Below are 71,117 nucleotides of genomic sequence, written 5' to 3' on the forward strand. Positions count from 1 at the left end.
GTGCCGAGGGCCGGCCGGGCTGTGGTGGGAGCCCAGAGGAGGCCTCTGCGGCCACAGCATGGTGAGCAGGTGCGGTGACCCAGGAACGGGGTCTTCCCTGCTTGTTCTCTGGAAGCCCAGAGGCACTCACAGTGCAGGGCACAGTCTCAGGTGAGTGAACGGGGCCTCTTTTCTGTAATGTTGCCCAAGTGTCTAGAAAATGATTTTTTTTTTTCTTTTCCCAAATAGGAATCTGGTCACCCCAATAGACCACTCTTGCCTTAGTAGAATTTTCGGAGCTCTTTTCTTTATGGGGGTCTTTCTGAGGCAGAGCCCTGACAAACCTTGGCTCTCCCCACTGCCACCAAGTAGGCCTGGAGGAAACAGCCTCCAACCCTGGCTGAGCGGAAACAGCCTTAATCAGCCTTCTGTAGACCCCTAGTCACAAAAAAGCCATCTCAACCCCAGGGACCCTCTCAGCACCTATAAACCGACTTCTCTTGGGCTTTGCCACTGTTTGAAAGAACATTCGCACTGCAGGCCTGGGAGGCTGGAGAAGGTGATATAAAACGGCAGACAGATGGGGAGGGCCCAGGGAGAGAAGCCAGCTGGCCCCTTGCCTCGCTTCACTCCAAGCTTCCCACACTCACCTTCTCTGGGAAGCTTTCCAGATACCCCTACATTCTCCAGCTTTCTTTGATACATTCCATGGAGACGCCCGTCTGCCACTCACAGCTAAACTGCCACTTCTGCTCAGCCTGGGGCCATAGAAGCCTACTTCTCCTGCTGGCTCCAAGGCTCTGATCACACACTCAGCTAGATAATGGCAAATAAATGCAGCCACGCATCCATCCCACCATCCCTCTCATGCAGATCAGCCAGCATTCGTGACTGTGCCAGGGGGCCCCTTGGGGTCACAGGGATGGGTAACACTGGTCTACTTTTGAGTTACAGCCTTGCACACCAGTAACAATGGAAATAGGACTTCCTTTTTTCCTTTTAAATAATGCAAGTTTTTTTTTTAAATTAATTTTTATTATATTTTGGCTGCACTGTGCAGTATGCAGGATCTTCATTCCCCAACCAGGGAATGAACCCACATCTCCTGCAGTGCAAGTGGAGAGTCTTAACCACTGGACAGCCAGGGAAGTCCCCAGGACTATTTTTTAAATCAAGTTTTTATTACATACCAGGATCTGTGCTGAAGCATCTTATGTACATGTCTCATTTAACCCTTATACAATCTTATAAAAGCACCACTATTATTCATTTAATTTTTTTCTAAATTATAGATGTTATAGATGAAGAAACACTAAGACACACGGATGTTAACTTGCCTGAGGTCACACAGGCAGCAAATGAAAGAGCCAGGCTTTGAACCTGAGCAATGCCACCTGTCAGAGCCATCGCCCGTGTGTGACCCAGGAGAGGAGGCCACTCTCATCTGGGGGATCAGGAATGGCTTCCTGGGAAGCTGAATTTTCAGTGGAGGCTTGAAGGAGAGACTGGATGAGAGGCACTGGGCTTTGGGGTGTGAGAATTCTAGGAACAAAAGTGTGGGAGGTAGAAAAGTGCCACGTGTGTAGAGTGACCAAGGAGGAGCATGTGGGCCAGGAGAAGAGGGTGTGGGTGTGGACTGACCAGAAGGAAATGCAAGTTCATAGGTTTGCAGCCCTGACTGGCAGGCTAAGGGTTTGGGGCTTGTGGCTGGCAGTATCATGGCTGTTGAAGATGTCCATGTCCTAATACCCCAAACCTGAAAATATGTTACATGTTAAAGGCACTTTGCAGATGTGAGTAAGTGAAGGGTTTTGTGACAGGAAGTTTATCCTGGATTATGCAGGAAAGCCCATTCTAATCACAAGGGTCCTTATAAGAGGGAGACAGGAAGGCCAGAATGAGAGGAGGGGATGTGATGATGGAAGAAGACGGAGAGAGATTTGAAGACGCTGTGCTGCTGCCTTTGAAGATGGAGGAGTGGGTCATGAGCCAATGCAGGCGGTTTCTAGAAACTGGAAAAGACGAAGAAATGGATCCTTCCCCTAGAGCCTCTAGGAGGATGCAGTCCTGCCAATATCTCGATTTAGTTCAGCAAAACTGGAGGTTTCTGACCTCCATAAATGGAAGAGAATAAATACCTGTTGTTTGAAGTCACTCAATCTGTGGAAATTTGTTACAGCAGCTGTACCAAGCAGACACAGAGCTGAGGCTGAGCACAGCACAGGTCACCAGGACTTTCAGCAGCATCACCCCACTGTCATTTTAGAAAGCTGGATCCAATCCCACAAAAGTTTATGAGCACCTCCCACGTACCATGATGAGCCGTAGGGAGATAATGACAAGAGGAACTCTGCAGTCCCTGCCCTTGGAGGAGCTACAGTTGCTCCGGCCCCCATATCAGGGTAAGGCTGCTGTAAGATGAGCTGCACTTATCACTAACTGGCAGGCTGAACAGGACTGGTTCCCGACTGGCAATTGCAGGGCCTTTGTTTAAAAGGAGTTATCTGAAGAGCTCTGAGAAGAGCACTTCTCAGCAGAGCCAGCCAGGGGGTTGGGGGTGTGAAAATTCTAGGAACAAAGGTGTGAGAGATAGAAAAAGTACGGCTGCATTGCAGCAAATTTGTGCCCAAGTCTCCACAGTGCAGCCTGAGGGTCTCATGGGCAACGGGGGATGTGTGTGGGCAGGGCCCACAGGGGATTTCTCAAAGCAACAAGTAGGAGTCTCTATTGTGTGTGGGGGGGGGCGGGGCAGGGCGGGGTTGGGGGGTGCGATGTGCAGGGGGAAGGCAAGAGGAGCAAGCCACCCCCAGCCCGCTAGCAATTTCACTCCTAGGGGTGTACCTAACACAAGCATGAACATACATGCACCAAAACATATACACCAGAATGCTCATGGCAGTATGGCAATGACCTCTGGTGCCCCCAAATGTCCACGTGGCTACTATGGTAGAATGGACCACACACTGGATGGCAGTGAGAATGAATAAACTACTGTTAAACCCAGCAACACTGATAATTCTCACCAACTTAATATTGAGCAAAAGAAGCAAGGCACAGAAGAATACCTATTACCTGACTCTGTTGATACAGGGCTTACAAAGAGGCAAAATGGATCTGTTTTAGAAGTCTAAATAGTGGTTCGTTCCCCTGGGGGTTGGGGGAGTGGGAGTGCATTGTGATTGAGAGGCACCACAGGGTGCTTCTGGAGAGCTGGCAATGTTCCAATTCTAGACAGGGGTAAAAAAACAAGTGTTCACTTTGTGATAATTCACTGGACTGCACACTTGTGACTTTAGTATTTTCTATCGGTATATTATGGGGTTTCCCAGGTGCTCACAGTGGTAAAGAATCTGCTTGCCAAGCAGGAGATGGGAGTTCAATCCCTGGGTTGGGAAGATCCTCTGGAGAAGGAAATGGCAACCCACTCCAGTATTCTTGCCTGGGAAATCCCACGGACAGAGGAGCCTGGTGGGCTACAGTCCATGGGTTTGCAAAGAGTCGGACACGACTGAGCAATAAATAGCAGCAGCAGGGATGTATTATATTGCAATGAGAAGTTTGTTTTTTAAATTATTCATGAGCATACTATAGTAATTAGGGTATTTTGGTGGCTGGGAATTACAAGGCTCAGGTTCTAGACTTTGCCTTCCTGAACGAAGATGGTGTGTGACCCTGCAGGCTATGGCCTCCTTTCAGGTCTCAGCTCCTTATTCCAAAATTAGGAATGTATGTGAATTATACAATTTTTCCAGAAACTCAGCAAAATGCTTGAACTGTGATTAACCTGACTCCTTATTAAAAAGAAAGAAAGAAAAGAATCTAAGATTTGGTCAGAGCTGGAGCTGTTTTTCTGTTCCCTTGTTAGAGTGGTCATGTGAAGATTTGGCTCTGTTACTTACGGCCCAGCTATCTGACCTTGGCCACAGAAGCAGGTGTGAGGTGGCCTGGAAAGAACATGGTGGGCTTTGGGATCATTTAGTCTGGGTTAGAGTTCTGGCAATGTTCCTGTCTTAGTTGTGTGTGAGCTTGGACAAGCTACTGAACCTCTCTGAGTCTCAGTTTCCTCACTGGTGAAATGAAGTGAGTGTCCCCTCTCTTCTGGGCAGGTACAAAGGTTAAGTAAAAAGTGCCCGGAGACTTCCCTGGTGGTCTGGTGGTTAGGCCCACACTTCCACTGCATGGGACACGAGTTCAATCCCTGGTTGGGGAACTAAAATTCCATATGCCCTATGGTACAGCCAAAAAAAATAAAAATAAAAAAGTACCCAGCCCTTAGTAGGCGTATCTGCTTTTCCTGTACCCCATGAAGTCCCTGGGTTAGCTAGGTGTCCTGCTGGGACCAGGCCAAAGAAGATGTCTATCTGACCATTCAGACACTTTGCTGATCCATACTAAACACAGCATATGTAAAGTGGACAGGGAGCCGTTGGAGAGCAGAGCCCTCCTTTACGGGTGGTGCAGAGACTGTGTCCTGGGGTCCTTCTACCCAGGGGCCTGCCCATGAGGCCTTGGGAGGCTAGGGCTTGGACAGGGATCAGAGCAGAGGGAGGGGCACAGGCCAGTGTCCTGGGGCCTGCGTTTGTGGACTTCCCAGTGCCTCGTAGATGTGCTAACCACAGGTGCCAGGAGGGCCAGCCTTTCACAATGTGTTCAGCTCTGGGCCCTGCTCTGAGTGGCTGTTGATAAACAGAACTCTGAGGAAGGGTCCTGCAGGGCAGGGAAGGATCTTGACACATGAGGGACAGCCAAAGGAACTGCTGGGGTGGGGGCAGCGTAGCTCAGGGGAGACTCTAGAGCCTAGTGTCATGACTTCTGCTAATCCAATGGGCTCTCTGAAGTTCCTGGCCAGATATGTTTTATCAGTCAGAGTTTTTGATGGCAGGCAACAAAAATTGGCTCTGGTGGTCTCTATCAGTTAGGATATAGTTAGCTGCTGTATTAGGAAAATCCCCAAATTTCAATCGTCTTACATAGCATAGATTTACTTATTGTACATATAAAGCCCCAAATGGCTGTTCCTGAGAGGTATGGGTATGTGTGTCGGGGTGGAGGTGGGGAACACTGCTTCATACAGCCGTATATATGTCCAGGCCTAAGGTAGCTCCACCATTCCACACGTGGCTTCCGAGGAGGTCAGCAGTCAATAAGCAGCCTTCAGACAGAGAAAGAGAGTGGGGGATTACGCAAGAGGATTTTGTGGGCCTGAAGTTGTGTCTGTACCTTCCCTTCACTTTCCATTAGCCAGGAATCAGTAATGTTGCCCCAACCAACAGGAAGGCTATAGAAGGACTTACAGAACTGACAGGATGGGAGGCCCCAGCCTTGAGAAGGAGGTTTTTCAAGGTGCTCCAGGGAGCAAAGAAGCAGGGAGCAATAGATATGCTGACTACTTCACAGCCAGGCAGGCTGCCCACTGTCACCCCTACCATGGCTGCCCAGAATTGCCTCCAGTTCTCCCTTGGTTCCTGGGATCACTGCATAGAAGCAAAAGGGATAGAAAAGAAAATCCACTCTTCAATTTGGAGGTGTTTTGCCCTCAGGGGATCTCACTCCATTATTTTCTGGGTCCTTGTTCCACCCCAGTAAATTTTGAAACAATAAGTACATAAAAAGTTGCTCAGCATTTTTGGTTCACAGGGAAATGAAGATTAAAACCGTGATGTATGACTACACATTCACCAAAAAGGATTAAAGTTAAAAACATTGACAAAACCTAGTGTTGCCAAAGACACAGGCAATTGGAACTCATACACTTTGCTGGTGGGCATATATAACAGGGGTTGCTGTTGTTTACTCACTCAGTCGTGTACAACTCTTTGCAACCCCATGGACTGTATAGCCCACCAGGCTCCTTTGTCCAAAGGACTTCCCAGGCAAGAATACTGGAGTGGATTGCCATTTCCTTCTCCAAGGGAATCTTCCCAACCCAGGAACTGAACCCTTGTCTCCTGTATTGGCAGAATTCTTTATTGCTGAGACAACAGAGAAGCCCCACAAAGGAGTAACTAGGAAAAACTGTTTAGCAATTAAACATACACCTATGCTATGACTGAGTAAGCCCACTCCTGGGTATTTGCTGATCAGAAATGAAGCCATGTGCATGTGTGTGTGCACGCTAAGTCACTTCAGTCATGTCTGACTCTTTGTGATGCTATGGACGGTAGCCTGCCACGCTCCTCTGTCCACAGGGATTCTCCAGGCAAGAATACTGGAGCACTTAGTGAAAGTGAAAAAGGCATGAAATTTGTACAGTAAGAGATTTTAAGAGAGATGACATTCACATAAATTTTACTACAGTGTGTTGTGGCCATTCCCTCCTCCAGGGAATCTTCGCGACCCAGGGATTGAACCTGTGTCTATGTCTCCTGCATTGGCAGTTGGGTTCTTTACTACTAGCGCTACCTGGGAGGCCCTGAAATGAAGACATATGTTTAAACAAAGATTTGTACAGCAGCTGTATTCATGACAGACTACAATAGGAAACAGTGCAAAAGTCCACCATCAGGATAATGGATAAACAAATTGTGTTCTATCCAAACAACAGAATACTTCTCATCAGTGCAGATGAACTACTGAAATATATATATAGCCATGGATAAATCTCAAAGAAATATACAATGAGCAAAAGTAATCAGACCAAAAAAAAAAAAAAAAAAGTAATCAGACCAAAAAATATACATACTATATGGCCCCATGGACATGGAGTTCAACAGTAAGCTGACTCAATCTGCGGTGACAGCTCAGGATCCAGTGGTTGCCTCTTACCTGCAGGTATGTTCGTTCTAAGATCCCCAGTGGATGCCGGAGACCATAGACAATACTGAGCCACACATATACTGTTTTTTCCCATGCATATATAACTGTGATACTTTAATGTATAAACTAGGCACATGAAGAAATTGATAAAAATAATAATAAAATAATGGTGGAAAGTGAAACCATGGGTAAGGCGTGACTACTGTAATGAGGAAACCTTCTAGGGTGATGAAAATTTTCTCTCTCCATCTCGGTGGTGGTCACATGGTATACACGTGTAAAGTCACTGATCAGTCGACTGTCAATTTTACTATGTATAATGTATATTTTAATAAAGTACACAAAACTCTTAATATGATAGAAGTTTGGCCTTTAGGAGGGTTACGATGGTCCCTCTCAGGTTAACGGGGGGATTTTCTGAGCTCTGCCCCCGGCTCTGGGTGTGCAGCGGGATGTGCTTCTTGTGAATGCTGCGAGTGGGACGTGGACCCAAGTTCGGGACTTCTGTCACCTGGCCTCATGGCACTTTCTCTCTCCACTGCACAGCGACCAGAGGTTTCTGCAGAGATTCAGCCTCTCCTGGCCCTTGTTGGCAAACAATATGCCTTGCTGCTGGTTAAACTTCCATTTCTTTGATGAGCGGTGAGGCTGAACTTCTGAAGGATGGTTACTGGCCATTTTCGTTTCTTTGTTCAGAGCCTCATGTTTTCTAGGGCCCTCTTCCACAAACCACTTATCAGCTAACCAGAAAAGAAAAATATATTTCTGACAAGCAAAGCATTTCTCTTTTTGCAGCAAAATTCTGTTTTTTCTTCTGTGTTTCTCCCAGGAGGTTTTTAGAGGGTATTTTTTTGGTAATGACAAAAATAACAATTATAAATGAAACTAAATGATCATTAAAGCAGGTAAAATAGGTTCAAATCCCCCAAACTGGACAGCCTGTAGCATTCTAGAGCTCTCCCGAAAATTTTTATGCTTCCCAGAGGCTAAGTAAGGGTCCCTGTATAATATGCTCAACCCCTTCTTCCAGATCTACCCTACACACACACACACACACACACACACACACACACACCCTTGCACACATGCATGCATGTATACTCACTCACAACCCCTCCCCCTCCAAAGTTTGAGAGTTTAGCAGACTAAAGATGAGTGAGTGAGGAGGAGGTGAGGAGACAGAGGTGCTGACAGCCCCCATCATTCAAGCCACTCTTGATCTTATCAGCTCTCTGCCCTCTTCTCTTCTCCACACTCCTTCCTCAGGATGTAAAAAGTCTTCCTGGGTGTCATGCCAGGTGATTTCCCATCGTCTTTTAAGGCCCTGCCCAGAAAATCTCAAACTCCTCTCTAATGTGTTTCCTAACATATTTTTTTCAGATGGTTTCCATTCTGAGAACAGCTCAAAGCCAGGTACTGAGATGTTCATGTTTCTTTAAATGTTATGTCCCCGTCATCATAATAGAACTGCAGCATCTCTCTGCTTCTGAACAAATTCCAGGCTTGTTCTCCCAAGTCCTGAGCTGGGGAACAGCACTGCGCTGTTCTGACAGTACAAATAAGGGCTCTGAGTGGGACATGGAGCCAAGAAGGGTGAGCCGGGTTAAGACCATGGAGAAACTTCAATGCCAAGGGAAAGGATTTGGATTTGATTATCCTGTTAGGGATCCATCAGACGCTTTAGAGCTGGGCTGTGACTGGAACAGAACTGAGCTTCTGGAATTTCATCATTTTTAAGTAGCTGGCAAGGAAGGAGAATGCTTAGAGGGGGCAAGGCAAGGAGGACAGGGCTTGCCTTAAGCCAGAGGACAGACCTGGGAGACTTCTCTGAGCAGCAGCCACAGCCTCTGGTAATGGGGAAGGAGAGAGAGAGAGAGGAATTGATGACAGCCTGAGTGTCTAAGGGAGACGCCAGCGCCTTCCTCCTGGTCTGGGAGAGTCTGTAATTTGCTAGGAACCATACTTAACATGAGATGGGACCAGCCCAGGACATGCACAGATCTGAAGAAACTATTAAGAGTGGCATGAACTAGACACACAGGGTGTCCGACAACAGCATCATCATTTGGTGAGTGTCTCAGTTCAATTCCCATTGAGAAGGGAGAGAGATTTCAGCTTTCCATCCTACTAGGCTTTCTGTATTCCCCAACGTGATACTTCTAGGCAAATGCATTTACACAGCTCTCTGCATCAAACAGCAAGGGCCAATATTTATTGCATTCTGTGCCAAGTACTGTCTTAAGGGCTTTTCATTTGGATAATTTATATATGTGCATGTATCATCATATATATAATCTTATATATGCCTCACAGACCATCTTTCACAGATGAGAAACTGAGGCAGTCAAGTAATTTGCCCAAGGTCACACAGCTAGAGAATGGCAGAGCGAGCATCACACCCAAGGGTGCTAATGGGTTTATTTTCTGAAAAGAACAAAATTAGGACACAGCAGAATAGGCTTCTGGGCCCAGCTCAGCAGCTGACTAGTGCAAGGTGGGGCACGTCGTCTTTTAAGTGTATGCCCTTGGGACGGTGGACACTGATGAATGTTCAAGACCTTGAGGTTGATAGTTTCATAGATATATACATATATCAAACCTTACAAATGGTACACTTTACTATGCGCCAGTCATTGTATGTCAATTACACCTCAATAAAGCTGCTTTAAAAAACTGATAACTGTATGATGAAATTAAAATATTTGTAATTTCTACAGGAACTCTTGTGACCCCACTGCAATGTTTGAGTATGATGCATAAAATTTGTGATTCACTTCTGAATCTAAGTGCTGCTTTGCTCAGAAGAGCAAAGTGTCTCCAAATTAAAACTTGGAGCCACAATGACTCGAGATGTTTTGTCATCTGGCATACCTGAAAATAGAACACAAAGTATGCAGTGAGGCTGTTTATAACAATATAGCAATTTTGTTGAAGTAAAGGAAAACAATAAATATGATGGAATAAATATACAACAGTTTCTTAAAGTGCACCACTTAAAGCCCTGTGGGGGCTTTAACTCTGAAAATCCAACTCTGCCCACTGGTCCACACCCCACTCCATCTCTGTTCCAGAAATACCGATTATTTAAAATGGTCAAATTCTTACACACTTTGAAGCCTTCACCTGGGCCGTTGTCTATGCCTGGAACTCTTTACCACTGGCACTGCAGGGCAGTCTCCTTCTCAACCTCTAGGTCTCAACATGAACATCACCACACACACACACACACACACAAAACCTCCATGATCACTCAGTAAGAGAATACTCCTCCTTCATGGCTCTCATCACAACTCGGACGTGGAGGTTTACCTCCGCGCTGGCCCTTGTGGGCTCTGAGTCTCTTCTTGGATTTTCTCGCACTCCTCCCCAGTGCTGGGAGGCAGAATGTACTGTCCTGACACATGATAGCATGGATACATCTCATCTCTGGGCTCTGCGACCACACGAGATGGGGCGCCCTGGTGGGAACACTGGAAAGTATAAATACAGGGCAGGCTGACCACTCCCTCACTTTCTTAGTTCTTTCTCCCCCACGATGGGAGGCACCCCTGACCTCTGAGGGCAGTCGCTCTGTGTGCAGGCTGAGTTCCAGGAGGAAGTGGGCTCTCGGAGACCATGCCCTCAAACACCAACATCACAGGCGCTTGGATTTTGTTTGTTAAAGCACGATGGCAGCAGATACCTATCTCAATATGAGTTCTTAGAAAAACTCTCTAGGAGTGCTGGCGAAACAGGCCCATGCTGGGGGTTACCCAGAGTGCTTGGGTTCAGGTGCTCAGGCCTGGCCAGTCTGTGAGCTCCTCCAAGACAGACCCGGCCTGCGTCCAGCGCTGTACTACTGGTGCCCAGCACACAGCTAGGCACACAGCGCGTGCACATCAACCATCTGTTTTGGTGCAACCAAGAAATTCCATCTTGAGAGCACTGGCTCTCTGCCAGGAACACATTAAGTACTTCATATATACTTGTCCCTATGACTCTTTACAATAAACCCATGAAGTCGGTGTTCTTACCCTCATTTTACAGAGGAGGGAATTGAGGTTCAGAGAGAGGTAATTTGCCCAAAGGCACACACCCAGTGAGAGGCAGAGCCTCTCCAAGCTAAGTCCCTAGGGATAGTCAAACAATGGCCTGGAGTGACAACTGCTAGTTTCAGTTCAGTTCAGTCGCTCAGTCGTGTCCGACTCTTCGCGACCCCATGAACCACAGCACACCAGGCCTCCCTGTCCATCACCAACTCCTGGAGTTCACTCAAACTCATGTCCATCGAGTCGGTGAGGCCATCCAGCCATCTCATCCTCTGTTGTCACCTTCTCCTCCTGCCCCCAATCCCTCCCAGCATCAGGGTCTTTCCCAATGAGTCAACTCTTCGCATGAGGTGGCCAAAGTATTGGAGTTTCAGCTTCAGCATCAGTCCTTCCAATGAACACCCAGAACTGATCTCCTTTAGGATGGACTGGTTGGATCTCCTTGCAGTCCAAGGGACTCTCAAGGGTCTTCTCCAACACCACAGTTCAAAAGCATCAATTCTATGGCGCTCAGCTTTCTTCACAGTCCAACTCTCCCATCCATACATGGCCACTGGAAAAACCATAGCCTTGACTAGATGAACCTTTGTTGGCAAAGTAATGTCTCTGCTTTTCAATATACTATCTAGGTTGGTCATAACTTTCCTTCCAAGGAGTAAGCGTCTTTTAATTTCATGGCTGCAATCACCATCTGCAGTTATTTTGGAGCCCCCCAAAATAAAATCTGACACTGTTTAGGGGCCAACAAATTAACATCCTCCCATTGGAGAAACCCTGTGACCCCCTGCCCCTCTCCCCACGCCAAGCACCAGCTTCATGGTTCCTGGCCTGGGTGCCACCTGGGCAGTGGCCCTCTGCTCCTTTCATCACTCTGGCTCTCATGGCTTCAGCTCTGTTCCACACTCAGGTTTCTCCTTTTGCTCTCTGATGGCTATTCTTCCTCCTCCCACTTCCTAAAGGCAGGTATTCCTCACGGCTTCCCCTTGACACTATCTTTCTCCCTCTACACATTCTCTCTCTAGGCCAGCCTTTGTCAACTCCGTAAAGGGGACTCTCGATCTGCATGTCCAACTCAGACCTCTCCAGCCCCTGGTGGCAGCTACTGCTTATTCCTCCCAGAAGGCTGCTCCTGCTCCGAAACCTTCAGTGGCTCCCAGGAGTTATCAGAAGAGGAACAAACTCACAAACTGCTCCCCAAGGCACTCAGGGCTCGACGGCACCCGTCTCCACTTCTCTCCCAAATCAGAAGCCTTCATCTGGGCCAGCACTGTGCTTTCTGCCTTGATTCTACTGTCCCTTCAGCACGAACCCCTCCCTCCCACCTCTGTGCCGGGCAGCTCTCAGTCCCTGGTCTAAGGCTCAGACCCTCCCCCAGAAGTCCTTCCAGACCCCTTCCCCATTCATGGGTGACTTTCCCACTTCAGCTGACTCTATGGAGAACCTGTTCCAGGCAGCTTTGGTGAGAGCTACTTCTCTGCCTTCTTTGACTCTCCTTCCACCCTGGGTCACAAGGGGACTCTGACACTGGAAGTATGGGAAAATGCCCAATCTATGCCTTTTAGTTTTGCCTCTTCATCAAGAAGTCTCCTCAGCTGCAAAGTGACGGGGGTGGAATTGGATCGGCATTTCCCTAGTTTCCAAGTACCACAATTCTTGCTTTCTTCTTGTGCCACCTGCACTATCATATACCTCAGTTCAGTTCAGTCGCTCAGTCGTGTCTGACTCTTTGTGACCCCATGAATAACTCCCGGAGTTCACCCAGACTCACATCCATCGAGTCAGTGATGCCATCAATATTACTTACCTTACATATTTATCTACATTTTTAACCTAAATAAAAAAAACAAATTAAAAGGAAACTTTACATTGCTTTCTGTGACTCAAAAACCAATGTCATTTTCAATAAAGGTTGCAATGAAGAAAAAGTGAACTCTGAAAACAAACAGAACCAAGAGAGTAAGAAATGTCTATGCACAGCCTCAAATCCTCCCATGCATAATTCAAGGAAACAAATGTCCTAGAACTTCAAAGGCATGGTCAAAGGTAAACAAACCTGGATGCTAGCTGAAGTGGTAAAGAGAGATTTTAATCAGTAGTAACTATTGCAATAAGGAAAAGAGATCAGCATGAACTGAACTCGGCTTTAATCTGCACAGAAATAGCTGGGTATTTTAAAGTGAAAATGAAGGAGAAGGGAGGGAGGCAAGGGTGGGGGTGCTCAGGAGAGTCAGAGAAGTGAAAAATTACCAAAGGTCAAGTGTAAATTCAACTAGGCCAATAGCGTCTGCTAGCTGATATTACTGAAGTTAGAATTCAATTGTCCGACGGAGATCGGAAGACAGAGGCCCTGTCCTCACGAACAGACAATAAAAATCTTTGGCAGCCTTGAGCTTTCTCAGGCAAGCAGTCTGGGGCAGTGTTGGTGTCATCTTAGGGAGGCAGTTTTGAGCAGTTAGAAACTATGTTAGTACTTGTTCAAGTCTTTACAGGTAAAGGTTGAGGCCAAAGTTGAGAAAGGGCTCTGAGGAGCCTGGCTAGAGTTTCATAAAGGAAAGAATCTTTGTCAGCTTCTTCAGCTTAGATAGGTCTTCCCTGGTGGCTCAGTCGGTAAAGCGTCTGCCTTCAATGTGGGAGATTCAGGTTCAACCCCTGGATCAGGAAGATCCCCTGGAGAAGGAAATGGCAACCCACTCCAGTATTCCTGCTTGGAGAATTCCATAGACAGTGAAGCCTGGTGGGTTACAGTCCATGGGGTCACAAAGAGTCGGACATGACTGAATGACTAACACTTTTCAGCTTAGATAAAAGCAAAAAGAACAAAATGCATCATGGTGTGATGAGACTATGTGCCAGGTGCTTCAGGAGGTCGTGAGGCAGATACTGTTAATATTATCCCTATTAAAAGGCTGAGGAATCTAAGGCTCAGTTAAATCACCTGCCCAAGGGCAGGCAGCCTGATGTAGCAACTGGAACCTAGGTCTCACTGGTCCCAGAGTTCACAGTCCCATTCTATGCATCTAGGCTCTGACCACTCACAGAGGCTCTTCCTGCCACGGCCACTGGTTCAGACTACTGAATCTGGGTGAATGTGTGGTGCAGGGCAGTGGTTCTCGGCTCTGGCTGCACACTGGAATCATCTGGAGAACTTGAAAAGGACTGACACTTGGGTTCCACCAAGAGAAGTTTGGATGCGATTAGTCTGGGGTGCAGCCTGGACACAGGGATTTTTAGATGCGCCCAAGTGATCCCCATGAACAGCCAGGTTTGAGATCCACTGTCTTAGAAGCCTTGACAGTCATCATCCCATTTGATCCCTGCAAGAGCCCCGTGGGGGTGGCAGGCAAGTGGCAATGACCATGTCCTGCTGACGAAGAAACAAGTTCAGAGAGGCTAAGGCTTATCTAGTTAATAACATCTGGATATACAGTCAAGCTTGTTGACTTCCAGCTCTGAGTTCTCTGCTCTCCAGTGGTCTAATTGAGAGGGGAAAGGCAATGTTTCCAAGAACAGAAACAAGCAGCTTAACTTCTCTTGTAAGTTAAAAGTCGTTTCTCACCCCCACAGACTACCTGGAGGAGGGTATGGTGCTCGCCTCAGCCACAGGACCCAAAAGGAGGCCAAGGGATCCCAGGCAGGTGAGCAGCGGCCTCCCCTCCCTGACAGCGTTCCATCCGCAGAAGCCAAGGCCTGCAATTCTCTGATAGTGCTGCCTGCCACGCCCACGTCACTGCAGTGAGTAGCCATCCTGGCTCCCAGGCACCCTCTGGGAGCTGGGCACAGAGGAAAGAAGTCAGGGTCTTGTTACCGCACCAGGCAGGGAGGGTCCTGCTGCAGTCTCCAGAACCACTCTCCTACCCGACTCCCCATGCCCATTGCGCCCACCAGCCCGGATCAACCTCGATGGTTCGGAGGGGAGGGGTCTCTGCCCACCTTTGGGAGACATGGGGGACGTCACTGCTCCTACCTAACGGGCGTCATCTGGGGGACGTCACTGCTTATTCTTGGGCGACTTCAGGGGTTCCCAATTGTAGGTAGTTGAGAGACCACCATCCACAGCTGGGGCCAGCAAAGCACCACTGTACGCATCTGGAAGGGCCTCGGCTCACCTCAGCCTTGAAGATGCCCCGCGGGGTGCCAGCAGCTGCAGGGCCTCGGGAAATGCGGCCCCAGCACCGTAGAGAGCCCCCACCCACTCAAAACCCCTCAAAAATGCAACAATACGAGGCAGGCCTCAGGGCGCATCCCAGCCATGACCAAACAGAGGACGGCCACACCCCCAGGGAGAGGCCGGGTGGGGAACGCGGGGTGCAGCCCTCCCAGTCCAACCCCTTGGGGCAGGGTTCCCGCCGACGCTGCCCTCCAGGCCACCCGATCCTCGGGCCGGCCAGATCCACGGACCCGCGGAAGGGAAAGGGGACGGCCTCGGTCGGCGGGACGGCCGTCGGAAGGCGCCCTCCACGCCGAAGCCGTCTTCCAAACACCCCAACATGGCCCGGGGCGGCAGTCAGCACTGGAGTTCCGGAGAGTCAGACGGGCGGCCGGAGGAGCAGACGACCGAGGATAGCGGGTAAGCCGGAGGGGGCGGGGGGGGGGGGTGTCGTACCGGGCCGGGGCGTCGGGAGTCCCGGCCGAGAACCTGCAGCCGCGCACCAGCCCACTAGGTCCAGGCGCCGCCGGAACCTCCGCGAAGGTTCTGGGCCTTTGTGGCGTCACTGTCTCCTTGCGGAACCTTCCGCCGGCGCCGAATAAAACCCGCCGCGGAGGAGCCGGCTGCTCGAGTGCGGCGGTGCCGGGCGCGGAGGTCGGCCCGGCGCGGGCGGACGGGAGGGCGGGGACGGCGGCGGCGGCTGCGGCCGTGACCGTGACGCGCGGGCGGGCGGCGGGGGCGCGGGCCAGGGGCCCGGCGGGGGCGTCCGCGGCGCGCTGACCGTCCTGCCCGCCCCACCCCGCAGAGACAAGATGGTGAAGGAGACCCAGTACTATGACATCCTGGGGGTGAAGCCCAGCGCCTCCCCGGAGGAGATCAAGAAGGCCTATCGGAAGCTGGCGCTCAAGTACCACCCAGACAAGAACCCGGATGAGGGCGAGAAGGTGCTGGCCGGGCTCGGGGCGGCGCGGGCCGGGCTCGCGTGGGGCCCGCCGTCAGTTATTCAGCCCGCAGCTCGTGGGCTGTGAATTATTGAAGGCGGCGGGGAACCCGAGCCACGCTTGTTGATGAGGCGGTCACCAGGTGCCGCGCGCACCCCGCCGCGGGGCCGGGCTGGGGCCTGAGGTGGCCCGAGGCCGAGGGGGCGCGGCGCGGTCAGATGGAGGGCACTTCGCCTAGCCCCAGGCTCGCCGGGCGGAGTATCGGGACTGGTGACCCCTGGCGACTCCCCGCTCGGCCCATTCATTCCTCTGTTCGCTCCACAAGTGTTTAGGGGGCGCCTCCGAATGCCGGGGAGGGCTGGGACGGAAACGTGGGGGGCCCGTTTTCCTAGGGTTTCGGATATTCCTCTAGGAAAGGCTGCCAGCACGCAGGGAAACTGAGGCACACGCGATTAGAAGTTGTGTTCCTGCTGGGAACGACTGGATTTGAATTAGTCTTGTTCTGGTTTTCCCTGTTGATGCACAAGCCTTGGAGATGAATTTCTTTAATCTGAACTAGTACCTTGGACATCCCGGTGTCCCTCTGGAGAATGGCTGACTGAGTTTGTCCTGTGTGCCTATCTCTTGCCTGACCAAGGTTGTCAGACACTGAATAATCACCTTTTCTTTATTAAACAGGGACACGGAGATCTTTAACCTGACACATAATTTTATATGAACATTCCAGGTTTTCTGTGACTGATGACCCGCAGTTGACCCTAAGGACCAATAATAGGCTGAAAAATGCTCTGCACACATAAATGAAAGGCCTAAATGAAACTTTTTCATCCTGTTCATAGAAGAATCAACCTGCTTTTTATGCCCAAGGAGGCTCATTACCCACCAGAGTAGGTGATTAGAAGGACGAGGCATTTATCCTTGGGAAAGCTTATTGGCCTTCTCACTCCTCCTCTGACTTCTTGCTGTTGTCTTATAAAACTTGGGATGTCCTGGATGGTTGTTGGGAGGTGGGGTTTTGTAGTAGGTGATAGCGATGACACTTGGGCCACTTCTGAGGCCGTAGTTCACTCGTCTAGCACTTAGACTTGCCCGAAACAGCGCTAGTATCAAAATACCTGTCTGTGGGAGTGTTTGCAAGCTGGAGAAAGCTGCCTAAGAAGGTTGGCTGGGTGGCAACAGTGATAGAATGTTTATATTTAGCCACATGTGCCGAGTGTGGCTGTCACAAGTTTAAAATGCTTTCCTGTAAGACCATTTGTCTGTTACTTGTGTTCTTTCTCATCTATATTTAGGTGGCTTACTGTAGCTTTGAAAGTCACTGGCTTTTTATGTAGTGTTGGTGATTCATGGATTTGCTCCCTATGTTCATTGTAGGCTGTTAGTGAGAACATCCTTTAAGGAGAGCACAGCCAGGCTTCTAATTTCACGTTTCAGGGGCAGCGTGTGGGACAGTCTCTGACCCCGGTTCAGGTCAGATCTCAGAGCGCTGTCCAAGCGTAAGTCATGGCTGTGTGCCTGCAGTTGGAGTGAGTTGGCTGCTGGTGTTCTGAAGCTTTTTTAAAAATTAGACTTGACCGGTAATACATTTCTGTAGGTGTTGCCTTGCATATATGTATACCTGTCTGAGCAGAGGTGGTTGATTTGTTTTAAACTAATATTTATAACCAGATATTGAATTAGTGTCATGTAAATGAGGCTCTTGAAGGGTCTGGCAGGTCCCTTTCAGCTTAGGGGGGATGGGGGAGGGGTTCTGTGATGTTTCAGGAATACAGTACTTCTCTGTCCCCACCATCCATGAAGGGGATAAAGCCCTTTAATTTAGTTCTCAGCTAAAACTTCTTCCAGGGGACTGCCTCTGACCATAGTGTGAACCACTTGTGCTCAACCTTCTTTAATTATGCTGCCCATATTCCCCAGCAACGAAAGGGGTTGAGGAGACTGGGGACACAGTTTATAGAAACTCTACTATAGGTTGCCTAGAGAGGACTCATGCGTTTGTTCACCAGACACCTCCTTTCTGAGCCTTCTATGTACCGGGCACAGCGTGTAGGCCTTTGCTTTTGTGTGCAAGTCTATTCAGTTCTTGTCTACTTTATCTGCCATAGGCGGAACCTTTTTTGTTTTTTTCCTGCTAAGTTAGTCACTGTATTAACATCTCTTCCAAAATAGACTAAGCCAGTCCCTTCTCCTTGCCCCGGGCCACTGAGGAGGCTGCTGGGTGTTGGTCTTTGTTTTGTGCCCTGTTGTCCTGTGTTGCTAAGCACTGGGTGCCTGTGTTTGATGTCAGGTGCCCTGTGTGGAGTCTCTACTTTTCTGCAGCTGGTTTTCTGAAAGACACACAGGCAGTGTGTCGGTCAGCGAGTCCCTTTCGGGGGCTGTGACTCGGGGTAAAGTCGTTGCTGTTAACCCCAGCCAGCTTTAGAGATGAGTTTGCTCTTTTGGCCAATTTCATCGTAACTTTTAGTTTGAATGACAGACATGCAAATTCAAAAATATTAAGAGGGCAGCACTGTACAGGAAATGTCAGGATATTGAGGAAAACCGACCAAGTACACATGAGCCTAACTGCTGTTGCTGTGCTTCCTTCCAGCCTTTTTCCAGAGTGATTGTTTACGGGCATCCGGGCACAGAGGTGCTTTTCCCTCACCAGTTAATATTTTACCATCAATGCTTTCCCAAGTTGCTGCATAGTCTCTAAAGCCCTTTTTTCAGCTGCATAATAATCTTATTAAAAGTCCTGTGGTAGGGACTTCCCTGGTGGCCCAGTAGTTAAGAATCTGCCTTCCAATGCAGGGCATGAAGGTTGTTGGATCCTTGGTCGGGGGACTAAGAACCCACATGCCACAAGGCTGTGAAGCCCACATGCTGCAACAGAAACCAAAGAAAAAAAACCAAAACAGTCCTATGGCAAATTATTACTGTCTGAAAGGTGAGCTGGACAGAGTACTAATCTCCTGCTGTGAGAACGGGGTCAGGCACGGACCTGAATTAGAATGGAGTGCTGAGACCCCCAGGGTTGTGGGAGCCCCACGCCCACATGAGATCTGGCTTCTGGTTGAATGCCACAAGGAAAAGGGCATTCCTTTTCCTTTGTAGATTAATCATCTGTTCTGTTAAGTCCAAGTGTCTTTTCAAGTATCCATAATATCTGGTGAGCGTTTCTAGTGGACATGAAGTATATTTACCTAGTGAATATTTACCTCGTGAATATACTTACCTAGTATATTTAGCTAGTGAATATACTTCATGAAGTATATTTACCTAGTGAATATTTACCTCGTGAATATACTTACCTAGTACATTTAGCTAGTGAATATACTTCATGAAGTATATTTACCTAGTGCAGACCCCAGGAACTCTCTCGGGGCAGCCTGGCCTGATTGCTTTCTGATCTTCCGTGCCTTGCACCTCATCCCTAAACCTTCTTTTTCTGCTGTGGAAAGGAGTAGTAGTAAGTGCTACCTCTTTCTTTACAGAAATGGTGTGCGAGAATCAATATATCAAAAGACCCAACTACCTGGAGTATGACTCTGATGTCTCTGAGACAGTTTTTTAAATTACCCAGTTGTTAGCTATTACTTTTTAGCTATCATCTGTTATTTATTATTACTTACTAGATCTCCATCCGGGACCTGCAGTACAGGAGAAAACCTAGCGTCTCTGTCATTTCCATATTTGTATATTCAGAGCACTTTTTTTCCTGCATGCTTTCTGGAGCCAGCTGCATTATAGGATGTTTATATAGACATCTGTCTCACAGACTAAACCATACCTCTGAAGAACCAAGACTCTGTCTCATTTACTCATTTCTCAATCCCCAGAATCGAGCCATTCATGTAACAAGTATTTCCCAAGTGCCTTCTACATGCTCAGCAGTGTTTTAGGCTTGGGGATATGCTAGTGGACACAGCTGACCTAACTCCCTGTCCTCAGGGAACTGACATTGCAGTGGGGGACACAACCCCAACAGTAAGTGCTCAGGTGTTGGGGAACAGTGAGGAGGCTGGTAAAACCCAAGCAGAATTTCAGGGAGCTGGAGGCAGTGGTGCCAAGTTGAGCTTGCAGATGAGAATAAGAATTAGGTTTTACTCCAAGTGAGATGGGCCTCTTGAAAGGCTCAAGGCAGAGGGTTGACATGATTAGCTGGCAAGTTCTGGCTGCTGTGTGCAGAAGACGGAAAGCCGGGGTGAGGGTGGAAGGTGGGAATCCACTAGGAAGTCACTGCTGTTATCCAGGCCAAGAGGGTGCCTGTGCCTGGGCAGGCATAGTGGTGGTGAGAAGGGATGGATTTTGGATATTTTATAGTGATTTATGTTAAAAACTTCTCTGTATCTACAGAGAAGACAAGGATGGTGCAACAAACGTGTGTCTCTTTCACCCACTTTCACTGATTATAAATATGTTGCCACATTTGCTTTCCCCATCTCTATTACTATTTGCTAAAGCTTTGGAAAGTAAGTTGCACACATCATAACCTGTCAGCCCTAAGTGTTTCTCCTGGGAAAACAATATCTTTTATATAACCATAGTTATGTAAACCACAGCCGGATTCCTCTATCCATGGGATTTTCTAGGCAAGAATACTGGAGTGGGTTGCCATTTACTCCTCCAGGGGATTTTCCCAACCCAGGGGTCGAACCGGCATCTCCTGCATCAGCAGACGGATTCTTTACTACTAGCACCAACTGAGAAGCCCCGCATAACCATAGTACAGTTATCAAATTAACATTGAGAAATTACCAATTAACATTGAGAAAAAAATTCCTGTTTTTCCAGTTGTTCCAATGTCCTTTGTAGCCATTTTTTTTCCCAGTGTAAGGTTCAATACAGGATCCAATTTTGGGTCACACAGGTTACATTTCGTTTTCCTGTCTTTTAGTTTTGCAATGTGTGCATGCATGCATGCTAAGTCACTTCAGTCGTGTCTGATTCTTAGCGACCCCATGGATTGTAGCCTGCCAGGCTCCTCTGTCCATGGGATTCTCCAGGCAAGAATACTGGAGTGGGTTGCCATGCCCTCCTCCAGGGGATCTTCCCAACCCAGGGATTGAAACCGGGTCTCTTAAGTCTTTGCATTAGCAGACAAGTTCCTTACCCCTAGTGCCACCTGGAGTTTTGCTACTTCAGTTTGGGTTCTCTGATTCTTTTCTTACAATTGGATTACAAGATACAGTTTTGACAGACTTGGGTGTTTTGTCTGTCTTAGGGCACTGGAAATAGACTTTTGAAGGTAGCATCAGCATTGACAGATGAGATGTGACGGAGAGGAAATGAGGTCTTGGCATTGCCAATAAGTGAGATATGGGGGAGACTGCAAGAGGGGAGGGACTTTGAGGGGCAGTCAGGACAGTTTTATGCACGCTGTCTGCAGCCTGAATGCGGAGTGTTGCTCACAAAATGTTTGTAGTCAAATATCATGCTAGTGAACTAGGAAAGCAGCCCTCCTGAGCTGGAAAGCCAGCAGTATGCTGGGAGCTCTGGGCCTCTTGTGGTTGTAGGTTAAGCCCTGGCCTGGTCTCATGGCATCTTAATTCTGCTCCACTTCTTCCTGTCTGGTGCAGCCCGAGGAGGCAGAAAGTCCTTCCTACCGCTCTGTATCCTTACCCTCTGCAGAGAGGCAGTGGTCCTGCCTCTCATCCTATAGTAACGCTTGCCCTATGTATCCCACGCTACAAGGGGATTGAATGGAAAAGTCAGGTTCCAAATAACCTATAGACCCACCAGTTTGGGGGGTTGGATGCAGAATCCCTTTGTTATTGCATTTGTATGTTGAGTTTGCTTCATAAACAACTCAAACCTTCTCTCTCTCTCTAATCTTTTTTCTTTTTTTCTTTTAAAGTTTAAGCTCATATCCCAGGCATATGAAGTGCTTTCAGATCCAAAGAAAAGGGAGATTTATGACCAGGGTGGCGAACAGGCCATTAAGGAAGGAGGCTCAGGCAGCCCCAGCTTCTCTTCCCCCATGGACATCTTTGACATGTTCTTTGGTGGCGGAGGACGGATGGCTCGAGAGAGAAGAGGTAAATAAAGACGTTAAGCAAGTTTTCGTTTCCAAATTGTATGTGTTACTGGAATCATGAGGGATCTTGCCTTAAAAGGGTGTAGTTACCGTGTTTGGGAAATCATTAACTTTAAGTAGTTCATCACTTGCCTAGTATCCAGGCTACCCAGAGTCTCTTAGTACAGCTACTAGTTAATTGCCTGACACTCTCCAAACCCCACATATAAAGGAGCAGATGGTGAATTCCCTGGTGGTCCAGTGCTAAGGATTCTGCCCTTGTACTTTCGGGGCCTGGGTTCAATTCCTAGTTGGGGAACTAAGGTCCCCCAAGTGGTGTGCTCCACCCCCCGCCCTGCCCCCACAAAGGAGCAAATGGTGGTGAGGAGGAAGGAGGAAGGTCAAGATTACCTTGCCCTCCTTTTCTCTTCTGTTGGGGTCAGACTCCCAGTGTCCTAAGAGCCGTGATGGCAGCTCCTGTGGTCAGTGCTGACGACGCGGCTGCGCGCCTCCTCCCTGAGTCTCCTGAGCCGGTGGGGCCGGCGGGCTGTGTTTCTGGCTGGCGTTCTGCCGTGCAGAGTGCAACCTCATTTCCTCAGCCTCCTCAGGAGATTCTCGGGTAACAAAATTCACCCCTTGATGTTTGAACATCTTTGTAAAAGAAACTACCTTGCCCATCTCTTCAGAATGCCTTAGGACTAGCAGCTTCATCCCCAGAGGTGAATGAGGAACTTAACTCTTGGTGGAATGGTCCCAGGGCTCTGTTTTTTAATTCTGGGGTTTGTTCTTCCTAATTTTTCTATCTCTTACCTCCTGACAGGCTCTAGCTGTCACCTCTGACTATTACCAGTGGTCTCTTATAGCCCCCTTCCCCTGTCCAGCTTACAGTTGGTACTCTGCTTTAGATCTCAAAACCAGATAGATAGCCAAGCTTATTTCAATCCTGAATGAAATAAAAATAAACAAGCTCTGCATTGAGGTTTAAGAAGGGTGGTTTGGTGTCAACAAGAGGCCCCTGGATGAATAAGGCTATACCAATTCTCACATTATAATTGACTTTGGGCTTTGAAAACCTTGGCTGTCAATTCTGTGAATATAGTGTGCTAAAAATCACCAAGTGTTTATTAGGCAAAAATCTTTACCCTGTTGTCTGGGTGCATTGCCTGCTCGTATAATTGACAGTGTGAATGTGATTAAAACCTTTGGGTGTCCTCTTGCCCAGCTCTCTCACTGTCTTGAGATGAACAACTTCACACCCTTAATTAGTCATCTCTCAAGGTTGACAGCCAATAACCAAAGACAGCATCTCAGTCCTTGATATGAGGACTCGTCTCAGTCCATCTCTCAGACCTCGAGAGCCCTGTGGGCAGCAGAGGGGGACCTGATGCTATGGATCCTGAGAGGCTGAGATGGCACCAGAGCAGACAGATGCCCTCCCTGAAGATAAAAGGCCCACTGTCCTGCGTGAACAGACAAGATTTCCACAGATGAAAGAGTTTGCAGTCAGTCACAAGTCACAGAAGGGCTCAAAAAGTAAAGGGCATTATGTTCAAGAAAGAGTTTCAGTAGAAGGTCCAGAGTCTGACTTCGTGTCTTCATGAGGAACCTGCTTCACCAGTCTCACTGGTTAACATAATGGGCTTCCTCATTGATCTCTCATTCTCAGATTTGTTCTTAGAAAATAAAGATGGAAAGTCTTTGTTGACATCTATAAATGATTGAATAATTAACTCATAGCTAGAAAAGATATTAGTTCTCATATTGGCAGAGGGCCAGAAGGATGGGCCAGGTGTAACTGAAGCTTTGCCTCCCCTAGGGAAGGGAATGAATGAATGACAACAGGCACAGTCTGAGTCTCTGGAGACTTCATACAACTAAAGGTCATATAGGTGGTGTTTAATACAGTGGTACATCTGATACAGTATTGCTAATTGGTTTCTTTCTCCTCCGTAAGGCAAGAATGTGGTACATCAGTTGTCTGTAACTCTTGAAGATTTATATAATGGAGTCACAAAGAAATTGGCTCTCCAGAAAAATGTAATTTGTGAGAAATGTGAAGGTAAGTATTCATTTCTGAATGAGTCTCATAGTTCTGGTTCCTCTGATCTGGAAACAATTCTTATTGTTTTACAATTCAGAGAAAAACAATTGATCTTTTCAAATATGAAGGTCAGAAATTACAAACAGGTGGCCTGAAGGCCAAACCCATTTTATTTGGCCCTGTACATCTTTTCTTTGGCTTGCACATTTATTTAATGTGTTGTCAATTATTTTAAAAATATAAAAATGAAGATAGTTCACCCAGCCCTAGGGGTCAGCACACTTTTGCTGTAAAGGGCCAGATGGTAGATGTTTTGGGCTCTGTGAGCCATACCGTGTCTGTCGTAACTAGTGAACTCTTAGTGCAGAAGCAGCCATAGACAGGAAATAAACAGATAAACAAATAGATGATGCACCTGTCTTCTAATAAAGATTTATTTACAAAACCACGTAGCTGGCCATAGTTTACTGTCCTTGACTTAAACATAAATGTAATTAGCATGGGTTTTTTAAATCTAATTTTTCAAGAAAAGTCAGATCCAGTGACTTCGTCACACGGTGTCCCACAGAGAAGTGGCTGGGCTGTGTAGCCGCTCCTATGGGCAGGGATGTGTTCTCCAGCCTCCACGGTCACGTGTAGGCATGGGTGTTTTTCCACCCTGGGGTGGAAGAAAATAGTTGGTGACGTTAAAGTGATGAATTTGACTTGGCACAGCTAAAACCACAAATATTTGCGATCACATGTTAATATCTGGATATTGTCTGCTTGGCTAGAATCATCCAGACTCTCCCACATGGCTTTTTATGATTGTGAATAGAATTCAAACCACAGTGTCCAGTTTCATGGCTCATCACCCTTCTGTGGTGGCGTCCAGCAGAGCCTCTTTTAAGGGAAGAATACAGCCTCGTTCCTGTCTCCCTGCAGGCGTTGGTGGGAAGAAGGGGTCTGTGGAGAAGTGCCCGGTGTGCAAGGGGCGAGGGATGCAGATTCACATCCAGCAAATTGGGCCGGGCATGGTGCAGCAGATCCAGACCATGTGCATCGAGTGCAAGGGCCAGGGCGAGCGCATCAACCCCAAGGACCGCTGCGAAAGCTGCAACGGTGCCAAGGTCATCCGAGAGAAGAAGATTATCGAGGTACACGTGGAGAAAGGTGAGGCAGTGCAGCACGAGCACCCCAGGCTGGCAGAAGTGCCCCTCAGGTGCTGAGTATGGAGCACGCAGGTTAGGTATCAGGGAGAGGAGCCACAGCACAGCTGGAGTTTAGATACCCTTAGTGTGGGCCATCAATTCTTCCAATCCAAAGCAATTTCTTGTTAAGGTTTTCCAATGCTCCAGAAGTCACTTGACCTTGATTTTGGTTAATTGCCCTCGCTTGCAATTCTCAAGCCATCCTTTAGAGTCATTTGGAGTGCTCTTGCTAGTGGCTTTTATCATGCATTGGCTGTGAGAGCTCATGTACATCTTCACAGCTGTGCGTCCCTTTCCTCCACAAATTTCCCCTCTGTTGCAGCAGATTCTCCCAAATCCAGCACCTTCCCCCTGCTATTCATTTTGCCTAGGGGCATCATTTTAAGGGCTTTTCCCCTCTTAGCTATTCCCCTGATTATTTTGTATCTTTCTAATCCAGAGAATATATTTTAGGTGAGAGATGAGACCAAAGTACACAGTTCAGTACGCAAACCAGCACAAAGGTTGAGGGACTTGGCCCTGTGCGCGGGTGCACAGAGACTTGTTAGAGCACTGCTTGTGCACCAGCAAGGGGACGTGTGTTCACAGCACGCTGTCAGCTGTGGTGTCGGGGCCTGGCAGACAGTGCACGGTCGCATGGTGCTCGAGGCGGAGCCTTGTTTCCCATTCTCCCTGCTGTACGTTTGGCTGAGGACCCGGGATATGTGGAGGGGAGTAGGCCTCTTTGTCAGTGGTATTCCTAGCCACCTCTCCCAGCCCCAGGCCTGCACAAAGTTGGGGGGTTTGATGAGTAAAGAACCCCCCAAAGGGCTCTGTGAGCCTTCTTCAAAAACTTTGTTGAAAGTATGGTTTTTAAGAGAAATGGCTAATCAGAAAGGGATGATGTTTCATAGGTATGAAAGATGGGCAAAAGATACTATTTCATGGAGAAGGAGATCAGGAGCCCGAGCTGGAGCCTGGTGATGTCATAATTGTGCTTGATCAGAAGGATCATAGTGTCTTTCAGAGACGAGGCCATGACTTGATCATGAAAATGAAAATTCAGCTTTCTGAAGCCCTTTGTGGCTTCAAGAAGACGATAAAAACACTGGATGATCGAGTCCTTGTTATTACATCTAAATCAGGTAATGTTTCAAATGTGTGTTTCGTTGTAGTTCTTCTGTGTGTTTGGCCTGATGATCCTGGCAACTTAACCTTGGTTTCACATTCAAGTTAGCGTGACTTGATTTTTTGTAAATTTAAAGTCATCAGTAGAGACTCGAGAATTTTGTCAATTTCTTTTATAGTCTGCTTGAAAAAAAATTCAGTTGGAATCTATGGGGATCTAAAATTTTACCTGGAACCTGCCAATCTGACTTAAAATTTTTAAAAAATTAACTTTTGTGTAATAAAACACAGCTGATAATAGGTGGTTTTTTTCCCTATCACATGGTGATCTGTGCTGATTCATCCACATTCCTCTAGCCTCTGTGTTGTCGATTACATATGAGACGTTTTAAAATAGAATATTCCTGAAAAAAGGCATCGCCTGCCAGCTTACCCTTGGTGGCATCTAGAGAACTGCTTATCTGCACGCGTGCACAGGAGCTGGAGGGAGCTGCCTGTGAACCAGAAGGATTCTCACGGGCTTGAGAGTTCAGCCTGCCAGCACGTGTCTAGATGCCGGGCTCCCAGCTCCCAGGAGGGCTAATGCTCACTGCAGCTAGGGCCTCAGAGCACCTGCCTGGAAGGGGCCATGGGGAGAGGGGAGAGAGACCAGGCTGGGACGCTCAACTTGAAGCTGCCTGTGAATAGCACTTCAGGTCAGTTGTCCATGTCAAAGAGTGTCCAGATGGGTGCAGTGGTGGCTGAGCCACCCAGATGTTCTTGACCCCCATCACTGGCCATGAGCAGTGCTGTTCTGGTCCCCTCGCTGGGCACAGAGTTATTGGGAAGTCTGACTTTTCACGTGGGCATCTGAGATTTAAAGCTAGATGGGATGGGTTCAGGGCTGGGCTTGGAGGTAACCAGCGAGTGAGCCTATCCAGCAGCAGTGGAAATAATCAAGACCCTGCAGTCCAGTGGGGTGAGCCACCTGGTCTCCCCAACCACCTTCCGGGCCTTTCTTCCTCTGTATCCATTTCTCTCTTCCCTTTTCTGGCCTGTTCTCTTTCTCTGCCACTTTCCTCTTTGGCTTTTTCTGTTTCTTCCTTTTCTGAGTATAAATGAAATGGAATTATATATCCCAGTCTTGATCAGAGGTTTTCTTTTGTCTTTTACATTTTGAAACAATTTCAAATTTAAGAAAAAGTTGTGAAAATAAAAGTAGCACGAGGACCACCGATACATGGTTTGCCTGTTGTTAAAATCTTAGCATTTGATTTTTTGTTCTGTTTGCATATAGATATACTTAAGGATTGAGGAAAAGCACTGCCCTATAATACAAATATCCATGAAAAACTTAAATACAACATCTTCCTTTAGATTCCATTTGTAAGCCTCCCAAGGTACCCAATTCCTCCTCTCACTTGTGTAGGAAAGTTTGAGGTTGTAACAAAGCCCTAGGTTGTGAGTGGGTGTGTGCCCAAGACCCCTGGTATCATGTCCAGTGTCCCCTAACATTACCTCAACCCTTATTCCAGCCCTTCTGGAAATAGGAGCTGGGTGGCATCTTTGGGATGCTGTGTGACTTCTTTGGGAAAGCTCATCCTTGGCCGAGCTCCCTGGAGCTGGGGCCTGTGCCATGGGATGGGAGCCCAGGGCTCCTTGCTGTCTCCCAACTAATCCCAGCCACAAGGACAGGAGAGAGGAGGCGAGCCCCAGAGGGAGAAAGTGGTGAACCCTGAGAAACCCATTTCTTTGCTTAGTTACAAGGAGGGCAGGGTGTCCGGGAAACCTCCTGCTGGAGATTTCGCTTGTTTTTTCTTTTTGCCCATTTATCTTTTTTTTTTTTTTTTTTTTTGAGTCCTCTCCTTTTCTTTTCAGCTCTTCTTCTGTTGTTTTGGCTTATTTCTCTTTCCTTCATTTCCTCTTCCTTCTTTTCCTATTGTACTGCCTTCCTCGCTAGAGCCCCTTAGGCTGTCTTGAAAATGGCTGAGAATGAGGAGATGAGAGAAAAAAGTGCCTTAAGAGCTTCAGCAGGTTGTGATCCCCCTGACTGAAGGTGGAGCTGTACCTCACAGAAGAGTCAAAAGTCATCCTCTTTTCCCTGTCTTACATGTGGTTGTCCATACTTGGTCCCAGGGTTTCCTTGCCCTCAGAGAGTTAAAGCAGAAGCCTGAGGAGCTGTGCTGAGAGCAATAACAAGTGACACCTGATAGGAACAGAGAGACAGAAAGCCATTTAAAAACAAAATGAAAACCATGACAAGCCCAGTAGCATGGGGCTGTTTGGCTAAGGCTGCCATCAGCAGCTCTAAGGGCCCTGTGTAAGCCACACAGCCCTGTGCTGAATGACCCTCAAGAAGAGAGTCCTCCACCTGCTTTATTTTGAAAAATTCCCATGAGATACTTCAAAAGATCTCCTCTGGAGAGCATTCATCCAGGAGAGTGGGATGCTGAATAAATAAGTGTTTGCCCCCACCCCCCGTTCATATTTTTCCTGGGTATTTATTTCTTTACCCATTTTCATTACTGAGCTGAAAGGCATACTTAAAAAAAAAAAACCCTTTTATCTCTCTTCATATTTGGAAGGAAAAAATATTTTAAAATTTGGGATGAACCAAGTGCTCTGGTGGAGAAGGAAATGGCACCCCACTCTAGTACTCTTGCTTGGAGAATCCCAGGGACAGGGGAGCCTGGTGGGCTGCCGTCTATGGGGTTGCACAGTCGGACATGACTGAAGTGACTTAGCAGCAGCAGCAAGTGCTCTGTGGGTGCTGAACTCCCATGATACCTTCTGAAAAAGTGTAGAAACGTAAGACCCAGCGAGTGCAAGCCGGGCCAGCTCCGGCCCATGGGTGTGTGAGGAGACCTCTGTGCCTTTTGAGCTCCCTACCAAGGAGGCTAGCTCTCCTGCTGGGCTCCTTCGAGGCCGATTCCTGCTCCAAGCTCTGCTGGAGTCTGAGGAGGAGAATCTCCTCCCACTCATGGGAAAGTCATTTTGTAATATCTGAAGAGGCAGGCTAACATAATAGCACTGTTTTCCCAAACTGAGTGTTGATTCCTAGTTCACGTTTTTAAACCTGCTTTATGATGGAGGCTCCAGCCCCTTCTCCTTGGATACACTGCAGGAGCCCAGCACATGGATCAGAGAGTGTTCCACTTCCACCCTCCTCTCATCCCCTTTGCCCAGCCAGTTCCTCTGACAGGGATCATTCTGGCTGGGACCAGCTTTCTAGTCAGATGCTCCATGACCCCTGCCTTAGCCTGCTGCCGTGAGGGTGCTCGGGCCTGCCCCAGGCTCCAGGCCATTGTCCATCTTCCTATTTCATAAGTAAACCTTTTTTGTGTGTGTGTGTGACAGGTGAGGTGATAAAGCATGGGGACCTGAAATGTGTACGTAATGAAGGAATGCCGATCTACAAATCACCTCTGGAGAAAGGGATTCTGATCATACAGTTTTTAGTAAGTACGTGTGTGTGTGTGTGTGTGTGTGTGTGTGTGTGTGTGTGAAAGGGATTCTGATACAGTTTTTAGTAAGTACGTGTGTGTGTGTGTGTGTGTGTGTGTGTGTGTGTGTGTGTGTGTGTGTGTGTGTGTTATTCCCATGGGACATAAAATCAAATGCCTTAATTGGGAAGGGAAGAAACAACTTTTTCCCACCTCACTCTTTACAGGTTATTTTTCCTGAAAAACACTGGCTTCCCCAAGACAAGCTTTCCCAGCTGGAAGCTCTGCTCCCACCTCGACAGAAAGTCAGGATTACAGAGGACATGGATCAGGTGGAGCTGAAGGAATTTAATCCCAACGAGCAGAACTGGCGCCAGCACAGGGAGGCCTATGAAGAGGACGATGACGGGCCGCGGGCTGGAGTGCAGTGCCAGACGGCATGACGCGGCCCCGTACAGCGTGGCCTGGCGGGACTAGCACATCATGAATGTAAAGTTGGCACAATGAAAAATGGCATCGCTTTAATGGCCTCGTGTTTGGGGAGTCCTGTGTATGTGTTCAGCATTCTCAACTGCTGAGTGTCTTTTGGTTTTTCTTTTGTTTTTCTTTTGGTTGTAACTTAAGTTATAGCTTAATTTATATTTAAATGTTTTAAGTGTAAATCACTAGTCTGCATATGGAATCTGTTTATTTACATTTTCAGGATGTTTTTGAGATGCCAGTGAACGCACTGACACTTTGTGCTTCTAGTGGCTTTGCCATAATTCAGTTCCACCAATAAAGCACAGCCCAGACAGGAGCACTCAGCCCCCGAGCAAACCTCCAGGCGCGAAGTGGGTGACCTGGCCCATGTCCAGCTCTGCAGTTTCTTCCCCTCCGCACCTGCCTCCCAAGGCAAAGTTACGGAGGGCATGATCTCAGGGCTGCTAATGTGACATTTCCAAATCTAGATTCTAGATGGTTCTCCTCAAGAATAAAAGCACATCTGTGGGCTGGATTTGGCTGCAGTGCCTGGCTCACACTGAGTGGGCTGCAGGGCCAACTTGGTTCCTACTGTTTTATGCCCTTGAGTGTTTGGCGTGGGGTGGGTCTGATCATCTCTCTTGGAAGCTTCCTGAGCCTTCCAGGCCTTGTGCTGAGGACAAACAAGTGTTTTAAATGAAACACTGATGATACTTTTGCCTGCGACCCCTGCACCTTGCCTTTTGTTTTCTGTTGACAGCGTTTGCAGTGCTGTTCCACCAAAGTGCTTACTTGTAAAGAAAATGAAACCATCCACATCCCCAGCAGCCTTAGTGCAGCAACAGAAGCCGTGGGAGATGCTGGTGACTCAGCCCCGTGGCACAGCCAGTTTTCCTGCCTGCCCAGTTATCCTGGATGACTTGAGGCTCTGGAAAGGCAGGGGACATCTCAGTGTTTTCCACCTCTTTCTCCCAGATTCAGCTCCCTTCCAAAGGATGGATGGTTCATCTCCTTGCACAGCCATATCACAAAGGGCTTCCTGCTCAAGGGATAAAGTTTCAGCGAGAACTTAAAAGTTCTACTCTGGACCGCAGTCTGTATGGGCTACCACTGTAAATGATAACTTGTTTGGAAAGATTATTTACTTGTTTACTCCTGGCAGGTAGACTACAATATAAATTTAGATTCCTCAACCTTCAGCTATTACTGCTCCTTTCCTTTGCATAACAGTCACAAAGAAAAACTGCTGCCTTCTCAGCTGCTGGGTTAAAGCAGAGGCCACTTTTCAGATCCACCCTTACTTAGTCATACAGTACCTGCAAGTCTGACTCAGACCAGGGACCTCCCCAGGAGGGCCAAAGGGCAGATCAGACCCACGGCAGGTAGGTTCAGCGGATGGACCCCACTCTAGCAGAACACTGCTGGCTGGTGGATGGACATAATTTACTCAAGAAAGGTACAGAAGGAGCCTGCCTGTCCCACTGTGACCATTAGTCAGGAAAGAAAGAAAATCTACTCTTCCAGCTAAGCCTGTAAGAAAATCAGTTTACAAATGGACCACAACTCCAGGGTGTTCTGTTTCTGTGCTATGACTTCCTAAATTATTGCCAGAAAACTACTGTAGTTGATGATAAGGCAAAATTGCATTCAGCTCCTTGTCATGTAAATGGGATCTGGAGGGTGTTGCTTAAAATTTATTCCACCTGTACATTTGTCACTTTAAAATTAAAACTGAGCTGGTATGAGACAGCTGGTTTTGTTTTTATTTATTTACTTTTATTTCCAATGACTAGGGCTAAGGTGCAAGTTTGCCTCCTTTGGTTGATAAACTGGAATGAAGTTTCTGCTCTCATGGAGCTTATATTTGGGGTGGGGGTAAATTCATCAGGCAGTGATGACTGCAGTGACGAATGAGAATAACGGGAAAGGGGCGAGGGGAAGGCCTCTTACTGGGAGCGGATACCTGAGAACAACCTGAGACCAGCGAGACCTGTGGAAGTCTGAGGAAGGCAGAGGAAATGGCCAGGGCTGTGTGGATATGATCTCGGGTGTTCTCAGGCTGCAGCATCTTGAAGTGGGGCTTGGGTTCTCAGAGATTGAGGTCAGGTCACGCAGGGAGAGCACCAAATCCTAACCACTGGACCAGAGGTCAATGCAAGGGGCCCTGGCCCTTTGGCTTTGCAGAAAAGAATTTCCACAAAGGCAAAAAACAGTAAGGCAAGTAAAAAGGTGGTGGTGGGGGGAGAAGTACAGTACGTGTAGATAGATAGATACATGGGCAGACTCAGAGAAGAGTCCCTGAGTCACACTCTCCGGACGGTCTGAATGCCTTTTAAGGGGCATTTTTCTGGGTTTCCTTTGGCCAGTCATTTGGAGTTGCCCGGTTCACAGTCCATATTTGGTGTATCTCAGGATCTTCCTCTATGTGTGTGCACACATCTCTTAGCCAAGATGGATTCTACTGAAGAGGCCTATGGGTACAACATCCCTTGACATCCCTCCCCTTTGACCTCCAAGGAGCCTTTCTGTGCATGTGTGGTCAGGGAGGTCGCCTGACTTGGAGAATGAGAAATATGTGGTATGACCAGGGCCCAGATTCCTCCCTTAATTATCCTGCTCTTCTTGTCTTGGGAGTTTCAGTCCACAGGGAATGAACCTCCAATTGCTTTACTCTGGTTGGGGGCCTGTCTACTTCTTGCTTCAGTTATAGGAAGGTGAACAAGGCAGAGGCAGGAGAGAGAAGAGAGGACGGGCTTGATTTAAGGGTTGTGGGGAGTCTGGAGGGAAAGCACGGGACCTGACATGAAGCATATGAAGTTACCATCAGTAAAAAGCAACAAACTTCGGAGTGTTAGCTACTTACACCTTTCCTGTTACGCGCAGACCATGTCTCAAGTGGGCCACTGAGAAAACTGAGGTATAGGAGCTCTGGGATAACTGAAGCAGGGCTGGAGGTCAACCAGAGTAGGTACAGGCTTGAGCCTGTAAACACTATTAAGGCAGCAATACCCACCAGCAGGTTACAGGCTTCTCTAAAATTAACAGGGTGAAAAAGAGTGTGGCACGGGGCATTTTTAATCTACCAAATAGAAGAATGCTCAGACAGGACTAAAGAATGTTCCCACCCAGTCAAATAACCTGTTTCTTTCGGGATCACATTCTAAAATAGATTAGCTTCCTATCACAGCCTCTGCATGGCTCATCCCCTGGAAGGGTGAGCCTAAATTTCTATCCTGGCAGGTTTAGTACATGCCTGGATGTCCTCTTTCCTGAGGCAATACTCACTGTCACAGAATGACGGCAACTCCTCTTACTGCTCTATTAGTAACAGGGCAAATGAGACAGAAGCTTGTTGAAGAACATAAGTGTTTGTACTAAGAACACTTTATGTTAAACTATGAATGACATTTCCAATAAAACATGAAAAGATTTATATATCTACAAAATTTGTTTTTGATAAACTTTTTAATAAATGCTATATTAACAAGCTAGAAAGGTAAGGAATGTCATAATCAATCTATACGTTCTCTCTGCAGCATTAGCCTGGAAAATGTTGATGTTTAAATGGGACAATCATAGATGTGAATTTCCTGGTCATCTCCAACAGACACAATTTTTGAGCCATTTCCATTGTATTTTACTCCCCAGACCTGTAAATAAAAAGAGAAAAAGTTCTACTAACACCTTTATTCTTTAGGAACAAATACCCTTACCCTACTCTCATTATACTGAATCCAGAAAAACAAGAGGATGAGGATGTTCTCATGCTTTCTCAACAGTGAGAATGGGCTTTTCCTTTAATCAGGCAGCTTCTATTACTACTGTTTAATTATCATCACACTCACCTCCCAACTCCAGATAATTCATTTCTAAACATAAATCAAGGTATTCACAAACCTTTCAAAGATTCACAATTGAGGAAGTGACCTAATGTTGTGAAGATGGAACCCACGAGGGACCAGCACGGGTTCTCAGGTCTCCAGGAAGGAAAAGGCCCCACAGCTACCCTGAGGTCACTGCCTACAGGGATAATTGCAAACTGTGCTCCTCGTCCACCTCCTTGTGCCCACAACCTACCTCAGTAATTCTCACTCTCTTATTAGAGGCCTATGAAAGCTGCCTGTCCCCAGGAGCTAGATAACCTGATGTTGCAAGTCACTGATTTCATTTGCTACATGTTGAATTAACACATTCACACCTCCTTCCCAGACAGAACTGATGTGGTAGGAGTTTCATCAGGTCAAGCCTGTCACTCTATCCCTGAGGTGGGTGTTCTAGCCCTCACTTCAGCGCTGTGAGCGGGCCAGGTGATGGCTTTATATCCACTCCAAATGTCTTCCTCTGAGGACCGTACCACACACTGACTCTCTCACAGAAAGCAACACAGCCCGCCAGGACTTCCTTCCTGAGTACAATGTTTAAATCTAGGAGGGAAATGTCAAGGTTAAATCCTCTCAACTTCATTGGCAACAATGTTAAGATTAAGTGTAAAAAAGCATGAACATTTGTTAACTTTAAAATGCATTCCAAAGAGATTCTATGAGACCATCCTAAGAACATACAAAATACATAATTAATAAAAGATGACTTTATACTGCCATGGTATTTTGTTTTTTATACTGCTTCCCCAAGACCCTTCTCTTCAAAAGTGGTTGGAACTAGCAGTGCTAGTCGCACCTGAAGCTTGGGACAGAAACTCAGGCGCAGGCCAGACCTACTGAATCTGTATTGTTACCAGATCCCCAGGGTACATTAAAGACTCAGAAGCCCTGCCCTAGAATGCCTTAACATGTCACATTCTCACAGGAAGACTCCTGTGAGAAGACAGCCTCTTTTTCCTAATTTAAAGGCTGAAATAAAACTTACCAATATCCTTAAAGTCAAACAACCTATTAAGAATTTCTGGCTTCAAATATATTCAAAGGAAAAAAAAAATCACATCACTTCTTTGGGCAGCTCCAGAAGAGAAAGTGACAGCTGTGGGATGGAATGGAAACTCCTGAGGAAGCAGGTCCTTCCCGAGACAGCCACGGCCCAGCTGTACCCAGAAAAAGGCCCAGGCATGCCCTAGGCATTGCTGCAACATGTTTCAAAGAAGTCATTCAAAGGCTGTGCAGCTAGTGCAAGTTTTTCGGTCTACCCATATCATGGGTACATATCATGCCTTGTGGGTTTCCAGGCTGACAACACATCCCCAGCCTCTGCACCACAGAGTGTCCACTGGAACACGGGCTGGATGGACATCCAAGCAATCAGAGCGGCTCAGCTCTGAGGGTCATCCAATCTTGACAACCTCAGCAGGGAGGTTAGGAAAATGAGTGAGTTTTGGCTTAGCAGTCAGACAATGCTAGCAATTCAAAGACAAAGGAATTTAAATGTTAATTATGCCATACCTGATCCTGGTGATCAAAGAAGGTGTGAACACAAGTCCTCGTTCCAACATCCCAAACTTTAACACTTTTGTCAGATGAACTATTTTAAAAAAGGAAACATCAGTAGCAGAAAACTTTTCAGACCGGTGTGAAGTTGGAAAGAATCTGACCAAAAATTCCACACTCCTTGACTCAACCTACCTAGAGGCCCCCTTGGTGCGTGTGTGCACAAGCGGCTGACCTGGTCCCCAAAAGGTGGTCAAGAATGTTGGCACAACTGGCTGGCATTCCCCACTCACAGAGCAGCTATTTCCCCAAACTTCTGATCTGCTTGGCCCTCATATTAAACATCCTTGTCAGGAGTCTCGGATGAGAGGCTCCCTCTGGACGGGAGGGAGACTGGTTAAAGCTTCAAAATAAAGGTTCTCAGAGTCTTCTATAAGCCTCTGTGCAGTGCTATTAAGCCATCCACCTCCTGTTTTTCAACTATCTTGGCCATCCTGGGCCTAAACAACATTGGGGTCTCAAAGCATAACATTTTACAGATGTTCATATCTATAATTACTATCGGAACACAGGTATCCTTATAAGGGATACCTACCTACTGTAGGTAGAGGCCCAGATTTATAAGGAAGAAATAAGAACTGAGTTGCTCAAAAGCATCCATCTTTGTTCCAGCTAAGAACAATTAACTTGACAATTTAAAAAACACTGCAGGAAACAAAGGCTACCTGAATGAGAAAAGGGTCACACCATCTTCAAATTTTAAGGCAATTCATACAAGAGGACCATCTTCATCTTCCTAACATTTTAGGAACTGATAAGAGTCATAAGTACCTGGAAACAAAGTGTGTGTCATCAGGACAAAATGCAACATTCAGCACCCAGGATGCGTGGCCACTCAATGTGCCAGCCAAGTTGGCATGTTGTCTGAAATGGGAAAGTTTCAAATAAAATGGAGACATTAACTTTTGGAATATAATCACTGAAACGGAAGGTGTACTGTGCCCATTTAATTGGACCAAATCTGCTATCCTTGAAATGACAGTATTAACATAGACATTCTCTTTTCACTAAAGTAGCATCACATACTGAAGAAACAAAATCTTCAATAGCATTAACCCCAAATATGTCAAGCCTACAAGAGCCAAAAACAGGATCCTAAACAAGCAGAGTTTAGTAGTTCAAAATAAAGAAGGCTCAGCAAGCCAATTCCTAAGGTGAGGAAACAGAACCAGCAGGCAAATAGCCATCTCAAGAGCAGCTGCAGGTTCTGACCCCTGCCCACCTAGCGTCCTTTCCATGCGGAGCCAGTGCCTGTGTCTATGGAAGGTATCAAAACGTGTTCTTTTACAACAGGTGTGACTTGGACAGACCATTTTTAACTTAACCAAGAATAAGACAGGTCTAATGACTATAGTCATTTTCACTTTTTAAAAAAGTGAAATCAAATCACCTATGGCAGGAGAACAATCCTAAGACCTGACTAAGGTCAGCAGTTTCACCCCTGAATCCAGTGGAGTAGAGCAGACCCCAGTTAAGCGGAGAGGTGGCCTCAGTAGAAAGCTGGGGGACCATGAGAAGGTAGAAGTCCCAGGTGTTCATTCAGTAACAGCACCTTGGCCAAACCACCACCTCAGCTTGGGTTCCTCATCTGCAATATGACTGGGACCTTAACCTGTGCTACCTCACCGGTAGTTGGGAAGATCATGAAACTGTAACAGTGAAAGCCTTATTAAAGAGAGCTGAACACTTAAGAAACTGCTAGTATTTATACTGGCCCTGCTGTTGACAAGCAAGCACAACTTGAGACAGGCATCTTCTCTTGGCCCCTAACAGCTCGTTCAGCTCTAACTCCAGAAACTACATTTCTAATTCCATGTCTATTTGACAACTTTCTCTTGTCCAAAATCTCCCAAGTTTAAACTCCTGCAAAACTCTCATAGGCCCACAAAGTAACATGCACGTGGATGGTCATGGTGTGGCACCCATCGCTGGGGCACAGAGAAGGGTAAGGGATGCACCCAGTGGATCAGAATGCCACATTTGGAAGCCAGAAGCCAGGCACAGATTGCAGTACTGAGTCAAAGAATCAGGGACACACATCACACACCTTATAGGGGAGACCTCAGTGGGGAACAGGGTGGGGACTGAGAAATAAAGGAGAAAAGGAAAAGAGAAAGGGCCCGTGCACAGGCTTACAATGGAAGTGAGCTGTCAACTGAAGATTAGCTAACTCACCTTTATACCTGCAGTCAAAAACCACCAACAAAAAAGCTCCCTTATCTAGACCTGCTGTAAGCTGGCTTATAAACAGACAACTCCCCAACTAGGGCAGAAGAATGACTTCTAGAACATCACACCCTCAGAAAACAAATGTTCTAATTTTTTCATCATTACTTCAAGCTAGCTACAGCCCATGGCTCCATCTGTTCATCTGTACACTACTCACCTGTCTAAAAAAATTTAAAACCAGTGTGCCCCACAAGAGACAGGATGCTGGAAAAGAAGTAGCAAGTAGCTGATTCTAGTTGGTAATCCACGCACGTCTTCCTCTGTTAACATCCTAAGCTCAAAGCAGGGACAGGACCTGAACACATGTCTTTCCTAGACATAAAGAGGGAGCAGCTCACTTGCTAGGGCTCCTCCTAGTGATAAGAGACAAAACAGGCCTTGACATTAAGAGAGAAGTGTTGAATCCCAACAGGTAACTTACACATCATAGATCTTGATGTAGCCATCATCTGAAGCAGTGACAAGGAGCTGTGAATCCGGGGAAAAAGTCAAGGATCGAATGGGCATAGCATGGCCTGAAATTAACAAAGACCCTTGTTAAGCTGGAGAATCACTGTCTCCTATCTCCTCATATAGGTTTCCATGAACTATGTCATCTTTAATGGCTGTTAAGTCACTGAGTTGCACTGCTCAGTGCTTCAGTCAGAGGCGAGCTACAGACTGGACCCTTCTTCCTAATGCTCTAGAAACATGTACAAAACGCAAGCCCCTCCTCCTGGGAGTCACTACTCCTCAGATCCCTTCCCTGACCAACTGGACCTCAGGATACATTGCTTAGACAAAACTCCTCTGCCCCTACAGATATGGCCAAACATGGAAATATGCATTGTTTCTGATTTGTATGTTGAACAAACAGGATGCTAGTTCCCTACCAAATCCTTGTTGTAGGGTAAAGGATGCACTGAAGAGGCCTCCCTCCAGCCCTTCCCCTGTCCTAGTACCCCATCCCCCTGCCCAGCGGTCACCAGCACACAGTGGGCACAGAACTTTCATTTACCTTCAAACTATTGACAAAAAGGGGCTATTTTCCAATCATAAAGTTCTTTAGAGCCAAACATAACAGAAATATGACACTCATGTAGCTAGGATATATTAACACATAAATAAAAAGTAAGCCTGTTCACCAAAATAAGCATTTAAAACACTGGTACAAAAACTAATATGTCTAGGTTATAACTACAGTGACAAATGGAGAAGGCAATGGCACCCCACTCCAGTACTCTTGCCTGGAAAATCCCATGGACTGAGGAGCCTGGTGGGCTGCAGTCCATGGGGTCGCTAGGAGTCGGACACGACTGAGTGACTTCACTTTCACTTTTCACTTTCATGCACTGGAGAAGGAAATGGCAACCCACTCCAGTGTTCTTGCCTGGAGAATCCCAGGGATGGAGGAGCCTGGTGGGCTGCCATCTATGGGGTCACACAGAGTCGGACACGACTGAAGTGACTTAGCAGCAGCAGCAGCACAGTGACAAAAGTGAACCTTACAGGCATTTCAGATTTCCAACTGACAGTGATGTTCTGCAAATCTAAGGCTCATTTGCTATTTAGTAGCATTTTAATAAAAGAGTAAGTCTTCCTTTGTGATCTGATAACCCAGTTTGCACAAAATGATGAACCACACCTTCCAGCGTATGCAGAAGTTTCCCAGTTGCAATATCAAAAATATTGATGATTCCGTCTATGGCTCCACTGGCCAGGTATTTCCCATCAGGACTCTGTAGAGAACATATGAAAATCATTTGAAACTCCATGTTGTTAAGCCATCCCCTCTCAAACACAAGTAATCTGCTGGTTCCAGGTCTAACTGGCTGACTGGCAAACAAAGCCAGCAGCTTCCTAGTGAGACTAATGCAGAATGTTTATCAAGGAATACAACAGGCTAGAAGAGGAAACTGAAAGAATCAGATAGAAACAAAGCAATATTTCCTTACATATGCAATACTAAGAATGAATTTTCCTCTTGTGTCCAAAGAATACTCCTTTTTCCCACTTTCCACACCAAAAATGTTCACTTTTCCCACGTGAGTTCCTGTGGCCAGATACTGAGAATCAGGAGAAAAGGCCAAAGTCCAGGCATCCACTGAACAGAAAAAAAGGAAAAACTATAGTGAGAAAAGATCTGACCTTAATTTTAAAAACTTTAAAGCTTTAGCAAAAGATACATGTTTTAAAATTGGAGGAATAGTGTCCTGATTCATAACAGGACATTGTAAAGATATTAATTGTATTAATATGGACATAACATGGCCTGAAATTCACAGAGACCCTTGTCAAGCTGGAGAATCACTGTCTCTTATCTCCTTATACAGGTTTCCATGAACTATGTCATCTTTAATGGCTGTTAAGTCACTGAATTGCACTGCTCAGGTGCTTCAGTCAGAAGCCCAACATTAATATGCCCAACATTAATATGCTGTAAAGATATTAATTCTATACCAATTTAATGTAAGGGTTTCTTAACTTTTCACTAAAAATGTAGACAGACAGAACAATACAAAATGTTAGCAAGGGTGTCAGTTCAGTTCAGTCACTCAGTCGTGTCTGCCTCTTTGCGACTCCATGTACCGCAGCACGCTAGGCCTCCCTGTCCATCACCAACTCCCGGAGTCCACCCAAACCCATGTCCATTGAGTCGATGATGCCATCCAACCATCTCATCCTCTGTCGTCCCCTTCTCCTGCCCTCAATCTTTCCCAGCATCAGGGTCTTTTCCAATGAGTCAGCTCTTCGCATCAGGCGGCCAAAGTATTGGAGTTTCAGCCTCAACATCAGTCCCTCCAATGAACACTCAGAACTGATTTCCTTTAGGATGGACTGGTTGGATCTCCTTGCAGTCCAAGGGACTCTCAAGAGTCTTCTCCAACACCACAGTTCAAAAGCATCAATTCTTCGGCACTCAGCTTTCTTTATAGTCCAACTTTCACATCCATACATGACCACTGGAAAAATCATAGCCTTGACTAGATGGACCTTTGTTGGCAAAGTAATGTCTCTGCTTTTGAATATGCTATCTAGGTTGGTCATAACTTTCCTTCCAAGGAGTAAGCGTCTTTTAATTTCATTGCTGCAATCGCCATCTGCAGTGATTTTGGAGCCCAGAAAAATAAAGTCAGCCACTGTTTTCCCATCTATCTGCCATGAAGTGATGGGACTGGATGCCATGATCTTAGTTTTCTGATGTTGAGCTTTAAGCCAACTTTTTCACTCTCCTCTTTCACTTTCATCAAGAAGCTCTTTAGTTCTTCTTCACTTTCTGCCATAAGGGTGGTGTCATCTGCATATCTGAGGTTATTGATATTTCTCCTGGCAATCTTGATTTTAGCTCGAGCTACCCTGCATCCAAGGTAAGGAGCAGCGGCTGAGCTTTCTAGAGCAGCCGTGAAGACAGACCCTGCGTCCAAGGTAAGAGAAACCCAGCTAAGATGGTAGGCACTGAGAGAGAGGATCAGGGGGCAGACAGACTGAAACTACAGTCACGGACAACTAGCCAATCTGATCACATGGACCACAGACTTGTCTAACTCAGTGAAACTAAACCATGCCATATGGGGCCACCCAAGATGGATGGGTCATGGTGGAGCGGTCTGACAGAATGTGGTCCACTGGAGAAGGGAATGGCAAACCACTTCAGTATTCTTGCCTTGAGAACCCCATGAACAGTATGAAAAGACAGAAAGATAGGACACTGAAAGATGAACTCCCCAGGTCAGTAGGTGCCCAATATGCTACTGGAGATCAGTGGAGAAATAACTCCAGAAAGAATGAAGGGATGGAGCCAAACAAAAACAACACCCAGTTGTGAATGGGACTGGTGATAGAAGCAAGATTCAATGCTGTAAAGAGCAATATTGCATAAGAACCTGGAATGTTAGGTCCATGAATCAAGGCAAATTGGAAGTGGTCAAATAGGAGATGACAAGAGTGAACATCGACATTCTAGGAATCAGTGAACTAAGATGGGCTGGAATGGGTGAATTGAACTCAGATGACCATTATATCTACTACTCTGGGCAGGAATCCCTTAGGAGAAATGGAGTAGCCATCATGGTCAACAAAAGAGTCTGAAATGCAGTACTTGAATGCAATCTCAAAAATGACAGAATGATCTCTGTTCGTTTCCAAGGCAAACCATTCACTATCACGGTAATTCAAGTCTATGCCCTGACCAGTAATGCCGAAGAAGCTGAAGTTGAACAGTTCTATGAAGACCTACAAGACCTTCTAGAACTAACACCCAAAAAAGATGTCCTTTTCATTATAGGGGACTGGAATGCAAAAGTAGGAAGTCAAGAAACACGTGGAGTAACAGGCAAATTTGGCCTTGGAGTACAGAATGAAGCAGGGCAAAGGCTAATAGAGTTCTGCCAAGAGAACGCACTGGTCATAGCAAACACCCTCTTCCAACAACACAAGAGAAGACTCTACACATGGACATCACCAGATGGTCAACACTGAAATCAGACTGATTATATTCTTTGCAGCCAAAGATGGATAAGCTCTATAGAGTCAGCAAAAACAAGACCGGGAGCTGACTGTTGCTTGCATCATGAACTCCTTATTGCCAAATTCAGACTGAAATTGAAGAAAGCGGAGAAAACCACTAGACCATTCAGGTTATGACCTAAATCAAATCCCTTATGACTATACAGTGGAAGTGAGAAATAGATTTAAGAGACTAGATCTGATAGACAGAGTGCCTGATGAACTATGGATGGAGGTTCATGACATTGTACAGGAGACAGGAATCAAGACCACCCCCAAGAAAAAGAAATGCAAAAAAAAAAAGCAAGGGTGTAGTGAAACCAAAATCCTCATACACTGGTGGGAATATAATAAAATGGTATAGCTACTTTGAAGAAGTGAAAACACACACCATAATACCTAGCAATTCCACTTCTAGAGAAATGGAAACACATCTTCATGAACAGAACTGAACCTGGATGCTCACAGCAGCATTATTAAGAATACTCAAAAACTGGAGAGAATCCAAATATCCATCAATTGATGAATGAATGAACAAAATGTGGAACAGCCCTATAACGGAATCCTTACTACTAAGCAATAAAAAGGAACAGACTACTGATACATACTACAACGTACATAAACCTCAAAAACATTATGCTAAAGAAAGATATGTAAGACAATACAATTTCACTTATGTGAAATCTTTCAAAAAAGCAAAACTATAGAGACAGAAAGCTGATCAGTGGTTGTCTGAGGCTGAGGGTGGGAGCACAGGTTAACTATAAATGGGCATGAGGGAACATTTGGGGGACATGGAAGTGTTCTAAAACTGAATCGGAGTGATGGCTACACAACTGTGGAAATTTACTAAAACTTGTTAAACTGTATAATGGGTTAATTTCAGAGTGTAATTATAGAGGTGAAAGTCTACCTCAATAAGCTGCAAATAAATGAAGAGGTACCAGAAATATTCTTATATAAAACTATAATATGACAAAGTATCACAAATTAGCAACAGAATAAGGACTGGGAAGAGGCATTGTTATTGTTTTTTTAATCAACTGGTTTTTAAGTTATATCACACAATCTGATTTGAAAAGTTCTATTCAGATGCTATTTCTGTATTACAGTGCTTCTGTGTAAAGGTCTCCAGACTTCTGGACAGCCTGGGTAAGCACATGTGCTTTATACTTCCATCTGGACCACTGATGATATTTCAGCATTTCTCTTTTCAGTTATGTGGGAAACTCTTCATGGGCAATCTCAAAGAGCTTTAGGAGCCTCTGGGGTCAGAGCCTAGAGAGCAAGGAACAAACCAGTTGTCCAGTGCTGGTCGAGGTCCCTTTGCCCACGGCCAGTCTTATACGGGAATGTTCCCTAAGTCCTGCCCTTCCTGTACCTGCCCAGTGCTTGTAAGATCAAAGGGAGAGGAAAGGCTCCTTCCCCAGTCACGTTCCTTACTCCTAGGGCAGGGCTCAAAGAGGTCAAGCCCTTCTCAGCCCACAGGAGAGAGGTCTCCCTGAACTTGACTCATGGCAGATAGGGGCTCCCAGCACAGATGGGTCAGTACCATATACCAGAGTGAGTTTTAAAATAAAATTCTCTTGCAAATCTTAACACACATACTCAAAGTAGTAATTAATTCACCTCTACCACTTAGGAAATACTTGTTTCAAAAAGGAAATTAACTTCAAAAGTGCTCAACCAACCAAGAAGATCTAAAAAAGCTTTTATTATAATCAATCTCTCACAAGGCTGCTTTTTAGTATCTATCTAATGACTATACCATTTATTCCAACAGGACTGTGTTCTCTTATTCCTATTATAATTAGTTGTTTACAGGAATAGTGGTTATTAGAAAATCGGATTATGATTCCTTGAAGTTTAGTAAAATCACTTTGAATTACTTTTACATTTCCCTTATTAGCTGTTTGATAATACAAAACTTTTAGTGGTGAAGGTCCTTTTCCTCAAAATGGAAGGAATTTTTATTCCTCAATTTAACCTTGCACTCTAAAATTTACTTTAACATTTGCATAATATTTATTTTAATCACTAAGTTCCACCTCATCAGTGAAGAGAGTAACTCTTCTTTACACCGGGACATCCTGAACCACCTGATGTTGAGAGGCCCCTAAGCTTGCACTTTCTTCTTCGACATCTTTGACATCAGTTTGCTGCAGCCACAGCCTGGGTGAGGCATCAGATGAAGGATCTTCCCCGTCATCTTCCCTTTCTTCTACTTCTTCCCTTTCTTCTTCAGGATCTGAGATCTTTCTCTTTCCTCCTCCTCTGTTCCTCCTCCTCTGTTCCTCCTCTCACATTCTCCAGGCATATTTTCAAGGCTGGTATAATGTAAATGTCCATTTGCCTAAATTCATTAGACCTAGACTTACTAGTTTTACCTTTAGGTGAATTCAACTGAGCTGCTCCTCAGTTGTCAGTAGCAATGCTTCATTTTATTATTTACTCAAATAACTGTTGTTTAATGGTCTGGTATAGTTTTATGAAGATTCCTATCCAAAAAAGAAAATAAATCCAATCTTATAGTCATCTCAGTATCTTTTTTCTTTCCTAACAGTAATCTTTCAATGATTACTTGCCACAACTGGAACCAACATGTAGCTTAAGATACTATTTGTCAGGAAAGGCGAGCTGGGTACAGACTTCATCCTTCTCCTTAGAACCAATCCAGCACTCATTTCTTCAACTGTGGTGTGCCCAGGGCTACAAAGCCACACAGTGTCCTTAGTGTCATGGGAGGGCTTAGGTGCCCAAGATGAAGAGGCAGCAATAGATCCACCTCTTCCTCCTCGTCTCAGCTTAACAGACTTTGTGCACTAGTTTGGGGACCCAGGTCCTCCGTAAAAGAAAACAATAGGGCAAGGACAAATGCGAAAACAATTCTATGGGGAGTCAGAATGCTTGGGTGAGTTTTTTCAAATACATATCCTGGCCCACACACCCCAAAACTGATTCAGTGGATCCAAAATAGGAACTGGACATATGTATTCAATGGACATCAGTCTGAGCAAACTCCGGGAGATAGTGAAGGACACGGAAGCCTGGCATGCTAGTCCACGAGGTCACAAAGAGTCAGACATGACCGAGCAACTGAACAACAACAACATATGTATTCCTTAAAAAGCTCCAACAATTAAGACTCAGAGATGTCAAATACTGGCACTGAGGGGAAATGAACTCAGTTTTCAGACAACACAGAGTCCTTAAAACCCTGGGAACATCATTCTTTCCAAAATAAGTACAACCTATAGAATGCTACTGAACATAGCTGGTGGGAAGCAAATCTGCTGGGGCTCTAATCCAGGGAATTACATTAAGTAAAGCGCTGAGCAGTTCTGTAATCACTCCATGGAGGGGTGTGCCAGAGAGGCACCAGGCTCTCTGTACTCCTTCCAGTCATCACCCATTCTGGCAGAACAGGCTCTGCTCATGAAAGCTATATGGTCATATACAAGTAAATACAGGGCCACAAGGAATCTGAAATGTCATGTGGCTTGTCCCATTGAAATGATTAATTCCCATTACTTCAGATGTTTATTAAGGCTAATGGACAAGACTATGCTGTCCTTCAGAACTTTAAAAAAATCGATTTGTTTCTTTAGAAGTTTCATGTATCAAGCATATACTAGAAATAGGCACTTTAATCATAATTAGTTGAGATTACCATGACATAGATCTAGGAGGACACAGTGCTTTACATTCTAGACCTCTACAAGGCAACGAGTGGATCAATTCCGAATATGGCAAACAGAGAACCTGTGGACCATTCAAACACAAGTCCACAATCCCAAGTCAGCAATTTGAAACCCAAGGGTGATAAAAACTATGAGTTTTTAGAAATAATTTTAGTACCCAAATTCACTTGGCAATAAAACTAGAACTGATATAAGGCTATTTATAGCTTATTTTTATCTCCTAGTATAAATACTCATGTTTAGTTGCTAAGATACTAGTATTTGATTAGAGTGCTGTCCCAGTCCCACTGAAGGTATTACAGAACATGCAGTTCATACACCCATATCACCAATCTCAAATCCAAAAACTTCTAAACACTAAAATACATCTCTCCCTAAAGATATCAAAAAGGGATCGTAAACCTCTAATATCCTCTCTAAGAGTAAAACTCTTACCAGGTCCTGCATCTATAGACTTTATCTGTTTGCCGTTTTCCAAGTCCCAGAGACGAATATGAGCATCAAGAGAACTGGATGCAGCAATGGGCAGGGTGTGGCTGATGTCCACAGACACCACACCCAGCTGATGGCCCTCCAGACTCCACTGTAGGTCCAGCTTCTCATCACGCCTTCAATGGGGGACAGAGAAATGGATTTCTTCACACACAACACATGGTACCTGGCATCTGAAATTCTGGGCTCCTGTAACTATGCATTATCAGAGGTCTGTGAAATGCAGAATCAAGAGAGGAAATGAAGAGCCACAGAACACCAAACGCAGCCAACTTTTAACCACAGCATTTTTTTCTTTCAACTGTAAGGCCTTAACAGTGAATAAGAGGAAAACAAGTGAGAAAAAAAGAGCCTGCCTTTTTATACCACCATATAGCCATTGCTTTCTTGCGTAGATAATAGTCAATACTTCTCTGATTGTAACTTGGGAGCCCAGAAGAAAAACCCCAACTTCCAAGGCTGTATTGTAGAGGAAAGAGCGCTCACCATTTCCAGACTTTCACCAGGTCATCCAGGGATCCCGTGACCACTGTCTCAGAGTTTTCTTTCTTGTTTGACCCCCAGGCAACTGACCAGATGGCATCATCATGGGCTGGAACAGAAAGTCATTCATATAAAGTCTTCATGCAACTTCTAAACTGAATGTGCTAAGATAAAGCGGAAATACTGAGATTTTTACACCAATTCTGAGATTTTTGAGGCGATATCCACCTGTGTCTGCTTTACTGTTTTGCAGATGGCTTTCCCACACAGCTTTTATTAGAACAGCGGAGGCAGATAAGAATACCAGAGGTTCTGAGGAACTCGCTTGCCCCAAATCACAGGTTTACCAGGTCGGGGAGCAGTACTGGAATAGTCCAGGGTCCTTTCTACTTTAGTATGCTGTCTGACATGCATTAGATTGGAATGGCTCTCACTTGGCTAAAGTGAAATCCACCCCCCAAAAGAGATCAAACTTGTTAAGAGTAATTTCTTAAGAGATCTTTGGAAACCAGTAAGCAGGTCAACTGTAAACAGTACAGGTCCGAAAATGCACAGAGTAGGACACGACTGAGCGACTTCCCTTTCACTTTTCACTTTCATGCATTGGAGAAGGAAACGGCAACACACTCATGGACGGCGGAGCCCGGCGGGCTGCCGTCTATGGGGTCGCACTGAGTTGGACACAACTGAAGCGACTTAACAGCAGCAGCAGCAGCTACAGATAAAAATCAGAGGCTTAGAAAAGCCTAGTAGCTCACTCAAAGTCAAAAGCTACGAAGAGGCAGAGCTGGTATTCTAACCTAGAAACCTAAACTTCCTACTAACTAAAGTCCACTTTAAGTTCTAAGTCTGTAAGCTGTATATCTGGTGGGCCATACTGGTGAGTCTGCAGACCTGGTATACGAATACAAAAGTAACAAGTGAACAAGAAGGCTTTCTTTACACCTGGCAGCAATTCTTCAGGGACACCTTTCCAAGACATGAATACAAGGACATTCAACTTAAACAGCTGTGAGTTACATATAGCATCTTGGCTTCCATTACAATCCCCACCTGACCCAAGTCTGCCAGCTTGCCATCAGATGGCATTAGGTGCATACAAGGTAGCTGACTGACAAGCTGACTAGCTGCTACATACCTATGCTCGCTAACTTGAAAGAATGCTTTGGGTTTAAACTTCAGACTACCTAAATGTCACTACTTGAAGTGGAAGAGCTTTATTAGGCATTCCACAAATTTCTCCAGGCTTTACATAACTTATCTAGGCTGTGGTGAAGAAATGAGACACACGTGAATAGTCCCTGCACACCCTCCTTTCCAGGTATGAAGTCCACTGTCACTGGCCAGCTACCTTTCCAGACTCTGACCTCCCTCCTTCTCCCATCCCCACCACTGCCACTGCCGCACAGCCCCTAGCCCACCCATATACTCAGTGGTCTTGACAAATTCACCTATTCTATCCTCCTCTATTACTGAGGGTCAAAGGCCCTCTGTGAGACTCGCTACACTTGTTTTAAGTGGAGGAGCATGAATAAAGGCTCCCAAGAGAACTTCTGTGTTCATGGCCAGGCTCAAGTTTACCTCCCCAGGTGAGCTGGTATTAACAGAGTCCTGAGACTCAGAGTTTCCTTCTTTCACTTTGATAGCCGGGAAGCTCAGTCACACCTTCCTCAAGTGGGAAAAATTTTCCTCAGCCCAGAGTTCTCCAGTCTATCATTTGCCTCTTGCTCTTTAAGTTAGTGGTTGGTTTTTTTTGTTGTTGGTTGTTTGTTCTGAAGTGTATTTGTTTTCAGCTGCCCCTGCCAATTCTTATGTAAAGTGAGTATGGTTGGAACTGCATGTCTGGTCAGCATGACAAAAACCTTAAGCCAGGGACAACAGCTTTTCACAGGTGAATTTGCTTGAACTGGAAAGCTGCTTACCTTGCTCTTGTTTGAAGAGAATACTGTACTAAAAAAGAACAGAAGACACATTAAACCAATGGTCAGATTTCAGATGTGTCCCATCCTTTCCCTAAAACACCCCCCAGCTCACCACCTTGTGCCCCAGCAGATATAATCACCAGAGTTAAGTACCTCCCTTGCTGCGGCCTGACCTCCTGTGAGCTCATGCAAGGTTTGTAATGTAAGAACTGTATAGTTCTTAAAGAAACTATAGTCTCTTAAAGAAAACAACTACTTCTTAAAGAAGCTAGAGTCTCTTCTAACTACTTCCACCCACCAAAAAAAGAGTAATAAATTATGTGCTTTTTCCTGCTCTGATCACCAGGAAGCTCAGAGTCCAGTTTGCAGCTTAATTTTTGTAGTTGTATAAAACCACACAGCCTGCATAATAACCTGTTAATTCTGTCCCTAATTTTATTACAAAGACATGTTTCTCCCTAATTTTTCTTTCTCGTTTTTGTGTACAAATTCTTTTAAGCTTCCTCAATCCCTTTGTAAACTGTGGTACAGACTGAAATAAAATTACCCTTCTCTCAGTGTTGTGCATTTTACTAATGCCACCTAACCCTCTGGTGATTAGGTACCCAGGATACCCTCCTCTTCAGAAGCAGAGCAGGAATCAGATGCTAGTTTTCTGACTACAAACCCAGATGATGTATTGGGCTCGAATCCCCAAAGAGACCAACTGGTACTCTCCCTCTCCCTAGGCCTTACCTGGTTGGTCATCTCCTTAACCAAGGATGAAGGGCTAAAGGCCAGACAGCTCTGTGGAAACAACACCAGGGCTTCAGTAAGAGGTGGCCATCAGGATAGAGCGCTATAGAAGCTTCCCTTGGATCAGCTTGCCTTGGTAAGGCAACTCTTGGCCAGAGTTGACCTGACACTTTTCTATAGATTGATCCCAGGGTCCCTGTTCACAAGCCCTACCAGGTGGCACAGTGTTCTTTCTCAACTAATACCTACCACCTCTCATATTTTCTTCTCAAGTTGACTACAGAGAGGATCCAGTCTCCCTCCTTGCTGCTTTTCCAAGAGATAAAACCACAGCATCTTTTAATTTAAAATATTATTTTATTAAAAACTCAACAAGCAAATATGGGGGAGCAAAGTTCTTATGGTCCAAGCAGGGATCGCAGCCAAAAACGCATATAAGAGCCAGCAGGAGTGTAAATGAGGGTGTGAGCTAGAGGGAGACTACGTGTCTCCCCAAAGCTATAATAAGGCTTCTTAACTTTTGTGTGTGTGCTATAGAATCCTCCATGCCCACCCCCGCCCCCACACCCCAGGTAGCTCTGTAAAGCCTATAAACCCCTTGTCAGGATGTTTTAAAATACATACAACACATAGGATTAGAAAGGAAACCAAGTATAGTCCATTCTTGTTATTCCAGGGAGTTAAGTTCCATAAAGTCACTGAATACTAAGTTAGTGAACACTGACCCACTGCTTCTGGGGGAGACACTATATTAGGTTCCTGCAAGACTCTGGTAAATTTGGGGCAACTGATCAGTAAGTAACTTTATTTTATGAGTGTTTCTGTTTAAAGACACCTTATTTTACATTGGTGATTCATTAATATTGAACTCACGGCTAACAGCGACGTAATTCATGCCTATATGAAGTTTATCCACAGATGTGTTTTCTCCGTAAGACACATCACAGTCTTCTTGTACTTAGGAACACTAAGAAAGCTTTACTACTGTGCTTGGAGGGCTATTTTAAACAGTGAAGTCACCAATAAAACCACAAAAATACAAAAATCCTAACACTAATAGACTGAAAAAAAAAAGACACTTGTTTACAGCATGATAACTGAAATAAGAAAGCAGAGTGCTTCCTTGTTCGACTGCAGCTAAGAATGTGTGTCAGCTGACTCAAAATTTTCACCACCTCACACACATCCAAGATCACAAAGTGCTGCAAATGATGCTTTGGGGGCTACAAATAAATTTTAGAATGTAGATGAATTTAGAAATACAGAGTGTGAGAATAGTAATACAACTATTATATGTTCAACTGTATACAGAAATAAAATTTTACCAAATACAAAAATTAGTTTTTGTGACAGCATATGTGATTCTTTATTTACACATTATATAACAAGATTTAGCAGCAAATCTAACAACTACCATAATTTCAAAGTTATGATGAACTTATACAATATCCTAAGATATGAAAATATGTGTGATTTCTATTGGTGACAATGTCACCCTATTAATACTTGGTTTGCTGACTACATTTATAATTGAAGGAAATGCTAAATTTCAGTTAGAAGTTTGAGAACATAAGGATGCAATTTTTCTTCTCATCCAAGTTCATGGCCCCCTCAATTCTATCCATGGACAGAGGACACCATACATCTAAGGCCTCCATGTCCAGGTTACTTGCTTTAAATTTGCAAACTCAAAAAGACTACTGTGAAGGTTTTCCAAGGATAACAGAAAAAACAAACAATTTCTAAATAACCTTTGCCTGTGAAGATCTCAGTCAAGGCAGTAGTGCTTAATTCATTTGTGACCCAAGAACAGTGTCTTGGCAAGGGTAGGAAAGACAGGCAGGAGGTCAAGCCAGTTTCGCTGGAGTAAACAGTATTCAAACTCTCTTGGGCACCAACCCTCTGCCCTTCCAAATCCTGCCTCACATCCCTGCAACAGAAACAATTCCCTGCAACAAGGAGAAACAAGAGTAGGAAGGTTTGCAAGAAGTCAACTTCCAAGAAGCCAGGCTCCTCAAATAAAGGTATGCTTCTATCAATGAATGCATGTTTGATGATGTACCATGAGTCAGGGTACCATGATGTACCCTGTTTTACATATTACATGTAGGTTAGCTCACTGAACCCTCTCATCTCATTTAATAGATAATCTTATTATAATCTCTACATTCCTCATAAGGAAAGTGAGACTTCAAGAGAGGTTAAGGGACCTCCCCCAAGGTTAGTTTGACAGGAGAAGGTGGATACAAGCTTATAGTATAGGTTACACTATCTTGTGGCTCAGCTGGTAAAGAATCCGCCTGTAATTCGGGAGACCTGGGTTTGATCCCTGGGTTGGGAAGATCCCCTGGAGAAGGGAAAGGCTACCCACTCCAGTATTCTGGCCTGAAGAATTCCATGGAGGCCATGGGGTCGCAGAGTCGGACACGACTGAGCGACTTGCACTTTCACACTACCTTTTACATCAGTTTCTTATCCTACAATAATTTCAGCGTTAAGAGGACGCCAAAAGCCTCTTTTGTCACCTTCCTTCTTTAGAGAACTCTCATTTCCCAGGCAGAATTCATTGCTTCCTCAATGTTTCCAAAGAACACTACACATGCCCCTATTAAAGTACTGAGGGAGGTCAATAACCCGCAATACTACGTGGTACTTGAAGTAAAGATAACTCAGCCTGTGCCTGTACCTGTCCAGCTCGCTACCGAAAAAGACAGAGTGGCCTACCACTGGAAGACTTCCGTTAAGACGGTTTTGTCTATCGACACTGAGACCAGCCCTAACCTCGAGACTTCACAGAACATCCACAGGTTGCAAAATGAGGCCACCTACCCTCTCCCCTCAGGCCCCACACCCCGAGAGGCAGCCAGAGTAAATGGAGTCACGGAAGCCACCACCATCAGGCACTGCGGCGTGGGGCATTCCTGAGAAAACCCTCCTAGAGGTAGCCTCGGGCCCACTCTCGCTCACCCGCCCTCCAGCCTGGACCGTTATCGGCACCGACAAGTGCCACCCCCAACGGCTTTGCGGACCAACTCACCGCCTCACTGTCCGGCTGCACTGCCCCACGGCTCCTCTGACGCCAGCTTCCGCGCGACCGCGACGCGGGGTGATGAGCTCACGAAGAGGCGGGACATCTCGCCGGTCCCCAAGGCGCAGGCGCACGCCGCAGCGCCCTCTGCCTAAACGCGCGCGGAGCGGGGAGGAGGATGGGCGGGGAGAAGGGGAAGAGGCCACGCCCCGGTCACCTTGGTTTCCCCCGGGGCGGGGCCACGGAAAACCGGCTTGCCGATGGGTTCCAATTTCTTTATTTGTACTTTGAGATAGACTACACTTGATGACCGCAAGAGTTCTATTGTTTCAAAATTTTTTCAGTGAAATAGAGCTTTATATTTCAACTGTAAAGTCACAACCGGTTGTTGTTCAGTCGCTCAGTCGTGTCTGATTCTTTGCGACCCCATGGACTGCAGCACGCCAGGTTTCCCTGTCCTCCCACTATCTGCCAGAGTTTGCTCAGACTTATATCCATTGAGTTTGTGATGCCAGCCAATCTTGTCGTCCCCTTCTCCTCCTGCCTTCAATCTTTCCCAGCATCAGGGTCTTTCCCAATGAGTTACCTCTTCCCATCAGGTGGCCAAAGTATTGGAGCTTCAGCTTCAGCATCAGTCCTTCCAATGAATATTCATGGTTGATTGCCTTTAGGATTGACTGGTTTGATCTCCTTGCTGTCCAAGGGACTCTCAAGAATCAGCTGTCAACTGTCAACACCACAGTTCAAAAGTATCAGTTCTTTGGTGCTCAGCCTTCTTTATGGTCCAAATCTCACATCCATACATGACTACTGGAAAAACCATAGCTTTGACTAGATGGGCTTCACTTTTGGCTCAGCTGGTAAAGAATCTGCCTGCAATGCGGGAGACCTGATCCTGGGTTGGGAAGATCCCCTGGAGAAGGGAAAGGCTACCGACTCCAGTATTCTGGCCTGGAGAATTCCATGGACTGTATAAAACATCGAGTTGCAAAGAGTTGGACAGGACTGAGCAACTTTCACTTTCACTTCACTTGACTAGACGGACCTTTGTCAGTAAAGTAATGTCTTTGCTTTTTAATAGGCTGTCTAATTTTATCACAGCTTTTCTTCCAAGGAGCAAGAATCTTTTAATTTCATGGCTGCAGTCAGCGCCCGTGGTGATTTTGGACACAACCGGTTAGGTTACTGTGATGCATATCAGTTTAGAAGCTCATGACCAGCATTTTAAAAGGAGATGGAAGGGTGAAGGCACTGCATCCCATCCTTGAAAAGCTGCCCGGCCCCTCCCTCCTGGCTGCTGGTCACTGTCTCAATCTCTCTGGGCAGTAGGGAGTGGAAATTCTGGGTGGTGGGGGCGGGGGGGGGGGGCGCTCCCTGAAGGGTTAAGCTTTCTTTCAGCTTATCATGAGAGAGAGATCACAGTCTCTCCTGATTAAAACTGGTTTAGAAGTCCAAAAAGAGTCTAGAAGAAGGGGATGATGGTAAAGTATGGTCACAGTGAATGTAAACCCTTGAAATATCCATGTACCCTTACCCTACCCCGCCCACCCTCGAAAGTTAATTTCCCAGGATCTAGTTTATTAAAACATCTTGAGTTCTATGATGATTTCAGAAAACTGTTAGACCATACAACTCTTGTCCATACAACTAGATAAAATCTTTGAGGGCCTTATGAGGAGATTTTATGGCCCAGAAATTTGCTAAATACACTCACAAGTCTCCCAGTGCCTGTTCTCTGGTCCTCAGTAATTCCTTCAGTGACAGGTCTGTCAATGGAAACTTCATCCAGCCCCAGTGGATCCCCTACATGTCACAGGTTTAGAAAATTTGGGTCAAAATGAGCATGCTTCAGTTGTTAACCTTGAATTGTCAAAACTCTTACATGGCCTCTGTTAAAAGTCACATTATTCCTGTAACCATTCTGGATATACTTGACCAGAGTACATTTATCCCTGAAGCTAAAGAAGAGTGTACAAATTATACCCTCAGGCCAGGAAGCGTGTCTTCAAACTGGAGGCAATTCCCACCATAATGACCTAACTGCTGACTGGACCACAGCATTCAGGGAAATTCCACAGAACCCAACAAACAGAAATTGACACTGCAATGGCCAGGATCCAGGTTACTAGAGTGTGGAAAGGACCTAACACGAGTCCCCAATGCAGTGGCTTTTAACAGTGAAATGAGGAGTGATCTGCTGTCTTCCTGTAAAACTGGTTGCCAGTTTTGGCCAATCTTAGTTTTTGTCCCTTTAATTTTATTGGCAGAGTTTCTGGGTTTCTCTGGGTTTTGAAAATGGACTGGTTATTATATGGCTTCTCCTTAACCAGGGCAATTGGGTCATCTTTACTTTAGCTTATATAAAGAAATCTTTTTGAACACTCCTACTTTAAGAATGGTGAAATTTTGTCCAGAAAAGTGCTTACAACTATGTAATTAAGTGAATTTTAATTTGTGTGATTTGGGCTTATGTGTTTTTTTTTCTTTTTTCTCTGCATTAACTGTAAATAGTCCACCTCTAGATTATTCTGAGAGCACACTGATCACTTTCATGCCTTTTATCTGTTGTCAGAATACCAAGGCTTTCACCTTTTTGTGCCTGCTTCCAAATCCACTACTATTAATTTCCAATTGAAGCAAATAGTTTTGGGATTAATTTAATTTTTGTCAGCCATTATAGTTGTTCTGAATAAAATTTTAATTACCATCTCTCAAAAAGAAATACAATAGATTGAGAAAAATAGGAGATATAGGAGCGTATCATGCATTTAAAGATATGTCATGCTTTATAAAGAAACTTGTTTCACATAGACAGGTAATGGATCACAAAGGAAAATGTTTTTCCTGCTGTGAGCTATGACCATGAAGTTTGAAATTCATTGCTCTCTAAAGACTTTCCAACTCTATAATTCTATAGTTGTGATAGAAACTCTATTATTCATTCAAAAAGGATGTATTGTGCACCTCCTTTTGCCCATAGAACACTGCTACAGCCTGAGGCGCATGACGTCGTTGGCCTTAGTATCAGGACTGTGGGGCTTCCTGGGTGGCTCAGTGGTAACGAATCCACCTGCAAGGCAGGAGGTGAGGGTTCAATCCCTGGGTTGGGAAGATGCCCTGGAGAAGGAAATGGCAACCCACAACAAAAACATCTGGACTGTGAAGCAAGGATAGCTGGCCTTTTTAAACTTTATTTTTAATTGGACGATAATTGTTTTATGATGTTGTGCTGCCTTCTGCCACACAACAACATGGATCAGCCACTTGTTGTTGTTCAGTTGTTAAGTCGTGTCTGACTCTTTACGACTCCATGGACCGTCATGCCAGGCTCTTCTGTTCTCCACTATCTCTGGAGTTTGCTCAAATCATGTCCATTGAGTCGGTGATGTTATCTAACCATCTCATCTTCTGCTGCCCCCTTCTCCTTTTACCTTCAATCTTTCCCAGCATCAGGGTCTTTCCCAATGAGTCAGTTCTTTACATCAAGTGGCCAAAGTATTCAAGCTTCAGCTTCAGCATCAGACCTTCCAGTGAATATTCAGGATTGATTTTCTCTAAGATCAACTTGTTTGATCTCTTTGCAGTCTAACGGACTCTCAAGAGTCTTCTCCAGCACAATTTGAAAGCATCAGTTCTTTGGTACTCAGCTTTCTTTATGGTCTAACTCTTACATCCATACATGACTACTTGAAAAACCATAGCTTGGACTATACGGACCTTTGTGGCAAAGTGGCTCTGCTTTTTAATACTGTGTCTAGGTTTGTCATAGCTCTCCTTCCAAGGAGCAAGCATCTTTTAATTTCATGGCTGCAGTCACCATCCACATTGATTTTGAAGCCCAAGAAAATCTGTCACTGCTTCCACTTTTTCCCCTTCTATTTGCCATGAACTGATGAGGCCAGATGCCATGATCTTAGTTTTTTGAATGTTGAGTTTCAAGCCAGCTTTTTCACTGTCCTCTTTTACCCTCATCAAGACGTTCTTTAGTTCCTTTTCACTTTCTACCATTAGAGTGGTATCATCTGCATATCTGTTGAATATCATCTGCATATCATAAGCTGTTGATATTTCTCCCAGCAATCTTGATTCCAGCTTGTGATTCACTCAGCTCAGTATTTCACCAGGGAAGCCTGGCATGCTGCAGTCCATACGACTGAACTGACTGACTCTGCATATAAGTTAAATAAGCAGAGTGACAATATACAACCTTATCGTACTCCTTTCCCAATTTGAGACCAATCAGTTATTCCATGTCTGGTTCTAACTATTGCTTCTTGACTCCCATACAGGTTTCTCAAGAGACAGGTAAGATGGTCTGTTACTCCTATCTCTTTAAGAATTTTCCACAGTTTGTTGTGATCCACACAGTCAAAGGCTTTAGTGTAGTCAATGAAGCAGATGTCTTTCTGGAATTCTCTTGTTTTCTCTATGATCCAACAAATGTTGGTAATTCGATCTCTGGTTCCTCTATCCTTTCTAAACCCAGCTTGTACATCTGGAAATTCTTGGTTGTTAAAGCTTAGCTTGAAAGATTTTGAAGATAACCTTGCTAGTATGTGACATGAGCACGATTGTGCAGTAGTTTGAACATTCCTTGGCATTGCTCTTCTTTGAGATTGGAATGAAAACATTTCCCAGTCCTGTGGCCACCACTGAGTTTTCAAATTTTGCTGACACAATGAGTGCAGCACTTGAACAGCACAATATTTTAGGACTTTAAATAGTTCAGCTGGAATTTCATCACCTCCGCTAGCTTTGTTTGTAGTGATGCTTCCTAAGGCCTGCTTAACTTCGCATTCCAGGATGTCTGGCTCCAGGTGAGTGACCACACCATCGTGGTTATTTAGGTTTTTAAGACCTTTCTTGTGTAGTTGTTCTGTGTATACTTGCCAGCTCTTCTTAATCTCTTCAGTTTCTATTGTGGCAAAGAGTCTTGTGTAACTCAATGACACTATGAACCATGCCATGCAGGACTACCCAAGAAGGACGGGTCATAGTGAAGAGTTCTGACAAAATATGGTCCACTGGAGAAGGAAATGGCAATCCACTCCAATATTCTTTCCTGAAGAACCCCATGGACAGTATGAAATGCCAAAAAGATATGAGCGCCCCGCCCTCATACCCGGTTGGAAGGTGCCCTATATGCTACTGGGAAAGAGCAGAGGGCAATTACAAATAGCTCCAGAAAGAATGAAGTGGCTGGGCCAAAGCAGAAAAAATGCTCAGTTGTGGATGTTTCTGGTGGTGAAAGTAAAGTCTGATGCTGTAAAGAACAATATTGCATAGAACCTGGAATGTTGGGTCCCTGAATCTAGGCAAATTGGATGTGGTCATGCAGGAGCTGGCAAGAGTGAACATCAACGTCTTAGCAATCAGTTAACTAAAATGGACGGGAACAGGCGAATTTAATTCAGATGACCATTATATCTACTATTGTGGACAAGAATCCCTTAGGAAAAATGGAGTAAACTTCATCGTCAACAAAAGAGTCCAAAGTGCAGTACTTGGGTGCAGTCCCCAAAATGACAGAATGATCTTGGTGTGTTTCCAAGGCTAACCACTCAACATCACAGTAATCCAAGTCTATGCCCAACCACTGAAGCCAAAGAAGCTGAAGTTGACCAGTTCTATGAAGACCTAAAACACCTTCTAGAACTAACATCAGAAAAAGATGTCCTTTTCATCAAAAAGGATTAGAATGCAAAAGTAGTAAATCAAGAGATACCCAGAAAAGCAGGCAAGTTTGGCCTTGGAGTACAAAATGAAGCAGGGCAAAGGCTAACAGAGTTCTGTCAAGAGAACATGCTGGTCATAGCAAAACCCTTTTTCCAACAACCCAAGAGACAACTCTATACATGGACATCGCCAGATGGTCAATACTGAAATCAGATTGATTATTTTCTTTGCAGCCAAAGATGGAGAAACTCTACAGTGAATCAGCCATCAGTTCAGTTCAGTCCCTCAGTTGTGTCCAACTCTTTGCGACCCCATGGACTGCAGCACCCCATGCCTCCCTGTTCATTACCAATTCCCGGAGTTTACTCAAACTCATGTCCATTGAGTCGGTGATGCCATAAGTATACATATATCCATTCCTCCTGAACCTTCCACCCCACCCCTCTTAAGTTATCACAGAGCACTGGGTTGAGCTCCCTGTTATATAGCAACTTCCCACTAGCTATCTATTTTACATATGGTAATATATATGTTTCAACGCTGCCCTTTCAATTCATTCCACCCTCTCCTTCCCCTACTGGGTCCACAAGTCTGTACTCTATGTCTGTATCTCTAGTCCTGCCCTGCAAATAGGTTAGCTGGCCTTTGTTGTGACATAAACATCTTTGGCATCTCATGAAGTCTTAGCATGATGTTTTTAAATGCATCAAAACAAAACACAGATTACAGAGGAAACCAATTATGTCAAAATAATTACCAAAATATTTGTGAAATAGTAGTATATGTGCTTCTTTATGAATGCAGCAGGTCTAATAACTTCTAAATTTCAAAGTGACGATATACATAAAAAATATTTCAAATGATCTGCAACAGCTATAATGTGATAGGAGAATATCTGTGATTTGTATTGATAACAAAGCCACAGGTACTACTAATACTTCTGGGCACTTATTACCTACATTTATAATGAATGGAAATATTAAGTCTGCTGCTGCTAAGTCACTTCAGTCATGTCCGACTCTGTGCGACCCCATAGACGGCAGCCCACCAGGCTCCACCGTCCCTGGGATTCTCCAGGCAAGAACACTGGAGTGGGTTGCCATTTCTTTCTCCAATGCATGAAAGTGAGAAGTGAAAGTGAAGTCGCTCAGTCGTGTCCGACCCTCAGCGACCCCATGGACTGCAGCCTTCCAGGCTCCTCCGTCCATGGGATTTTCCAGACAAGAGTACTGGAGTGGGGTGCCATTGCCTTCTCCAATATTAAGTCTAGTTAAAGGTTAAAGAAAATATATAATTATTTTCTACCAAAAATCACAGCTCCTTCAAAGGCCAGTAGCAGAGCAAATCGGGAGAGAACTGCTAATGCGATTGCCTGCCATTTAAATATCTATAAGTTGTGATCTTGTGGATCAGGAGGGATGGAAAGGATTTTAGAAAAAAATCAAGTGAAAATCCAAGCTAACTGTGAAATAAGTCAGGTATACAGCCTGCCCTGAAAAACTCTGCAGAGCATAAGGGGGCCACCCTGAGAGGCAGCAACCCTGCAGAGAAAGAGCTGTTCCCGGAGAGTGGCTTGCTGCCTTTCCAGCCAGCCCCAGACCCAGCCAGAGGCTGAGGCTGAGGTAAGTAAAGTGCTACAAAGCCACCGTTCCCACTGTGACTTCCCGCTCGACTCCTCCCCTCTTCCCTTCACTCAGAGTCACAGGTCTGCGCATTTTAAAAGGGAAAGGAGCCTTGCAGGTCTACCCTACACCTCTCTCCCTCTACACAACCCCATTATGGAGTCAACAGGCCTCTGGTTGCACACCTCCAAGCACAGGGAGCTCACCACTTCCTTGAGAGGAAGAGCTGCCTCTGCTCCAGTTCCAGAAAGACTTTGTCAACTTACTAGGAAACACCCGAGTCAGTGGGTGTGGAGTAGGGTGCGGGTGTAAGTCTTGCTTGCGCTCAGCACAGGTAGAGGGAGGGGGGCATCTATGGGCTGTGTCTGTCCTGTGAGGGCTCTCAAGGAACTCCAAGTGGGCTTCCTGTGGTCCTTCCCTGAACCCCATCTGGCAAAGCCTGATGTCAGGAACCCCACGTCAGGCTGTGTGGGGTTCATCCTAGCCTCCCCCCACTGGTCCCCACAGCTGACCCCTCACTCTCCTCCTCGCTGTCCTCCCTTCTCCTGCCCAACCTCCAGTCTGGTCACATGGTGCCTTTCTCTTACGGCCAGACCCCTCACTCCACCCCCAAAGACGCTCCCACTCTCGGATCAGCTTGCCTTCCTTCTGTCCTCCTTGCCCCCACCGACAGGCCCCCAGGCCCCTCTCGTTTTCAGATTGGGTATATAAAGGTTAAACAGCTTGGGCTCTAGGGCCAGAATGCCTGGGTTCAATCTTGGATGCTCCACTCTGCAACTCTGGGTAAATAATATACATAAGAGGTTATGGTAAATAACATCTCTGGGTTAATAAGATAATTCCCTTATCTCTAAATTGGAGATAATCATGGTACCTTCCTTTTAGGTTGATATGAGGATTAAAAGAGTTAATACATATAATGTGCTTAGAATAGTGCCTCTCACATAGTAAATAATAAATGTTTGCTATTATTACTCTTACAATTATTTTCTGGGAAGTTGTAAACATACAGCACAGCCACAAATCACCTTTAGGAAAGTCTCAAAAGTCTCAAGGTCTTCTTCCCTCACTTGCTCCCTGGACACCTAAACATATTTGCATGTCTGAAGCTAATAGACAGGGGAACCCTTAGACATCATCCAGAAAGGATCTACTCTGTGCATTTCCTCACAAGGAAACTTCTAGAAAATTATGAGGACACTTCATCTTCTAAAGCAGTGATCTCACATACCCTCATTAAGAAATGCTTGTTGTGCACCACCATATGGAGAAGGAAATGGCAACCCACTCCAGTATTCTTCCCTGGAGAATCCCATGGACAGAGGGCCCTGGCAATTCCTCTGAGCAACTCCATATGTGACTATTATTTATAAATGATGTGTACGTACTACTCTGCTAATAGATTTGTGTATCTTATAGAACAAATACAGAAACAGAATTTTAAAAAGATGAAATATGGCCTTGGTGGTCTGGTGGTCCAGCAGTTAAGAATCTGCCTTGCAATCCAGGGGACACCGGTTTGATCCCTGGTCCAGGAAGATCCCATATGCTGTGGAGCAACTAAGCCTGTGTGCCACAGCTCCCGAAACCCGTGTGCCCTGGAGCCCATGCTCTGCAGTAAAAGAAGCCACCTCAATGAGAAGCCCATGCATCACAACTAGAGAATGGCCTCTGCTCGCCGCAGCTAGAGAAAGCCCACACATCAGTGAAGACTCAGCACAGCCACAAATAAATACATGAACGAATTCTTTTTTAAAAGATGAAATAAAAATAAATATAATCAGGAGGTCTAACATTTTCTTTCCATATCCCAGTAGATGGTCTTGCTCACTTTCTGGTAAACACGAATCCCAGATCCTAACATCTCCAAATTTTTGTTTTGGTTTTAAACATCTGGAGAGATGCAGTGGTGAACGTATAAACTGGAGCCATGCACTGAGAAACACAACTGCGCAGAATACTTGTGATCATGCTGCAGAGGGATTAATGCTGTTTTACACAGAGAAGGAAACTGACCCTAAGAAAGGGAAAGTGACTTCTCCAGTGTCAGTCAGCAAATTGCAGAGTTGGGTTGAGGCCCAGGCTGAATTGGGAGATGGCTATATCTTTTGATTCCCAATTCCGTAGTTTTTAGGAGAGGGAAAGGTAGGGAATAGAAAGTCACAGGAAGGACAGGGGTGGCTGAGAGGGGTGGGGACAGAACTCTTACTGGGCCAGACGCAGGAGTTTGGGTTCATATCCAAACCCACAGGGATCCCACTGCTCCTTCTCCAGCTGGTCTGGGGAGGCTGAGTCAGGAAACTTCCTGGAAAATGGCTTCCTACAGAGCAGCCTGGGTCCCTGGGTAGTCCCCACCCAGTCTAGGCAGTCTCCACCCAAAACTCAGTCCAGAAGCGTGGAGCCACCAGCTTGGGGCTTTACTGCTGTTGACCAGAGGGTGGCAGTCACTGCCTGCCCTTGGTCACTCGGCCCATGCAAGCAGAAAGGGATGGAGTAGCTGAAATGGGCTGTCCTGGGCTCCTCCAGACCCCAGAGGCAGAAACTGCCTACTGCTCGGTCCCTGCTATGGGACCCCAAGCAAGGGCGTCTCAGGCCTCAAATTCCTTACCTTGAAAGTGGAGGTCATAATACCATGTCCTAAACCGCTAATGGTTTTCGAAATGTGGTTCCCAAATCAGTAGCATCAGCATCACCTGGAAAATTTTCAAAATACAAAATTCTCAGGCCCCATCACAGACCTGAGGCTGGCCCCAGCAGTCTGTGTTAAGAAGCCCTCCAGGGTGACAATGATACAGGTGAACATGTGCAAACCACTGATCTCAAGCAAATGAGAAGATGGAGGAGGAAGCCGGCTACCAAGGATTATTGTTATGCTCCTTGGAACAGGGTAGTGGTTCTCACAAAGCCTGGAGGGAGGAGGATAGAAACCCCATTTTCTTCAGGGGCCTTGGAGACCAAGCTATGGGATTCCCCTTGGTAATCCCTGTAGGCGTAGTCTAGGAAGATCCCCCAAGGAAGTGCGAGCAGATGGTAGAAGCAGGGAAAGAGCCTGGGGAGGTGCAGCTGAGGCCCTCACCCTCCGCACACACCTGACCTAAGGGCTGCAGCCTGCGGAACAGCCTGGGGAACTGATTGGCCTTGCACACAAGCACCGACCAGCATGGTTCTATTCTATTCGATTCACCAGCTGCTGGCCAGGGGTTGACTGTCACCTCCTGCCCAGGGCTATTGTGCCAATGTCCACCAGCTTGGCTTGTATGGGGTTAGGCTGGGAACACACAAAGGCATCCGATGGAAATGCTGCTGCTCCCAGTGATTCTCGCCAGGCTTCTAGACTATCCTCAAGGGAATCAGCCTTTGAATCAGAAAAGCCATAGCCTGTCTGCTTCTCCCTACCTCAGAAGTCTAGGAATGACAAGTCCCCATTTTATAAAAGAGGGCTTCCCAACTGGCTCTAGTGGTGAAGAATCCGCCTGGCAATGCAGGAGATACAAGAGACACAGGTTTGATCCCTGGGTTGGGAAGATCTCCTGGAGAAGGAAATGGAAACCCACTCCAGTATGCTTGCCTGGGAAATCCCCTGGAAAGAGGAGCCTAGTGGGCTGTGGGGTCACCAAGAGTCGGATATGACTGAGCACACAGCACACAATTTTATAGAAAAGTTGGCACAGAGAACAAGGTTAATACAGAACACCTAGTAAAGCCACGGAAAAATGGGAATGGGAACCCAGTTTCCCTGAGGCCCTGGGCAGGTGGTATCTCTGACCCTGAGGGCCAGAGTCCCTGCAGTGCCCACACCACTCAAGAATGGGCAGGAGCCAGGGGCGAACTCGCTGTAGACTAGGGGGCTGGGTCACACTCCTGGGGGAGTGCAGCTGTGCTGAGGGAGAGACAGGGGCTGGGCAAGCCCAGTAGGATCTAGAATTCTGCTGTAGCTGGGCACTTACCAAGTGACACAGGAAGCAGCAAAGTCAGGCTGCAGAAACAGGCTGCTGAAGAAACGGAGAGTGTCAGAGGATGAGCCAGGGAAGCCAGGATGGTGGGCTGTTAAGAGGAGGCTCTGTGTCCAATAATGTGGTGGGAATTGGGTAGGAAGCTGTAAGCCAGTCCCACAGTTTGCAGAGAATGAGACAGGACAGGTTGGTAGGTGAGGGTGATGAGGAAGGTAGAGGGTGGGGGGTCTACCTGGATGATGAGAGTCTCAGAGGAGCAGGAGGAGGAGGAGCAGGGGTTCCAGCCATGCGCTGGTGAATGTTTAACAACAGGCTCTTCAGAGAAAGCATCAAAACCTGGTTCATAACATAGGCCAATTACTGTGGTGTAAATATAGCTCCCGTGGGTGATTTCAAGTTACTGACATGATGTCACTGATCAGTGCACAGAATCTGCTCTGGTAAGCTGATATGTGAGGCTCCAGCACACCACTGGTGATTTTTGATCCAGGGTATGACCGGGGTGTCCATACCCTGCAGTGTCCTCTCCAGAGGCTGCTCTGGGAAAAGCAGTGTCCGAGTAAGGGACTGTGAAATTTAGGAATGTTTACTTGCAAAGTTAGGGGGAGTAAGGATTGATAGCAGAGTGTGGAAGGCAGGATTGGAAGGAAATGCTGAGCAGAGGGGCCTGGACTTGGGAGGCAAGGGGGCAAACCGAGCCCTGGGAAGAGAACTCACTGCCAGGGGAACTGGGGGATCTCTTCCCCCCCACAGCTTAAGCCCAGAATCTCTTGCCAGGACAAACAGGTGCCAGCACCAAGCTGGAAAGCTTGGGAAAGCACCAGGTATTCTGTATTGAATGCACTTCTGAAGGACAAAGGGAATAAAACAAAACAAAACAAAACAAACAAACAAAAAAAAAACAACAACAAAGGGAGCTTTAAAACAGCCTCGCCACAAAGCTCCCCACCTCCCACAGCCCTGACTCAGGGAGGGAGCTGAGGTCCAAGCCGCACACCAGACAGGAATTTCAAGTGCATTCCTGGGATGCTCCGTTCAGCTGAAAGTATCAACATTTTCCCTGTCTGCCACTGCACCAGAGTTAAGAGCAGAAGAAAGAAAGCACATAGAGAACCTGCTGGGCAGTTATATCAAAGATGCCCCAGGAAGCTGTGCAGTGTGGCAGCCAGGACAGGGAACTTCACATTGGGAACTGTTATCATTCTTGCCCTTGTTATTGATAAAATTCCTATTTCCTAGCACTTATTGTATGCCACGCATGAAGCTGGCATTTCACCCAAATTGTCTCCTTTAGCCACTAGAGGATCTAGAAGGGAAGGTCTCTGGCTGGCCTCTGCCAGAGCCCTCTCTGGGCCTTAATTTCCTCATCTGTCTGTCCAGGGAGCCCATTGGCTCTGAGGCACCTTCCAGACTTGACCTTCAGATCCACCTCGGCTGTTCTGAATCGAGGTGTCCTGCCGGCTGGTTGGCCATGTCGGCTGTGAGCTCCCTGTGTTGCACATGAGCGGTACTTTCTGCTCAGCCCTGAGTATCCCTCAGCCTCGCCTCTCAGTCCAGCCACGCCCCCAGGCCCTGCTCAGCACAGGTTTCAGTCAGCTCAGCCCAAGTGGAAGCCGATGGCATCTCCCCTCTCCGTGACTCTCCACCTTCCTGCCTGGGGAGCTGCTCCACGTTCGCCAGGAAGGGTGGGGGAATCACGGCTGGTGGGGTGGCCCTGACCAATGTAGGGGGAAGCCACTGGGTAAGTGCTCCCCAGTTCTGAGTCACCTGTCGCATGACCCTTCAAAGGCCCCACCGGGTCAAACGCCAGCCGCCGGCTCTGGGGGCCAGCCCAGTAATGCCTCTTTGGTTTGGCCTTCCCTTCTCCCCTGTTTCACCCCTGTCTCTCCATCCTGCTCTTGGGATCGCTTTTCTAATAAGCTCCCAGTTTGGCAGTCTTGGCCTCAGGCTCTGCTCTGAGGGGGAATCCAGGCTGAATTTCCAAGGGCCCATGGCTGAGGATAATCCACCATTTGACAAAGTGGGGGTGACTCCGTGTCCTAGTGAAGTTCTCATTCCCCTGCATTCAGATGACTTTTGGAGGAGTAAGAAGGCCCATGGAACCAGGGAATCTCTGAGGAGCCTTGCTCAGCCCTGGGGAAGGGGGAATAAGAGGAAGGTCTGGAGCCAGGGGAGATCAGTGAGGAGCCTGTGCTGGGTGGGTAGGAGTGTTGATGAAACGATGAAAACTCATTACGTTGGTGGGGAGAGGGGTGGGTCGTTGCTACTGAGGTGTCCTGTGCATGCAGAGCTGAGTTCTTCTCTGAACAAAAGCCTTGATGAAGAGGAACTGACCAGGTCCTCCGTAGACCTCAATTCCAGAACCGGGGAGAATGAGGCTGGGGTAGGGGGTGCCAGGCAGTAGATACCAGCTGTGGGCACTCAGTCATGAGACTGAAGATTCTGCCCTGCCAAGGTTTCCTGGAGGAGAGGCAGTATTCAGGTGCGGGGAGGAGGTTATACTCCCTGGAACAGCTAGCCATAAGACAATAGCGTTGTGAGGAAGGAATGGAGATGCAGATGTGGAGAATGGACTTGTGGCCCTGGTCGGGGAGGGAGAGAGTGGGACAAGTGGAGAAAGTGGCCTCATTTTATCTGCACTATCAGATATAAGATGGATGGCTGGTGAGAAGTTGCTGTGTAGCACAGGGAACCCAGTCTGGCGCTCTGCGATGACCTGGAGGGCTGGGATGGGGGAGGGGGAGGCTAGGGAGGGAGAGGATATATGTCTGGTTGTAGCTGATTCACATTGTTGTATGGCAGAAACCAACACAACATTGTAAAAATTGAAAAACAAAAACAAGATAATAGCATCTTTGACCTGCAGAGACCTGGGGGTTTGGAGTGGGAGTGGAGGTGCCTAAGCCTCCTCCACAGACTTCTGCCAGGCAGTGCTGGTCAGAGGAGTGAATGCAGGCTCTGACCTCAAGGTGGGGCCACAGAGGGGTGTCTGAACTCCCAGCCAGAAGGTTCTTTGTCACAAGCACACCATTCCACAGGGCAGGGACTGCCTCCTAGGGCTGAGCCTCTTGTTCTGGGGAAGATGTACAAGGTGTAGCCTAACAGCCTGATGCGGGACTGGCAGAGCAGAGCCCAGGACAACCACAGTGTAGCCTCGGGGCTCTCCCTGCCCTGTAGGTACGGTCTCCTCCTCTGTAGTCACTTTGGATTTGCTCCTGTTACTGAGCTGCTGACGGCAGGGCTGCAAAAGGCTGAAGGGAGCTTAGGCTCAGGACAAACTCTCAGCCCAGCACTGCTCCATCCCCCCAAATCCACTGAATCCACACCAGGATCTCCCCCTGGGCAACCCCATACTCATAGCCCCCAGATCTTGGGGACTTCTGCTATGCAGAGCTGTAAGGTCCACTTAAAGTCCTCACCTATTGTGTGTGGGACCCTCAGTCTGGGGTGTGGCCCTGCCTCTTTGGCCTCAGTGGTTGCTTTTCCTACATGCAGACTCCTCTCCCCTCACTGTGGCTTCTCCTCTCACAGTCTCCAAGTCCAGCTGGTCATCAATGCCCTGTTCAAGCCATGCAGGAATCCTTCTCTGAGGCCCCTTCAGGGGCTCTTTTTGTTCAGGTCCAGGAGTGGAGACAAAGCCACTGTGACGGGAAGGTGGACGGAGGGCAGTAATAGGATTAGATGTGCTCAGATGAGGGACCAGTGGGGTGTCTGGGTGCTGGAGGCTGTGCCCCACGAGGTGACCTCACTCCCTGACGTAGCCTCAGAACATGGAACCAGAAAGACAGAGTGGGGGAAGCAAGGCTAAGGGTTTGGGGCTGTTGAAATCTCTATGACAACCAGGCTGAGGCTACCAGGATGTGGCTAACCCTGTTGTTGTTCAGTCACTAAGTCACGTCCGACTCTACGACCCTATGGATTGCAACACACCAGGCTTCCCTGTCCTTCACCATCTCCTGGAGTCTGCTCAAACTCACGTCCGTTGAATCAGTGATGCCATCCAACCATCTCATCCTCTGTCACCCTTTTTTCCTCCTGTCTTCAATCTTTCCCAGCACCAGGGTCTTTCCCAACAAGTCGACTTTTTGCATCAAGTGGCCCAAGTATTGGAGCTCCAGCTTCAGCATCAGTCCTTCCAATGAATATTCAGGGTTGATCTCCTTTAGAATTGATTTCTTTGATCTCCTTGTAGTTCAAGGGACTCTCAAGAGCCTTCTCCAGCACAATTTGAAAGTATCAATTCTTTGGTGCTGAGCTTTCTTTATGGTGCACCTCTCACATCCATACATGACTACTAGAAAAACCATAGCTTTGACTATATGGACCTTTGTTGGCAAAGTGATGTCTCTGTTTTTCAATATGCTGCCTAGGTTTCCCTATTGTGGGAAGGGGGCTGAGGCCGAGGTTCATGAGGAGAATGGAGGGCTTTCAGCAAGTCCTGCTGCGATGTGGGCTGGGCAGTTCAGAATGGTGAAGCCACACTGTCCTCTCTACCCTGCGCCTCTCCCCAGGGGCCCAGGGCCTCCCCACTCTAGAACCATGCTTCTTGCCCTCCTGGCGGGAGCTGGGCCTCTGGAAGTCTGTCCCTCCCTGTTTCCCGGCCCCGCTCTCTCTTTGTCCCCAAGCCAGAGGAGTGCCATAGGCAGACTGATGTCCTGAAACCCACTTCGTTGTCAGGCTGGGTTCTAACCTGGATTTGGCCACTACTGAGAGGAGTGCCTTCAGCTATTTATGTCTCAGTTTTCTCATCTGTAAGAGACGAGAACTTCTTGGGGTTGTTATGAAGAGTCAGCTAATGCGATGAGTATGCCACACTTAGCACGGGGCTCGGTTCCCAGCAAGTGCTCCATACGTAGGAGCCGTTAGGAATTGAGTCATCTTTCATTTTGTGTCATCTTTCATTTTGCTGAAAGGCACACTGAGGTCTAAAGAGAGGGCAGGTCTGACGGAGAATCTGAGATGGGCCAGTGGCAAAGCTGAGCCCTTGAAGCCCACTCTACCCAAAGCCCTTTTTGGCTTCAGTGAGGGGCCAGCTATGACTTCAGGACTGCTGGCGCCTCCTCCATCCCGTCTCCCACCCTCCACATCTGCCCTGTATCTGCTTTTAAGAAGGGCCTGGCTTTCAGGGGTTTTGCCAAGGTGGGGGACCAGGCCCTGGGCTCCAGGGAAGGTCCAGGCTGTGCGCTGGCTCTGTGGGAGGATGGGCTGGAGTCACTGGCCTTGCCCTTCAGAGGATGGGAGGCCCAACTGTGCATCAGAGCCCTTCAAGGCCTCCCCTGGGACTTGTCCACAGAGTGAGGGGAAGGGTTTGGGAGGGCAGTTAGGAGACCTGGGCTCTGGCCTCAGCTCTGCCCCCAACCAGCCATGTGCTTGGAGCACATCGTGGCTCTCCCTGAGACCCCATTTTCTTAATCACACAAACACAGGCACTCTGCGGTGGCCAAGGTCTTCATCAGCCCAGAAGGCCTGGCAGGGGATGGTTCTGTCCTCACAGAAAGTGATGGCTCCTGGGGCCAGGCCTCTGGGCGTGGGGGTTCCTGCTCTGTAGTGGCTGCCTCAGCAGACCCCCTGTCACTTAATTTGGCAGCTCAGTGTCCAGGGGCAAGTGGTCTTTGAGAGGCATAACGTATCTGTGTCAGAAATGAGTTATGTGATTCGCCATGGGGCCACGATCATGCCTCCAGCTCTATGCCCTCCCCCAAGAGGCTTGCTTTGTCTTCCGGTCCCTGTATTTGCATGCGCCATTGCCCGGCCACCCCTTGGTCAGCTGGTGGCCACAGGGGACTCGTTGGAGGCCCATTATCGGCCATTGGTTGTAAGGGATGATGGAGGGCAGGCCCATCTGCACACACATTAGGCCTTTGTCTTGGAGGTGGTGGCGAAGATGAATGAGGCCTGTCGCTAGGCTTCTGCTGCCTGGGGGAACATCAGGGGTCTGAGACAGACCCTGGGCTGGATACTAGAGGAAAGTGGCCTGCACTCACCTCTGCAGACAGAACCAGATGAAAGAAGCTTGAACAGAGATAGCTGGAAGGAGGCAATACTGAAGAAGCACACCAGAAAAGACACACAAGTTGACTGGAGGCATTTCTGCTGGGCCTGTGCCAGAGCTTCTCCCATTCCAGCTGACTCTTGATAGAACTGGGTTCCATTTGCATTGAGTTAAGTCCAGGCTGACAAAATCCTCAGACCAGCTGATTCACACTCTTCAGTATATGGTGGGGAAACTGAGGCCTGAGAAAGCCACGGGCTTGCCCAAGGGGGCTTCAGGAATCAGCAGCAGAACCAGGACATGAACTATTGTGATGAACTTCCATAGATACCCCTGTTCCATTTGGTGCAGAGCCGGCTCAACACACCCCCAGTGACCCTGAAGTTCAGGTTCCAAAGAGCTGCAGGGGGCAGAATGTGGCTTTTGCTCATTTCTGGGCCTTTAAGAGTTGAGTCTGAGGCTGGGGTGGCCTCTAGATGTGGGAGGCTGCCTTGTTTCAGAGGTTGAGGCAGGGCCAGCAGCCCAGCAGAGATGGGAACAGAGGACCTGAAGCCAAGAGAGCTGCTTCCAGCCTGCCTCCGTCAGCTTGTTACAGCTCACCTGTCTCCCATGGACCTGGGGCACAGTCCTAACTCCTTGACCTGGTGCCCGAAGCCTTCTGCTCACTTCATGTGCCCATCTCAAGAAGGCAGCTGGTCTCAGTGCACTGGCCCTGGGGAATCTTCCTCTAGACTCTCAAAGTGCACTGTTCCAAGGGCTGACATTCTGCCTGGTTTTAAGCAGTATGTCGATAAAGATCATCATTTCCATGCCTCTCCTTTGACTGAATTACATACACTCTATGCCTGACCTGGTTCCCCAGTCCCAACACCAGCAGAGGAGCTCAATGAATGAAGGAAGGAAGGACACGACTTAAGGCCCAACCCTTCAGGAAAGTGTTTCGGGCATATGTGCCAAGAGCCCTGGCATGGCCCTACCCTCTGTCTCAGCAATCCCACTCCTGGAACAGTTTCTAAGGAAGTAATCCAAAAACAGAAGGGGAAAAACCTACAGAGACACAGATGCTCATTGCAATGCTCTTCATGGTGTTAAAGACATTTTTCTAAATGTCTAATAGAAGGGGACTGCTTGTTAAGTAAATTAGTGTACATCCACATGATGGAATTCTCCACGCTGGATATTCTGAAATTGGGAGGAAAAAGGAAGAGGAGGAGGGCATTTAATTCTGGAACATTTGAATATTATGTAAGTGCCACCTTTAAAAAAAATTTATTTATTTGGCTGCGTCGT

General features: G+C 46.6%; 2 protein-coding genes across 3 annotated transcripts; one reads left to right on the forward strand and one right to left on the reverse strand.

The window, feature by feature from the left end:
• The first annotated feature begins 15,169 nt into the window (after positions 1–15,169).
• On the forward strand, positions 15,170–31,820 carry DNAJA4 (DnaJ heat shock protein family (Hsp40) member A4). 2 transcript variants are annotated; one of them, XM_055555734.1, is made up of 8 exons: positions 15,170–15,330; positions 15,716–15,854; positions 21,691–21,871; positions 23,804–23,908; positions 24,815–25,042; positions 25,974–26,204; positions 29,524–29,624; positions 29,837–31,820. In XM_055555734.1, exons 1-8 carry the CDS (start codon positions 15,251–15,253, stop codon positions 30,050–30,052), a joined length of 1,281 nt encoding a protein of 426 aa, XP_055411709.1. In that variant the 5' UTR covers positions 15,170–15,250; the 3' UTR covers positions 30,053–31,820. The 2 variants fall into 2 exon arrangements, with proteins under 2 accessions (XP_055411709.1, XP_055411710.1); XM_055555735.1 differs by lacking the exon at positions 15,170–15,330 and adding an exon at positions 15,435–15,564.
• Positions 31,821–33,517: 1,697 nt separating this feature from the next.
• Positions 33,518–52,711, reverse strand: SKIC8 (SKI8 subunit of superkiller complex). The gene is made up of 11 exons (XM_055556006.1): positions 52,594–52,711; positions 49,557–49,607; positions 48,822–48,849; positions 46,903–47,008; positions 46,360–46,532; positions 39,673–39,821; positions 39,363–39,456; positions 38,160–38,253; positions 36,281–36,373; positions 35,465–35,543; positions 33,518–33,721 (listed from the first exon to the last, which is right to left on the reverse strand). The coding sequence occupies exons 2-11, from the start codon at positions 49,566–49,568 to the stop codon at positions 33,632–33,634; spliced, it is 918 nt and encodes a 305-aa protein (XP_055411981.1). The 5' UTR covers positions 49,569–49,607; positions 52,594–52,711; the 3' UTR covers positions 33,518–33,631.
• Between the last annotated feature and the right edge of the window lie 18,406 nt (positions 52,712–71,117).

This window comes from Bubalus kerabau, chromosome 19 (assembly GCF_029407905.1).
Source record: "Bubalus kerabau isolate K-KA32 ecotype Philippines breed swamp buffalo chromosome 19, PCC_UOA_SB_1v2, whole genome shotgun sequence".
NCBI classification, from domain to species: domain Eukaryota; kingdom Metazoa; phylum Chordata; class Mammalia; order Artiodactyla; family Bovidae; genus Bubalus; species Bubalus kerabau.

Coding starts and splice junctions, on each gene's coding strand:
- DNAJA4 (XM_055555734.1), top strand. CDS start 15,251: ATGGCCCGGGGCGGCAGTCAGCACTGGAGTTCCGGAGAGTCAGACGGG. Junction 25,043..25,973: donor CGAGGTACACGTGGAGAAAG/GTGAGGCAGTGC, acceptor GATGTTTCATAG/GTATGAAAGATGGGCAAAAG. Junction 26,205..29,523: donor TGTTATTACATCTAAATCAG/GTAATGTTTCAA, acceptor TGTGTGTGACAG/GTGAGGTGATAAAGCATGGG.
- SKIC8 (XM_055556006.1), bottom strand. Junction 47,009..48,821: donor TCTCTTCAAACAAGAGCAAG/GTAAGCAGCTTT, acceptor TTTCTGTTCCAG/CCCATGATGATGCCATCTGG. Junction 33,722..35,464: donor TCTTTGATCACCAGGATCAG/GTATGGCATAAT, acceptor TTTTATTTACAG/GTCTGGGGAGTAAAATACAA.